Genomic DNA, 72,089 nt, shown 5'->3' on the forward strand with positions numbered 1-72,089 from the left:
CATAGAGATTCCCGCAAGCGACCAGGTGCCAGAGGTCCCACCACCTCAGGAGGCAACCCAACTTGCGCAAGAAGCGAGCCTCACCAACATGCCGGTCCTTGTCGAGCACCCGGTGTACTTTGTCAGCATGGTGCTGCGGGACGCGAGGGCACTTTATCCCTTGCCTCATAAGCTCCTGCTCGCGCTCCTGGTGGCCTCGCGCAAGTTACGACACTACTTCCAGGGCCACCCCATCAAAGTCGTCTCGGCCTACCCATTGGAGAGGGTGCTCAGGAGCCCCAACTCTGTTGGAAGGGTCACCGAGTGGAACATCGAGATGCAGGCATTCCAGTTGGAGTTCAGCACCACCAGGGTCATCAAGGGAGCCGCCCTCGCTGACTTCGTGGCGGAATGGACGGATGCCCTGGCACTGGAAGCAGGCGAGGACCGGTCCACCTCGCCAAGAAGTGAGGTGCCAGACGGATGGGTCATGTATTTCGATGGTGCCTTCGTGCACCGGGGCACGGGGGCTGGAGCAGTGTTCATCTCACCCACGCAGGACAAGCTCTACTACGCCGTGCAGCTCTGCTTTCAGCAGGGCGAGAAGGTCTCCAACAACATCGCAGAATACGAAGGCCTCATAGCTGGCCCGAAGGCCGCGACAGCTCTAGGGGTGAAGCGCCTCACTGTTAGGGGCGACTCACATCTCCTCGTCAACTTCTCCAACAAAGTGTACGAGCCAAAGGACAAGCACATGGAGGCGTACCTCGCGGAAGTACGTAAGATGGAAAAGCAGTTCCTAGGCATGGAGGTACAGCATGTGCCCTGTGGCACCAACAAGTAAGCCGACGACATCGCCAGGAGCGCATCCAAGCGGCAACCCCAAGAGCGGCTCTTCAAGCCGTCAGCGACACCACCACTTTCAAGCACGGCACAGCCTCGGGAGGAGCTCCCATAACCGCTTTCCATGGGAACCCCCAGCTTGTGGCCCAACCTCAGGGGCTCGCTTGCTGTTGGCGCTTGAGCCTCAAGTGGGATGTTGGACCAAGGAATTCAAGGAATATCTTATGCAAGGGGCGCTACCAGAGAAGGAAGAGGACGCAGAGCGCGTAGCCTGGCAAGCCACGACATACAGCATCCAGGACGGTGAGTTGTACAGGAAGCAACCAAATGATGTTTCATTGCGTTGCATTTCCAAGGACCAGGGGAAGGAGTTGCTGATTGACATACACGGCGGGGACTGCGGACACCACTTGTCGTCACGGACTCTCGTCGGCAAGGTGTTCCACAGTGGATTCTACTAGCCCATAACACTCAACGACGCAGTTGAGCTGGTGAAGTCCTGTGAAGCTTGCCAGTTCCACGCCAAGCAGATCTATCAGCCAATTCAGGGCCTCCGGACTATACCGCTCACATGGACGTTCGCGGTCTGGGGGCTGGATATCTTGGGCCCGTTCCCTCGAGCGCCAGGGGGCTACCGCTACCTCTACGTCGCCATTGACAAATTCACCAAGTGGGCGGAAGTGGAAGCCGTCTGCACCATCCCAGCCGGTTCCACGATTAAGTTCATCAAGGGCCTCGTGAGCCATTTCGGGGTTTCAAACCGCATCATCACCGACAATGGCTCGCAGTTCACCAGTAACCTCTTCAAAACATATTGTGCTAACCTTGGAACGCAGATCTGCTACACTTCGGTGGCGCACCCCAGGAGCAATGGCCAGGCTGAACGCGCCAACGCGGAGGTCCTGAGAGGTCTCAAGACCAGGACCTTCAAGAAGAAGCTCGAGGCCTGCTGTAGGGGCTGGCACGACGAGCTCCAGTCTGTGCTGTGGTCCATCCGCACCACCACCATGAAGCCGACGGGCGAGGCCCCATTCTTCCTTGTCTACGGAGCCGAAGCGATCCTCCCTCATGAGGTCAAGCATCGCTCCACACGGGTCCTGGCGTTTGATGAAACGCAACAGGACGCCACGCGGGGGATGGACCTCGTACTGGGGGAGGAACAACGCCGTGTAGCTGCACTGAGGGTGGCAAGGTACTAGCAGGCGCTGCAGCGGTACCACTGCCACAACATATGCTCCAGGACGCTAGAGGCAGGCAACCTCGTCCTGAGGCGGGTCCTCTCCAGGGAAGGGTTGCACAAGCTCTCGCCCATGTGGGAGGGCCCGTTCAGGGTCGTCCATATCTCGAGGCATGGCGCCGCGCGCCTGGAGACGCATGACGGGGTGCCCGTCCAGAACGCCTGGAACATCCAGCACCTCCGGAAGTTCTACCCATGAAGCAAGGCCTAGTGCCTGTGAAGCAAGGCCCCATGCCTGTGAAGCAAGGCCCCGTGCCTATGAAGATAGGCCCAGTGCCTGTGAAGAATGCCCAGTGCCTGTGAAGAATCACCGCCCATGACACTCTCACATAATAATGAGTGGGGTTGCACACGCCCCGGTGTCTCCGGAGAGCCGCCCTCGGGCCTCAGGGGCTCCCTCCCACGCCTAGTGGCAGCACTTAGCTCCGCGCTGGTGAGAAGACGTCGAAGACTAGACTAGGTGCCGGACACGGCTTTTCATTTGCTTTCCGTAGTTGGGCCGCCTTCTCTTAATCGAAGTTTGCTTCTGGTGTCCCTTGCTGATTTGGTTTCGTCGCCTTTTGTCGCCTTTTTCCAAATCTAGTTCGCTTGTGTTCTCTCTCTCGCATACCTCGCGAAGGGGCTAGGCCGGTGCCTTCGTGAGGGTTTCTTCTTCCTATGTTGGTCCTTCTCTCTGCCTTCGGTCTGCCTTCTCGCGAGGCACCCTCGTTCGAGCCCACAACCGGCACATCTCTCCTAATCCGTGCCCCCCGGGTATCGCGATATGAAGTGCTGGGTCAAGGCTCGGGTGAACGATAAGTCGCCTAGCGAGCTTCCTAACAAGTTTTTTTACAGTTCCTGAGCAACCACTAAGCCAAGACGGGCACAAGGAGACAAGTGCCTCATGAAGAAGAGGCTGCCCCGAATGCGCCAGGCTAAGATATCTCCGCACGAAATAACAACACAACACAAAAATAACAAGCATAGCATAATGATTGAGGAATCACAGTTCGATACACGCCCCTCTGGGCCCATATTGGTTTCATTTTGATGCAGGAAAGAAAAGAGGAACAAAACAAAAGCGGTGCTGCAGTGAACCATGAGGGTGGGTCTCCAGCGATATCCCGAGCTTAGCCGGATCCCTCCTCACGCTTCATGGAGGCGAGGCAACGAGACGACCCGCTACCACCTTCGAAGCGGGCGCGACGGTGGGGCGGCTGGTCGTAGCCGCCACTGCTGGAGCTTTCACCAAGAGAAGAGCCACCGTAGCTCGACGAGGTGTGTCCGGTGGGCTCACCCTCCTCGCGGCCATCGTCGAGACCGAGCACCTCCTTGCTGTCATTCGTCTCAGGGCAGCACCCGGCACGGCAACCATCTTCCCCAAACACCCTCATGTAGAGGGTCGCATCACCATCATACTTGAAGTGGAGGGTGCACCACTTGCCTAGGCCGTGCGCACGGGCGAACGTCTGCCAACCGCGGGCCAGAGCTATGTTTCCCGCGGTGGAGACTTCAATGGCGACCCATGAAGCCCTCCTGCAGCAACCATCCGCCTGCAGCCAGAGCCCGCCTGTTCCAGGGGCCGGCAGCTCGTTGACGAAGAAATGCGGAAGCTGGAGCCAGTTGCCGGCCTGATCCACCGACCAGACAACGAACTCCGGCAGCACCTCTGTCGAGTGGAAGCGTGGCCGGGGAGGCCGTGCAACCACGGCGCGTCTCCCCTCATCGACGGGGCTACCGCGACTGGATCAACCCCCGCCACGCGCAGTGGCGCCACCCCGGGAGCAGGGGGCCACGGCGGGAGTCGTGGTGTGCTTGCGGGGGTGGCCATGTCCCCATTTAGGCGCCGGGGAGCCGGGCCCCTCGCGAGGGGCCTTTCCTTTCTCCACGGCTGAGAACCTCTTCGGCGGAGCCATTGGAGTCAGTGGTGGAACAAAGGAAGAAGAAGCGAGCGGAATGGGAAGAGATGAGCGATGGGGGCTCTGCCCCCTCCCCATTTATAGTAGGAGAAGGCCAACCAGCACCCCCACGATCGCAGGTAATGATGGTTTTCCTTGCATGTCGCAGGGACTTGTCAAGTCGGGCAGTTGCCGAGGCAGCGTGGGGAAGCAAAGACGCCCACGTCCAATCAACCTTCATGCGTTAACCGAGGCCGCAGGCTTTTTGGGGCCCGCGACGCTCTGCGTTTGATCCTCTGGCTTCGCCTCAAAGCCAAGCCCGAGAGCGCCTTGGGCCCGGGGGTCCCTAGACTTGCCTGCATGTGGCCCACGACATGGCTGGGCTGGCAGGTCTGTACGGCCCACCTTCATCGACAAGGCATTCAAGACCCTCACGAGGGGCAAAGCCTCACAAGGCGGACGACGCAAGACCTCCTCAGGAGCGGCCTCGCCAGGCAGGATCACGAGGGGCGGAGAGATCAAGGCAGGGCAAACCTCGCGAGGTCCTCGTGACGTGAGCCATGACGATTGAGACCAGGCGGGCGCCAGCGCACGCAGTGTCCTTGTTTCCCATTTGGTGCTAAGGGGGCAAGCGCAGGTGCGGAGTACCAAGGCATCAAGCAAAGGTTCCCATATTGGTGCGACAAGACCGAGACTAGAAGGACAGCAGGACGAAGGTCACCATGGAGCCCAAGATGGTGTCATCACCAGAACCTTTGGTAGATGAAGACCTCCTTTTGTCAGGATAACTTGTACTAGCTGTCCCCTTTCGAATTGGCCGTTGTTGGCTTGCTTCCCGCTCAATATTTGGGGAGAGGACCAGGGCCTATATAAGTAGAACTAGCCACCACAGTGGGAAGAGAGGATCGACCTTATCACAAGTCGAGAGCGGATCCAAGATCATCTCACCCACACAAGTTCACCAAGCACAAGAACACCTGAACCTTAGGAGGTTGTTCTTCCCCTTGTACTGTTCATCATCAGCCCAAGAGGCAATCCACCACCACCATACCGGAGTAGGGTATTACACCACAATGGTGGCCCGAACCAGTATAAATCTTGTGTCTTTCTGTGTTGTGAGTTCGTTGAGTTCGTCCGCAAGATCTTAGAGAGCTAGGGCGTGGATCGATAGGGAGAAAACCTTCGCATGCACCCAGTGTTCGAACCTCAAGGGTTTGCCGGAACCCGTGATCCGACAGATTACAAGGTTCAAACTGATATTAGAAATGAAATTCAGCTCATCAGCTGCAAATGCTCACGCTGATCCGCTGAACATGGATATCAGAGAGGTTCAAACTAATATCACCGCTTCTGAGTCTGGTTTCGAAACCTCACAATTTTTGCAAAGGGGACATCCACTGAGAAGTCATGTATGGGGTTGACATGATGACTTCCGATTACTCTGTCATCTGAAGTTCCAAAATGAAATTCAGCATTTTTGGAGCCTACTCTTATCTACAAAAGAAGAAAACGTGTTAGTGCTTACATGCAGTTTTGAACATTACTACATGCCTATTTGGTTTGCAGGATTTGTATTTGATTACATTCTAGAAAAATGTATCCTTCTTCACAAGAGGTTGGAGTGGATGAAAAGTTACCTAAGAAAACTTGAACTCCCTTATGGTTAACATTTAACAGGAAAGTTACATCACCTCGATATATAGCTTCTCCATGCACGGAAAGCATCTCAGGAAACTGACAACTTGCTCCAGGTTGGGGCCAATAGATTCTAGTACCAAGACCTTCACTGTGCGCAGTTTCGGGGTCAAGCTTGTCAGAATTATTTTCTGATTGACAGACGAACAAACATCTTCAAAATTAGAAATAATGTTAATTTGTAGAAGGAGAGGTAGAAGGCGGTTGTTGTACCTGAACGGGTGTGGATCCAATAACAAGTTCGGAGTATTTATGATACGGGTAGCCCACCACTGTCAATTTCGGCACAGAAATGACATTTATTCTTGTTGGACCTTCTTGATCAACTACAAGTAATCTCTCAAGTGCAGGTGTGTCCTCAATAACCATACCGTGGTACACATCTTGTGATGTCTTCCTGCCGCACCAATAAATAGTCCGGAGAGTCATGGAGGTGATGTGGAAGGTACTCAACCCATTGATCGCCTGAAGACGAAGGTACTCGAGTGCAGTATAGCCACGGAGCAAGCGCTCCATATCACCATTTGAGAGGTAGACGACAATGAGCTCGAGGTGCTTCAGTCGTGGTAGAATAAGAGCGGGCGCGTCATTAAGGGGGGTGGAATGGCAGTTCCTGAACTTGGTGACGCGCAGCGTGGGCGCGAGGCGGAGTGTGGACGTTGGCAGCGACCGCATATGCCCATCATCAAAAGTGAGCTCCTCGAGCTGATCTAGGGCGGGGGATCGAAACCAGTCGTCAAGCTTGGCCCGGTCCATGCCGTTGGAACGGAACTTGCCCATTCTAAGGCCTTTGGTTGGGCCAAGGTGACTGCCGAGGATCTTGGAGAACGCATCCAAGCTTTTGCGATAACCATGGTAGAGCTCGTGGGTGTCGATGAGGTCGAGAGGGCTGGAGTACCATAGGGTGCGCCACCGCAGGGAAATGATGGTTGTCTGTGCCCCATATTTGATTGGGAGGAGGGAGATGATGACTCTCAACATATCATCGGGGAGGCTGCCAATGAAGTCTAGGCCTGCTGGAGTCGCTTGCGGTTCTAGCTCGCCCCGCCTCCGCTTGTTGGCAGCCCCGCTCTCCACCTCCGGAGTCTCCTTGTCAGCGGCGCTTTCTGATAGAAACGGGAGTACAGTGAATATTTAGTTAAAACATGGTAATAGAAAAGTGTATTGGTAACTAGAAGTTATTAGGTAGGAATATAGTAAGAAAAGTTGAATAACAATTGGTTGCTTAAATACTACACAATTCATTTTACATTGCTGGGTAAGTCAACATGCAAATAGTTGAAAAGAAAACTTACTTCGAACAAAGTCTAGATGGATGGTTTTGTCAGGGAAGTTAGCATATATCTCATGACCAGGCCCTTTTATGTGCAGTGCAATTTTAGTGCCAGCTTTCAGTATATAAAACTTTGCAATTTCCTTCCAAAAGCCAGTGCCAAAATAGGTGTCACCAAGTTCATCAAGTCTTACAGTAGCAACGATTGTAAATCCATGGTTTGTGTGCAGTATGACATCTGTGGAGCCTTCATCTATGTAAAGGGAAAAATTGTGCACTACATAATCTGTTGCATAGCAAGGGATGTTCTACAGAGAATGGTAGGATTGCTAAAGAAAATACGGTAACATGCAAATATGGGCCCAAATTGAAAGAACTGTACAACAGTTCAAATCGAATGACAAAAATCTATAATTAAACAGATAGGGTAAACATGATGTCATGGAAATATGAGAGTAATCGAAAGAACAATACATCATTAATTTAATTAATATAGAAAGAAGAGGGGAAAATCCCCTTTGACGTATATGGTGCATGTGGTACCTTTTATCCAAATGTAGCAATATTTAGAATATGTTTAGGAAAGTAGGCCATGCCAACCGATTTAGGGTGAGATTGAACATACTGCGCGCGTCCTCAAGTTATCTGGTACGGTGAGTTGGAATCTCTGGAGGAGGTCGCAAAGTCCTGAAGTGTCATGCACTGTACATTATATGAATGAAAAAAACCCTCAAATCAGCTCGAATAAAAATGAATTCACGGTGATTTCCGCCGGGTGATTAAAGGAGGCAGATGAACCGGGATAAGAGATGAGATAATATCTCGTTAAATTAGTTACCTTGTCGTCCATGAGAAAGAACCCTCAGTACGGCAGATTCCCCAACCGAGCGCAGCTGGGTCGACCGCGAGCAGCGTCGATAAAGTCGATGGTGATAGGCGGCGGCAAGCGGAAGTGGCGAAATGCGGCGGGCTTTGCCGGCAGCCTGGCGGCGGCCGGCTGCAAGCTAAGTGTTTACCATCGCGATAGGCGGTGCCATGGCATAGACGCGGAGGAGCCTGTGTAGGTGTGAACGGGGAACGTACCAGAGGGGCTAAGGGGGTGTAGGGCGGGGTGAGGGTTTTTGTGACGTGGGGTGAGGGTTTTCTTTTTTCTTTTTTTGAATTGGGTGGTGAGGGTATTCTATCCCACAAAGAATTTTGGGGGCGACGGTTTGCTAGAGTGAACCGTGTGTGATTGACGCAACAGGCAAAATGAAAGTCATTGCACACGGCTCCAATTTTGGGAACCTTGTGTGATTGACGTACTACCTCCATCCTGGTTTATTGGTCCCCTTTTGTAATTTTTATCAAATTTTGACCAAATATTTAACATACTCAGGCAAGATAATAAGCATACACGTACACAAGCATAGTTCAACCATAAGTAGTACATAGTTCAACCGCATTAAGCATACTCAAGCGTACATAGTTTGATCCATCCCACATCTCATCTCACATGCGGCCGGCACGATCCTGAAGCTTCTCCAGGTACTCGGCGTACGCGCCGTGCACCACCCTGCGAGAATACTTCTGCTTGAAGGAGCCAACGGCCCGTCCTCTTGCATGCGCTAGAACACATAGATACGCATCATGAAGCTTCTGGCTGCAAAATGGGCATCCATAGCTGCCGTTCCAGGTCCTAATACGCCTGTTATGCATTCCCGCATAAAGATCCCTCAGGATTTGCCTGTTGTACCTCCTTTGGACATCTTCATCCTCGCTGTCCACATTGTCAGACAACACCTATACAAATAGTAAAACAAATTTGGCATCAAATCAATGATTACATGCTGTGAAATAGGATTAGGAATTTATGGCTATTTATTTATACATATCCAGAGATTATGGTACGATTTTTAAGCACAATCGTCTATGTACAGACCAATCTTGAAGAAAATAATGGCACAAACATATGTAGGTCATTCAAAATCCATTGTCAAGCCCTGGCTAGGAATTATTAGCACGAATACTAACCCTAGTCAGATTACTAGCCTAAATCATTTACACAAATGAAACAACTAATCACTTATCACCTGTACCATTCAAACAATCAATACACTACACAGATCTAACGAAACTTACTCAGATTTCATGGATTGGGAGAACATAATCATAGGATTTCTATTCCAAAAAGGGGGAGGCAGGAGTAACCAGAGAAACCCTATGATCTATTTGACACATAAATGGGTATAGATGACTAACCAGCTGTCCGTCCTCGTCGGAGTCATCGCCGAAGTGGTCGTCGGAGTCATCGCCGGAGTGGTCATCGGAGTCGTCGCCGGAGTGGTCGTTGGTGTCGGCGTGGAACTTCGCCTCCGATTGTGGAAGCTCAACGCCGTCGATGACGTCAGGGTGTAGCGACAACTCGCCGGCGGTGACAGCAACCTATGTCTCCATCTCCATGCCGTGCTTCGGTGCTTTAGCAGCCCCGGCGTCGCCACTCCCTCCGATGGGGTGCTTCGGCGGCATCCTCATATGCTGATGGCTTTGAGGACTGAGAGCAGCGTCGAGGATGCAAGCATAGAGAGAGGATTGTGTGTGTAGCGAGGATGGGGGGTGCGGCCGCTCGGGCGCACCATTAATATGGAGTAGTGGGAGTTGTGGGAGAGAGGCGGGCGGCGGACAAACCAATGGATCGCCTCCTGGTGAGCCTGCGCACCGGACTGCTGGCATGCCTACTATCGGGGATATACCCCGCGGTGTAACCCGGACTGACTTGGCGACTAACTAAGTGACCCGCCCGAGCCTGGCGACTCATGGGTGACCCGGCGAGCGGGTCAGAGGAACGACAAGACCCGGCGGCCCAGAAGGCGGTTCATGGAAGGCCGGCTCATGTTATGGTGGGCCGGTTTATGAGGAAAGCACAAGGAATATTCTCCTACAAAGGAAGCAAGACTAGGACTCCACTTGTAATAGAGTAATCCTAATCCAACTAGGACTAGTCATGTAAACCGCCCCTTCAACATATATAAGGAGGGGCAGGGCTCCCCAAAGCGGGACAAGCAACAAGAAACAATCTCTAGGCTAAACACAACGAGAGGAGAGCCGGTTTATATGGCATCTCCCAGATAAGCTTAGTGAGACCTAGCCACAAACAACATGTAGGGCTATTACCGGATGATGTTACCCGGGGCCCGAAGCTGTCTAAATCCTTGTCTTGTGTGTCGATTTGCCTCGCATCTCTTGATTCCGACCAACCCCTTCAAGCTACCACATAGATGCGTTGGCCTCACGACTAAGTCCTCACACTAGGACATCTGCCGTGAAAATTCCACGACACCTACCAAAGTTTCACACATCTACTTGCATGCCTCCCAATGACACTACGCAGCTCTCTCGAGTTGCCTTCTCCGACTGTTTTTAATCAGCCTTCACAGCCTCTCCTTCAAACCGCCCAGCCGGTCTGTCATGTCGCAACCATCCGGGCCGCCTTTGGTCGCCACTTCAACCGGTGTGGCGGCTTGAAGGATCATGCCACCGACGCCGTGCGACCCGGCCGTCTACTGGTTCCAGCCTCCGGCTTATTACGCTGGACTTGCCATGAGTCGCATCTCCGTTACCTTCCTTAATAGATTATGAGCGGAGTTTGGTTCAGTTCGAGAGTTGTGTCTGTGGTGCCAAGGAATGCTGTTGTTTTCTGCTTTGACACTTTATTTGATCGCTAGTGTTTTCGCCAAGTCACCAGGAGTTCCTGTCAGGAGAAGACCAATCGTCCTATCATCGCTGGTAAGACCAAAGTTCGCGTACATGCATACGCTGGCTAGACGTATAATGATCATCAATTAAGCTACTTGAATGTTAGCTTCAGAAGCTAGCCAGCAATGCAAGTACAATTCTGGAGCAGTAAAAAACGATTCTGAAAGGGCTTCCCCACAAGTCACCGCTCCTTCGTGTTAAGCCGCCCGTTTTTGACGACTTGAGCTGGCTGTTTGACCCGTTGTCGCTGCTTGCCCCCCTACTGCACCTGCCGAAAGCTGCCTGGCTCCACGTTACACCACCGCTCCGAGTTACCTCCATGGACGCGTGCCAAGCTGCCTCATCAGCCCACTTCATTGACTCGCCTTCAAGGGCGCCGTGGCCGTGACCCGGCCCTTCTTGCAAGCCGGTGCCGACTCGCTGCTGCTTTACCACTGGTCTCCGCCATCGAGCCGCCACCTCCGCCTTGTTGCACCTGCTTGGTGGGAGGACAGGTAGATCAATCCCGTGCTGTTAAAAAGAACAGAGGTGCAGACAAAATTTGACAATGAGGATGAGCTCCAACAGGTTGATGCTAACCTAGAACGTGTTGATGGTGTTTACTTCAAAGGAAATTTTTCAACACTTCGAGGAAAAGACAAATGAAGACCCACATGGGTGCTTAGTGCTACATCAGACATGCACCTGTTTGGCTATCTTTTGATCCGAGTATGTCCAGCACTATGCAGTACCAACATCCGCGTTCGCCAAATAAAAACTAGGTGCAATCCTTTTTGTGTATTTTATGAGCACATATTAAATTGTTTGAGAACAATTACTCTGGTTTGTGATATTTATATGCAGGACAATGATTCATTATAAAGGTGGTGCTATGCTGTGTCTATGAAGTGCACATTGGCATCATCATGCACCGCTGTCCGTGTCCTCTTGCTGTTGAACGGGTGCGCGCAAGCCGCCGCCTGTACAGTTTGATCTACATCAACTCGCTGGGACCGCACCCAAGAATTAGCTCGCCGTCTGCACCGTCTTACAACGCCGCGGCCGACTCGGCCGTGATTAATTTCAGCGTCACCGTGGTGATCATCAACTCCGCAGTGGATAATTTCTGGCTTAACATATCAGGTGAAATCCATCCAGTATATTTTTATATTATATATTGTTTTCTTTAAAAGGAAAAATTACGCTGGCTTGCAAGTTCGCCAATGCAGGACAAGTTATATCATTGAGCTGTTGAAGGACTCATACCGGTTTGTATCATGGTCAAATATGGAGAATCTCAAGACAACTCCTCGAGTCGCCTTAAGACTCGAGGGCTACAATGGCATGACTCGGCAAAATTGGCCAGTATCAATAATCCAGAACTCCAGGTCATTGGATGGAAAAAAATAACCCGGCCCCGGAGACTACTGCTATATTGATAAGAATTTAAAGGCCGTCAGAAAATTTCCGGTTCAAAATGAAGAATGCCGGTTTAAAATCCTGCTCAAGGTAAACCTGTCTCCCACAAAGCTTTGAAGCTCTCAATATCCGGTTTGAAATTACGGTTTAAAAAATTATTCATCTCTCGCAAGTTCGAGTTTTCAGAAAAAATTACAGGGACCAAAGAGAGTCTGTTGCATAGGATAACTCAAACATAGGCACCCGGCGAGCATAGCTCAGAAATATATCACTTGGGGGCTTCCGGCTTATTGAGCTAAGCTATGATTACCCTTTGATCCGGCTCATAGTCATAGTTACATGTCATTTGGGGGCTTCCTATTCAAACATAGGCCGTATTCGAACCAAAGAGAACATAGCTGTCGGTACCCTCTTGATCGACGCAATGTCAAACCCACTAGGGGGCTTCTTGATCGTATTCGAATCATAGCTTAACCCCTTTTGGGTCCTACTTGGATTGTATTCGAATCAGGGTCGTTAAAAACCTCTCAAGGTCATTTGGGGGCTTCTTGTTCAAACATAGGTCGTATTCGAACCAAAGAGAACATAGCTGTCAGTACCCTCTTGATCGGCGCAACGCCAAAGCCACCGGGGGCTACATGATCGTATTCGAATCCTAGCTTAACCCCTTTGGTCTGGTTTACTGATCGTATTCGAATTAGAAGCCTCAAATTCTTTTTCCTATTTTGCTTAAGTATTTTGAAAGCAGTCTTTTGGGTTTGTCTTGAGACTTTTTGTTCATATCTGAAGCATATATGTGGTTTCGATTAACCCGGCTTGACTTTGGATGATAAGTCGCCATATATGACAATCATAAACATTTGGAAGTTTTTGGCTTCTAAAGATTGGGTATCACCCTTACTGCACATGTATCCTAAACCGACAGTACGATTCAATATCACACGAACCATTTTTTCAAACCGGGTTATATTATTCAAATCTTTAATAGCCAACATGGCTGGATTTTTATTATGGTTATCAATAACCAATATTACGATTGATGTTTTCAAAGTCGCTTCAGCACAATGGATATTATTTTATCAATGTATATAATTTATTCTACAATGGAAGGAATAGTCCCGAGTCGCTGCAGGCTTACAACCCGACACTTGGGGGCTACATTATTCAAGTTGAGATTACATCAAATATGCAAGTCCCATGTCACTGCCAGCATGCACCATGGTACTTGGCGGCTAATGCAAGGTCATTTTTTACTAGCCTTATTGAAGACCCGACTCATCACATCATAATGAGCCGGCCCTTGGGGGCTACCAATTGCTCCTGTCAAAAATTCAAGGTACACAAGCCTCAGTCCATTATATTGAAGGATTCACTACTCAGTTGATAAAGCACAAGGCTCTTAACCTTGTGGACATGGGTTGAAGCCCCATGATGGAGGTTACATCATATGATATTATTGCCAATGAAGTATGTATAAAGTCCTAGCTCAGTATTATCTTACTAAGCCGGTCCTTGGGGGCTACATGTTGCTGCTCAAAATCTACATGACCATATCTACAAAGTCCCTGCTCATTATTGCATAATGACCTGGTCCTTGGGGTCTACACTGGTTGAAATTTTTATGAGCATCAGGCAATTACAAGTCCCAGGTTGCTACAAGCATGACAACCCGACACTTGGGGGCTACATATAAGGAGTATTCATTATTTACTAGTACTGAGATGAACAACATGGATTTCTTCAAAGTGGCAATATTTATATTGAAGCAAGTCTTAAAGCCATCACTTTCTTCTGCTCAAGACTTGGGGGCTATAGGTAATATGGATATAAGAGATAAAAAATCTTGAAATTCTCAGTTTTGAGTAAACAATCATGACCCGGCGTCACCAACAATCATGACCCGGCGTCACCAATAATTATGAGCCGGCGTTGGCAACAATCATAACCCGGAATTATCAGTTTTTATAACCCGACGATTTTGGAAGTCATAGCTCAGCAAGATCTACAAGCCGGCTAAATATCAGTTGAATATTTCAGAACCAATATTTTTGTCAAGTCAGAGCATTGAAGGCCGATTCAAATGGATTCTTTATTTACAATATTTCTTCTGCAAGCAAGTTGATTATGAAGCTGGTCTATTGACCCGGATTTTCTAGAAGAAGGAAATGACAAGGACTTAAGGATGTTCAGGTGCCGGTTTACAGGAATTCTTAACCCGGAGCACAACCTGTCAAATTTGTTCTTGTGTTTATTTTGCAGTATAAGTTTACCATGGATAAATCCAAGCTAAACTTGGTGGCTAATGTCGGGGATATACCCCGCGGTGTAACCCGGCCGGACTTGGCGACTCAATAAGTGACCCGCCCGAGCCTGGCGACTCATGGGTGACCCGGCGAGCGGGTCAGAGGAACGACAAGACCCGGCGGCCCAGAAGGCGGTTCATGGAAGGCCGGCTTATGTTATGGTGGGCCGGTTTATGAGGAAAGCACAAGGAATATTCTCCTACAAAGGAAGCAAGACTAGGACTCCACTTGTAATAGAGTAATCCTAATCCAACTAGGACTAGTCATGTAAACCGCCCCTTCAACATATACAAGGAGGGGCAGGGCTCCCCAAAGCGGGACAAGCAACAAGAAACAATCTCTAGGCTAAACACAATGAGAGGAGAGCCGGTTTATATGGCGTCTCCTAGATAAGCTTAATGAGACCTAGCCACAAACAACATGTAGGGCTATTACCGGATGATGTTTCCCGGGGCCCGAAGCTGTCTAAATCCTTGTCTTGTGTGTCGATTTGCCTCGCGTCTCTTGATTCCGACCAACCCCTTCAAGCTACCACATAGATTCGTTGGCCTCACGACTAAGTCCTCACACTAGGACATCTGCCGTGAAAATTACACGACACCTTCCAAAGTTTCACACATCTACTTGCATGCCTCCCAATGACACTACGCAGCTCTCTCGAGTTGCCTTCTCTGACTGTTTTTAATCAGCCTTCACAGCCTCTCCTTCAAACCGCCCAGCTGGTCTGTCATGTCGCAACCATCCGGGCCGCCTTTGGTCGCCACTTCAACCGGTGTGGCGGCTTGAAGGATCATGCCACCGACGCCGTGCGACCCGACCGTTTACTGGTTCCAGCCTCCGGCTTATTATGCTGGACTTGCCGTGAGACGCATCTCCGTTACCTTCCTTAATAGATTATGAGTGGAGTTTGGTTCAGTTCGAGAGTTGTGTCTGTGGTGCCAAGGAATGCTGTTGTTTTCTCCTTTGACACTTTATTTGATCGCTAGTGTTTTCGCCAAGTCACCAGGAGTTCCTGTCAGGAGAAGATCAATCGTCCTATCATCGCTGGTAAGACCAAAGTTCGCGTACATGCATACGCTGGCTAGACGTATAATGATCATCAATTAAGCTACTTGAATGTTAGCTTCAGAAGCTAGCCAGCAATGCAAGTACAATTCTAGAGCAGTAAAAAACGATTCTGAAAGGGCTTCCCCACAAGTAACCGCTCCTTCGTGTTAAGCCGCCCGTTTTTGATGACTTGAGCTGGCTGTTTGACCCGTTGTCGCTGCTTGCCCCGCTACTGCACCTGCCGAAAGCTGCCTGGCTCCACGTTACACCACCGCTCCGAGTTACCTCCATGGACGCGTGCCAAGCTGGCTCATCAGCCCACTTCATTGACTCGCCTTCAAGGGCGCCGTGGCCGTGACCCGGCCCTTCTTGCAAGCTGGTGCCGACTCGCTGCTGCTTTACCACTGGTCTCCTCCATCGAGCCGCCACCTCCGCCTTATTGCACCTGCTTGGTGGGAGGACAGGTAGATCAATCCCGTGCTGTTAAAAAGAACAGAGGTGCAGACAAAATTTGACAATGAGGATGAGCTCCAACAGGTTGATGCTAACCTAGAATGTGTTGATGGTGTTTACTTCAAAGGAAATTTTTCAACACTTCGAGGAAAAGACAAATGAAGACCCACATGGGTGCTTAGTGCTACATCAGACATGCAACTGTTCGGCTATCTTTTGATCCGAGTATGTCCAGCACTATGCAGTACCAACATCCGCGTTCGCCAAATAAAAACCAGGTGCAATCCTTTCTGTGTATTTTATGAGCACATATTAAATTGTTTGAGAACAATTACTCTGGTTTGTGATATTTATATGCAGGACAATGATTCATTATAAAGGTGATGCTATGCTGTGTCTATGAAGTGTGCATTGGCATCATCATGCACCGGTGTCCGTGTCCTCTTGCTGTTGAACGGGTGCGCGCAAGCCGCCGCCTGTACAGTTTGATCTACATCAACTCGCTGGGACCGCACCCAAGAATTAGCTCGCCGTCTGCACCGTCCTACAACACCGTGGCCGACTCGGCCGTGATTAATTTCAGCGTCACCATGGTGATCATCAACTCCGTGGTGGATAATTTCTGGCTTAACATATCAGGTGAAATCCATCCAGTATATTTTTATATTATATATTGTTTTCTTTAAAAGGAAAAATTACGCTGGCTTGCAAGTTCGCCAATGCAGGACAAGTTATATCATTGAGCTGTTGAAGGACTCATACCGGTTTGTATCATGGTCAAATATGGAGAATCTCAAGACAACTCCTCGAGTCGCCTTAAGACTCGAGGGCTACAATGGCATGACTCGGCAAAATTGGCCAGTATCAATAATCCAGAACTCCAGGTCATTGGATGGAAAAAAATAACCCAGCCCCGGAGACTACTGCTATATTAATAAGAATTTAAAGGCCGTCAGAAAATTTCCGGTTCAAAATGAAGAATGTCGGTTTAAAATCCGGCTCAAGGTAAACCTGTCTCCCACAAAGCTTTGAAGCTCTCAATATCCGGTTTGAAATTCCGGTTTAAAAAATTATTCATCTCTCGCAAGTTTGAGTTTTCAGAAAAAATTACAGGGACCAAAGAGAGTCTGTTGCATAGGATAACTCAAACATAGGCACCCGGCGAGCACAGCTCAGAAATATATCACTTGGGGGCTTCCGGCTTATTGAGCTAAGCTATGATTACCCTTTGATCCGGCTCATAGTGATAGTTACAGGTCATTTGGGGGCTTCCTATTCAAACATAGGCCGTATTCGAACCAAAGAGAACATAGCTGTCGGTACCCTCTTGATCGGCGCAATGTCAAACCCACTAGGGGGCTTCTTGATCGTATTCGAATCATAGCTTAACCCCTTTTGGGTCCTACTTGGATTGTATTCGAATCAGGGTCGTTAAAAACCTCTCAAGGTCATTTGGGGGCTTCCTGTTCAAACATAGGTCGTATTCGAACCAAAGAGAACATAGCTGTCGGTAGCCTCTTGATCGGCGCAACGCCAAAGCCACCGGGGGCTACATGATCGTATTCGAATCCTAGCTTAACCCCTTTGGTCTGGTTTACTGATCGTATTCGAATTAGAAGCCTCAAATTCTTTTTCCTATTTTGCTTAAGTATTTTGAAAGCAGTCTTTTGGGTTTGTCTTGAGACTTTTTGTTCATATCTGAAGCATATATGTGGTTTCGATTAACCCGGCTTGACTTTGGATGATAAGTCGCCATATATGACAATCATAAACATTTGGAAGTTTTTGGCTTCTAAAGATTGGGTTATCACCCTTACTGCACATGTATCCTAAACCAATAGTACGATTCAATATCACAGGAACCATTTTTTCAAACCGGGTTATATTATTCAAATCTTTAATAGCCAACATGGCTGGATTTTTATGATGGTTATCAATAACCAATATTACGATTGATGTTTTCAAAGTCGCTTCAGCACAATGGATATTATTTTATCAATGTATATAATTTATTCTACAATGGAAGGAATAGTCCCGAGTCGCTGCAGGCTTACAACCCGACACTTGGGGGCTACATTATTCAAGTTGAGATTACATCAAATATGCAAGTCCCATGTCACTGCCAGCATGCACCATGGTACTTGGGGGCTAATGCAAGGTCATTTTTTACTAGCCTTATTGAAGACCCGACTCATCACATCATAATGAGCCGGCCCTTGGGGGCTACCAATTGCTCCTGTCAAAAATTCAAGGTACACAAGCCTCAGTCCATTATATTGAAGGATCCACTACTCAGTTGATAAAGCACAAGGCTCTTAACCTTGGGGACATGGGTTGAAGCCCCATGATGGAGGTTACATCATATGATATTATTGCCAATGAAGTATGTATAAAGTCCCAGCTCAGTATTATCTTACTAAGCCGGTCCTTGGGGGCTACATGTTGCTGCTCAAAATCTACATGACCATATCTACAAAGTCCCTGCTCATTATTGCATAATGACCTGGTCCTTGGGGTCTACACTGGTTGAAATTTTTATGAGCATCAGGCAATTACAAGTCCCAGGTTGCTACAAGCATGACAACCCGACACTTGGGGGCTACATATAAGGAGTATTCATTATTTACTAGTACTGAGATGAACAACATGGATTTCTTCAAAGTGGCAATATTTATATTGAAGCAAGTCTTAAAGCCATCACTTTGTTCTGCTCAAGACTTGGGGGCTATAGGTAATATGGATATAAGAGATAAAAAATCTTGAAATTCTCAGTTTTGAGTAAACAATCATGACCCGGCGTCACCAACAATCATGACCCGGCGTCACCAATAATTATGACCCGGTGTTGGCAACAATCATAACCCAGAATTATCAGTTTTTATAACCCGACGATTTTGGAAGTCATAGCTCAGCAAGATCTACAAGCCGGCTAAATATCAGTTGAATATTTCAGAACCAATATTTTTGTCAAGTCAGAGCATTGAAGGCCGATTCAAATGGATTCTTTATTTACAATATTTCTTCTGCAAGCAAGTTGATTATGAAGCTGGTCTATTGACCCGGATTTTCTAGAAGAAGGAAATGACAAGGACTTAAGGATGTTCAGGTGCCGGTTTACAGGAATTCTTAACCCGGAGCACAACCTGTCAAATTTTTTCTTGTGTTTATTTTGCAGTATAAGTTTACCATGGATAAATCCAAGCTAAACTTGGTGGCTAATGTCGGGGATATACCCCGCGGTGTAACCCGGCCGGACTTGGCGACTCACTAAGTGACCCGCCCGAGCCTGGCGACTCATGGGTGACCCGGCGAGCGGGTCAAAGGAACGACAAGACCCGGCAGCCCAGAAGGCGGTTCATGGAAGGCCGGCTCATGTTATGGTGGGCCGGTTTATGAGGAAAGCACAAGGAATATTCTCCTACAAAGGAAGCAAGACTAGGACTCCACTTGTAATAGAGTAATCCTAATCCAACTAGGACTAGTCATGTAAACCGCCCCTTCAACATATACAAGGAGGGGCAGGGCTCCCCAAAGCGGGACAAGCAACAAGAAACAATCTCTAGGCTAAACACAACGAGAGGAGAGCCGGTTTATATGGCGTATCCTAGATAAGCTTAATGAGACCTAGCCACAAACAACATGTAGGGCTATTACCGGATGATGTTTCCCGGGGCCCGAAGCTGTCTAAATCCTTGTCTTGTGTGTCGATTTGCCTCGCGTCTCTTGATTCCGACCAACCCCTTCAAGCTACCACATAGATGCGTTGGCCTCACGACTAAGTCCTCACACTAGGACATCTGCCGTGAAAATTCCACGACACCTACCAAAGTTTCACACATCTACTTGCATGCCTCCCAATGACACTACGCAGCTCTCTCGAGTTGCCTTCTCCGACTGTTTTTAATCAGCCTTCACAGCCTCTCCTTGAAACCGCCCAGCCGGTCTGTCATGTCGCAACCATCCGGGCCGCCTTTGGTCGCCACTTCAACCGGTGTGGCGGCTTGAAGGATCATGCCACCGACGCCGTGCGACCCGGCCGTTTACTGGTTCCAGCCTCCGGCTTATTATGCTGGACTTGTCGTGAGTCGCATCTCCGTTACCTTCCTTAATAGATTATGAGCGGAGTTTGGTTCAGTTCGAGAGTTGTGTCTGTGGTGCAAAGGAATGCTGTTGTTTTCTCCTTTGACACTTTATTTGATCGCTAGTGTTTTCGCCAAGTCACCAGGAGTTCCTGTCAGGAGAAGATCAATCGTCCTATCATCGCTGGTAAGACCAAAGTTCGCGTACATGCATACGCTGGCTAGACGTATAATGATCATCAATTAAGCTACTTGAATGTTAGCTTCAGAAGCTAGCCAGCAATGCAAGTACAATTCTAGAGCAGTAAAAAACGATTCTGAAAGGGCTTCCCCACAAGTCACCGCTCCTTCGTGTTAAGCCGCCCGTTTTTGACGACTTGAGCTGGCTGTTTGACCCGTTGTCGCTGCTTGCCCCGCTACTGCACCTGCCGAAAGCTGCCTGGCTCCACGTTACACCACCGCTCCGAGTTACCTCCATGGACGCGTGCCAAGCTGGCTCATCAGCCCACTTCATTGACTCGCCTTCAAGGGCGCCGTGGCCATGACCCGGCCCTTCTTGCAAGCTGGTGCCGACTCGCTGCTGCTTTACCACTGGTCTCCTCCATCGAGCCGCCACCTCCGCCTTATTGCACCTGCTTGGTGGGAGGATAGGTAGTTCAATCCCGTGCTGTTAAAAAGAACAGAGGTGCAGACAAAATTTGACAATGAGGATGAGCTCCAACAGGTTGATGCTAACCTAGAATGTGTTGATGGTGTTTACTTCAAAGGAAATTTTTCAACACTTCGAGGAAAAGACAAATGAAGACCCACATGGGTGCTTAGTGCTACATCAGACATGCAACTGTTCGGCTATCTTTTGATCCGAGTATGTCCAGCACTATGCAGTACCAACATCCGCGTTCGCCAAATAAAAACCAGGTGCAATCCTTTCTGTGTATTTTATGAGCACATATTAAATTGTTTGAGAACAATTACTCTGGTTTGTGATATTTATATGCAGGACAATGATTCATTATAAAGGTGATGCTATGCTGTGTCTATGAAGTGTGCATTGGCATCATCATGCACCGGTGTCCGTGTCCTCTTGCTGTTGAACGGGTGCGCGCAAGCCGCCGCCTGTACAGTTTGATCTACATCAACTCGCTGGGACCGCACCCAAGAATTAGCTCGCCGTCTGCACCGTCCTACAACACCGCGGCCGACTCGGCCGTGATTAATTTCAGCGTCACCATGGTGATCATCAACTCCGCGGTGGATAATTTCTGGCTTAACATATCAGGTGAAATCCATCCAGTATATTTTAATATTATATATTGTTTTCTTTAAAAGGAAAAATTACGCTGGCTTGCAAGTTCGCCAATGCAGGACAAGTTATATCATTGAGCTGTTGAAGGACTCATACCGGTTTGTATCATGGTCAAATATGGAGAATCTCAAGACAACTCCTCGAGTCGCCTTAAGACTCGAGGGCTACAATGGCATGACTCGGCAAAATTGGCCAGTATCAATAATCCAGAACTCCAGGTCATTGGATGGAAAAAAATAACCCAGCCCCGGAGACTACTGCTATATTGATAAGAATTTAAAGGCCGTCAGAAAATTTCCGGTTCAAAATGAAGAATGCCGGTTTAAAATCCGGCTCAAGGTAAACCTGTCTCCCACAAAGCTTTGAAGCTCTCAATATCCGGTTTGAAATTCCGGTTTAAAAAATTATTCATCTCTCGCAAGTTCGAGTTTTCAGAAAAAATTACAGGCACCAAAGAGAGTCTGTTGCATAGGATAACTCAAACATAGGCACCCGGCGAGCACAGCTCAGAAATATATCACTTGGGGGCCTCCGGCTTATTGAGCTAAGCTATGATTACCCTTTGATCCGGCTCATAGTGATAGTTACAGGTCATTTGGGGGCTTCCTATTCAAACATAGGCCGTATTCGAACCAAAGAGAACATAGCTGTCGGTACCCTCTTGATCGGCGCAATGTCAAACCCACTAGGGGGCTTCTTGATCGTATTCGAATCATAGCTTAACCCCTTTTGGGTCCTACTTGGATTGTATTCGAATCAGGGTCGTTAAAAACCTCTCAAGGTCATTTGGGGGCTTCCTGTTCAAACATAGGCCGTATTCGAACCAAAGAGAACATAGCTGTCGGTAGCCTCTTGATCGGCGCAACGCCAAAGCCACGGGGGGCTACATGATCGTATTCGAATCCTAGCTTAACCCCTTTGGTCTGGTTTACTGATCGTATTCGAATTAGAAGCCTCAAATTCTTTTTCCTATTTTGCTTAAGTATTTTGAAAGCAGTCTTTTGGGTTTGTCTTGAGACTTTTTGTTCATATCTGAAGCATATATGTGGTTTCGATTAACCCGGCTTGACTTTGGATGATAAGTCGCCATATATGACAATCATAAACATTTGGAAGTTTTTGGCTTCTAAAGATTGGGTTATCACCCTTACTGCACATGTATCCTAAACCGACAGTACGATTCAATATCACAGGAACCATTTTTTTCAAACCGGGTTATATTATTCAAATCTTTAATAGCCAACATGGCTGGATTTTTATTATGGTTATCAATAACCAATATTACGATTGATGTTTTCAAAGTCGCTTCAGCACAATGGATATTATTTTATCAATGTATATAATTTATTCTAAAATGGAAGGAATAGTCCTGAGTCGCTGCAGGCTTACAACCCGACACTTGGGGGCTACATTATTCAAGTTGAGATTACATCAAATATGCAAGTCCCATGTCACTGCCAGCATGCACCATGGTACTTGGGGGCTAATGCAAGGTCATTTTTTACTAGCCTTATTGAAGACCCGACTCATCACATCATAATGAGCCGGCCCTTGGGGGCTACCAATTGCTCCCGTCAAAAATTCAAGGTACACAAGCCTCAGTCCATTATATTGAAGGATTCACTACTCAGTTGATAAAGCACAAGGCTCTTAACCTTGTGGACATGGGTTGAAGCCCCATGATGGAGGTTACATCATATGATATTATTGCCAATGAAGTATGTATAAAGTCCCAGCTCAGTATTATCTTACTAAGCCGGTCCTTGGGGGCTACATGTTGCTGCTCAAAATCTACATGACCATATCTACAAAGTCCCTGCTCATTATTGCATAATGACCTGGTCCTTGGGGTCTACACTGGTTGAAATTTTTATGAGCATCAGGCAATTACAAGTCCCAGGTTGCTACAAGCATGACAACCCGACACTTGGGGGCTACATATAAGGAGTATTCATTATTTACTAGTACTGAGATGAACAACATGGATTTCTTCAAAGTGGCAATATTTATATTGAAGCAAGTCTTAAAGCCATCACTTTGTTCTGCTCAAGACTTGGGGGCTATAGGTAATATGGATATAAGAGATAAAAAATCTTGAAATTCTCAGTTTTGAGTAAACAATCATGACCCAGCGTCACCAACAATCATGACCCGACGTCACCAATAATTATGACCCGGCGTTGGCAACAATCATAACCCGGAATTATCAGTTTTATAACCCGACGATTTTGGAAGTCATAGATCAGCAAGATCTACAAGCCGGCTAAATATCAGTTGAATATTTCAGAACCAATATTTTTGTCAAGTCAGAGCATTGAAGGCCGATTCAAATGGATTCTTTATTTACAATATTTCCTCTGCAAGAAAGTTGATTATGAAGCTGGTCTATTGACCCGGATTTTCTAGAAGTAGGAAATGACAAGGACTTAAGGATGTTCAGGTGCCGGTTTATAGGAATTCTTAACCCGGAGCACAACCTGTCAAATTTGTTCGTGTGTTTATTTTGCAGTATAAGTTTACCATGGATAAATCCAAGCTAAACTTGGTGGCTAATGTCGGGGATATACCCCGAGGTGTAACCCGGCCGGACTTGGCGACTCACTAAGTGACCTGCCCGAGCCTGGGGACTCATGGGTGACCCGACGAGCGGGTCAGAGGAACGACAAGACCCGGCGGCCCAGAAGGCGGTTCATGGAAGGCCGGCTCATGTTATGGTGGGCCGGTTTATGAGGAAAGCACAAGGAATATTCTCCTACAAAGGAAGCAATACTAGGACTCCACTTGTAATAGAGTAATCCTAATCCAACTAGGACTTGTCATGTAAACCGCCCCTTCAACATATATAAGGAGGGGCAGGGCTCCCCAAAGAGGGACAAGCAACAAGAAACAATCTCTAGGCTAGACACAACGAGAGGAGAGCCGGTTTATATGGCGTCTCCCAGATAAGCATAATGAGACCTAGCCACAAACAACATGTAGGGCTATTACTGGATGATGTTTCCCGGGGCCCGAAGCTGTCTAAATCCTTGTCTTGTGTGTCGATTTGCCTCGCGTCTCTCGATTCTGACCAACCCCTTCAAGCTACCACATATATGCATTGGCCTCACGACTAAGTCCTCAGACTAGGACATCTGTCGTGACAATTCCACGACACCTACCAAAGTTTCACACATCTACTTGCACGCCTCCGTCAATTCACTACGCAGCAAGCACACCTGCACGCACGCCTCCCCGTCTGCCTGCGTGGCGGACATGTTCCGTCAACTCATGCCTGCTCACACGGCACACGGTCGCGCGGCATCAGTATATTGTTTTTCTATTTGGATGATTAATGTTGCTGCTTTATTGCTTAACCGAAGCATGGCACGTATCCATTGTTGGTCTAACGCTCATGGTTCGAATAAATAATCCGTTTGGGATATTGGTTCCCAATTATTCTCCCGTATGTAATTAGATAAGGATAACATCAAAACTGGTCTCAAATTTGACAAAAAAAGTACAATGCCACTTTGTATTGGTGTCCATATGACAACACGATAAGTTTCATGAACTTCAAATAAGTTCTGGATGTACTAGAATTTAAAAATCAAGATTCTCAATGTTTGAAATTTGTTGCACGTGGAGTAAACATGCACCAAGTGAGACACATGTGTTTTTGCAATCCATTTAGGTGCACTGTCACGTGTGCATGTAGATCAAATTTGATTTTTGCACATTATACCCGTAGAAAATCAATCAATCAATGTACTAAAACGTCTTAATGATCTCTGTGATTTTTTTGAAATTAAAACATCTTTCCTTTGGTAACATATATGTCCACTGCAGGATAATTAATTTAACATGCATCATAGTTGCGGTATATTCGTGGTGTGTGGGTGTGTGCGTCTGGGTGTGGCGGGTGGCTCGCAATACACTACGAGTTGTGAGCCACCGTGTGGGTTGGCTATTTTGTTAGGCAGGCCGGTGCCACATCAGAGTCGTGAAATCATTATTTAAAACATTACCCAACCCTTTCATACATAAATGTTTTGGCCACATGCACTCGATGGTTCTCCTACTTGACACTCGATACTCGCATGTGACGCTTTCTGTGGGCCCGCGAGGTCGTCGTCCATCACTTTGACGAACAGCCAGCCGTGAGGTTAATTTGACCAGCAAGGTAGAATCTTTTTTGTTTGTGTTATGGTGGTATGTAGTACGCGTCGAAGAGGTGGGAGGGGACTAGCACATATACTATACGTACGCGTCCGTGAACAAGTACACCTCACTCAGTGTCGGGACTTTTTGGTTTCCGAGGCATGTGCCACATCAAAATTGTGAAATTGGCTATTCAAACATCACACAACACCTTTTTGGGCCACATGCATATCCTAGCTAGGACACTCACGTGCGACGCTCCCATCTGTGGGGCCACGAGACCATCATCGACGCATGCATGCGTCACTTTGACCTACATCGGGAGAGGTTAATTAATTTCACCATCGATGAATCTTTTGGGTTGTACATATATTATGGCAGGAGCATATAGTATGTGGTGAAGAGGGGGGAAGGGAACCATCATATGTAGTACACTTGATGAACGTCGCTCTATGTGGGTGCATGCTTTACGGTTTTTGAGGCATGTGGCACATCAAAGTTGTGCATTTTGGGTATTCAACATATATATGTTTGGCCCACATGCAAAGCGGTGGTGGTTGTCCTCTCGCACCCACTTAAGCGGTTATTAATGATATCGATGCTTTCCATCTGTGGGTCCGCTTGGTCCATCACTACTTTTTGCCAGACAACAAGAGAGGTTAATTTGACTTAGGAGGGGATTATTATTTTTGCTCTGGGATGACATGCATGATATAGTTTGAGCACACACACATGCATGTGTACGCATGAATCCCTCCCATCGAGTCGAAGTGGCTAGTACGACGACACATCATGAACCGATCTCGCTCTGTGTGGGGAGCTAGTGTACGATTTTTGACGCACGCGCCACATCAATGTTGTGTATTCAAACATGCATGCACGCATCACCTCCATACATATGCATGTAATGGTTGCCTTCGAACAGTACACTCCCTCGCATGGTTATCGGCGACAAGCCTATATATTTGTGGGCCCGCGTGGACATCCATGATCACCTTGACAAACAACAAGATAGGTTACCATGACGGATTCTTCATTTGGTTCATGTTATCGTAGTATAGGTCATGGTGAGATTCAGACCTTAAGATTGAGCGCATATACTATGCACGCATGCAGGCATGAATCCCCGTCATTGGCTTGAAGTGTGGTGTAACATACATATGCATCGTCAACCTAACCCTCACCCAGTGTGGGGATTTCTAGTTCGAAATCACGGTGCCACATCAAAGTTGTTCCATTGTTACTAAAAAACACACCTCTCCATACATATGTTTGGGCCACACGCATGCAGTGGTTGTCTTCAGGGACTAGCTACTTGTGTGATTATTGGCAAGCTAGCCCATCTCCGGGGTCACATGGATGACCATCACTTTGACCAACAACAAGAGAGAGGTTTTACGACCAAGGTGGATTATTCTTGGTCCGTTTTACGATCCATCTTGGTGAAATATGCCTCTCTGGCCCGCCGACTGAAAGTGTGTGTGGGTGGGGGGGGGTTGCTACTCCACACTTTGCTAGGTGAACCTCGGTTGGGGGGCATGCATTCATAGCTTATGATTCCCTTCATGGCGACACGAGGGAGGGGGGCTCCTAGCTACTTCGCACTTTGCTAGGTGAACCTCAGTTGGGAGGGGCATGCATTCATAGCTTAGGATTCCCTTCGTGCCGACACGAGGGGGATGGCTGCTAGCTACTTCGCACTGTGCTAGGTGAACCTCGGTTGGGGAGGGGCATGCATTCATAGCTTAGGATTCCCTTCGTGCCGACATGAGGGAGGGGGCTGCTAGCTACTTCGCACTTTGCTAGGTGAACCTCGGTTGGGGGGGCATCCATTCATACCTTAGGATCCCCTTCGTGCCGACACGAGGGAGGGGGGCTGCTAGCTATTTCGCACTTTGCTGGGGTGAACCTCGGTTGGGGGGGGGCATGCATTCATAGCTTAGGATTCCCTTTGTGCCGACACGAGGGAGGGGGCTGCTAGCTACTTCGCACTTTGCTAGGGTGAACCTCGGTTGGGGGGGGGGGCATGCATTCATAGCTTAGGATTCCCTTCGTGCCGACATGAGGGAGGGGGATGCTAGCTACCTCGCACTTTGCTACGTGAATGAACCTCGGTTGGGGGGCATGCATTCATAGCTTAGGATTCCCTTCGTGCCGACACGAGGGAGGAGGGGGGCTGCTAGCTACTTCGCACTTTGCTAGGTGGACCTCGGTTCGGGGGAGGGGGCATGCATTCATAGCTTAGGATTCCCAATTCATGCTGACACGAGGGGGGGGGGGTGGGGGCAAGCAATATCGTGCACTTTTAAAGAGAGGTGCCACATTGAAGTTGCATTTGGTATTTGAAAATCAAACCACCCTTTTGATACATAAATTTGGTCCACATGCAAGTGTGTTTGTGTTCTGACCCTCTCCCGGGTCATTTTTTGCCAAGTTTATGAACATTAGACAAGTCGGATGACGCAACAGACACGGTTCACTCAAACTAACCGTGTGCCACGCCGGTGCCCCTGTCACGCACACATCCGCATAGTACATTGGGATCCACGAGCCTCCCCCTCTCAAAAATACCTGCCTGCCTCGAGGGTTTTTCTGTTTCATAACACACGGTTGTTATCTCCAGACCGTGTGCGATGTTTCTTGTTCCCAATCCCGCCTGCATCCCTAGAAAATATCTGCCCACCTCGAGGGTTTTTCTGTTTCATAACACACGGTTGTTATCTCCAGACCGTGTGCGATGCACAATCATCAAAATTTTAAATAGCCCAGCATTTCACTCCCGCGTTGACTCCCGTGTAGTAAAATTTTTAGTACCCTTGTCATTTTCTCTCTCTCTCTCTCTCTCTCTCTCTCACACACACACACACCAAAACCTCCTCCGGCGTGCACGTGCGCACACACACATCCCCTCCCTCGCTTGAAACCCTAGCAAGCCCCCCCCCCCCGCCGCCGCTGCAAGGCCTCCATTGTCAACATCTACCAGTTTGCCCGTGCAGCTTACCCACCGATCTCCATACCCAGGACGCCCTGAGTTTCTTAGATGACGCCTGCCAAATGCCCCCTTTCCCATAGATCCCCATCCCCAGCCCACTCCACAGCGTCGCGGCCTAAGCCCAGCTACGCTTCTCGTGGAGCTCGAGGAGCGATTGGGCCAAAAGAGGTGTATAGCGGTCTCTTCGCCCGCCGCCGCCGAGGAAGATGACGACCATTACTGGCGGTAGACACTCAAGCAGTGGGCTAGAGTATGCGGGTCTCGGCCGCTGGCTACGACATCAAGGTCATCGACAGCGATGGCCTTAGGCGGGCTATGTCACAGGTTAAGTGGCCCAACCCAACCCCTCGGGTTCAACCGTCGTCGATCTCATCCATGGCCCCGCCGCTGATCTCCTCTGGCTCGCTGTCAACAATTTCCATTCTACATCGCCATCGAGTCCCTTTTGTCATTTTTGAAGGACACGTTCTGTGACGCTGGCTTGGGATCCACAGCTTCCAAGTCAGACCTCATCGACGGCAACCACGAGGAGGGCACCCTCTCCGTCTCTTCCAAGGGGAAAGATCCCATCTGCTCTTCCAAGGGGAAAGAGCCCATCTGCTCTTCCAAGGGGAAATTGCCTGAGGGAGTCCTGGGGGTCTCCGGATGGCCGGACTATACCCTTTGTCTGGACTGTTGGACTATGAAGATACAAGATTGAAGACTTCGTCCCGTGTCCGGATGGGACTCTCCTTGGCGTGGAAGGCAAGCTTGGCAATACGGATATGTAGATTTCCTCCCTTCTAACCGACTCTATGTAACCCTAGCCCCCTTCGGTGTCTATATAAACTGGAGGGTTTAGTCCATAGGATAACAACAATCATACCATAGGCTAGCTTCTAGGGTTTAGCCTCTACGATCTCGTGGTAGATCAACTCTTGTAATACTCATATCATCAAGATCAATCAAGCAGGACGTAGGGTATTACCTCCATCAAGAGGGCCCGAACCTAGGTAAACATCGTGTCCCCCGCCTCCTGTTACCATCCGCCTTAGACGCATAGTTCGGGACCCCCTACCTGAGATCCGCCGGTTTTGACACCGACATTGGTGCTTTCATTGAGAGTTCCACTGTGTCGTCACCATAAGGAGGGATGGCTCGTCTCGTTGTCAAGAACAACATCACCTCTGGGGGAGCCCTGGTTGTAGGCCAAACTCCCCGACTAGGCGGCTTCGTCATGACCGCCCGCTCGGCCGCTGCGCCGATGATGACTTCTCAGGTCATCGAAAATAGCCTCCACATCGGCTCGAAATTCATCGAGCAGATGGATCCAATGGAGCTCTCCTCTTTGAACGAGCTCTTGGATCGCATAGCCGCTCTGGGAGTTGCTACAGACTATGATCGATTTGGGCTTAAACCTGACCATTGGGAGATTAACTCTCCGCCGGTCACCCATCAGATAGCGGTGGTGGAGGAGCAATGCGGCAAATCTTCCTCTATCCCGAGGATGAACTATGTCCGGATTCCCGAGCTCTCCGAGCCGGATACCTATCCACGGGAGGACATCGCCCTAACCCTGAACCTAGAATCAGGCAGTATGCCGAACCTGCAGGGCAACATCCTGGAGCCCGAACTTCCTAGATCGGAAACTCCCCCGCCCCTGGGTCTCAGATTGGGTCAAGGTCCGGACTTAAATCCACCCACCAACCCAGACATAAATGATCTTTCCCACATTAGGCAAGAGCCCCAAGAGACAGTACATCACTATTGGGCCAGATTCCTCCTTGTAATGAACAAGGTCAAGGACTGTCGCGAGGAAGACGCAATTTTGTTCTTTTGCAACAATAGCACAGACAAGGGAATCCTCAACGCCATAAGTCACCGTGAAAATAGCACACTTCGCTGACTTGGCGGCCATAGTATGGAAGTATTGTGCGATGGAAAGCTCCTGGAAAACCCAAACAAAATTTTGGGATAATCCGGCTCTGACAAAACCCCCAGTCTGAACTAAAAGGGTGCACTCTCATAAGTCACCCGACTCAATTCCAAAGAAGCAAAAGCCCACTACAGGGCGTGGAACAGTATTGGAGGGATGGCTTAACGGGCCCTGCAAAATTCATAGTACAACGGATACCATACCAACACACAGCCTTAGAGCATGTTGGGTACTCCGGCAGGTGGCCAAGAGCGGTGAGGATCTCCTCATTCAAAACACTGCAGAGCACCATCCCGTGGATAACAATACAGTGTCGACAGTCTTTGAAACCTTCGCCTCAAATAATAGGCGTAAGCGAGCACTCCGCAGCCTTGCCGAAGTCTGCCACGTGGCAGCAATAAATCCATGGAGCGACACGGCTATCACCTTCAATGCCAATGACGAACCTAAATTCCGAACAGCTCGAGCACCAGCCGCCTTGGTCCTCAGTCCAATTGTGGACGACTTTCGGCTTACTAAAGTGCTCATGGACGGCGGCAGCAGATTAAACCTCATTTATGAGGAGACTCTTCAAAAAAATGGAAATAGACAGAAACCGTATTCAGCAAAGCAGCACGACCTTCCAAGGAATCATCCCCAGTCGGGAGGCACATTGCGCTGGGAAAATCACACTAGATGTGGTATTCGGCACTCAGGAGAATTACAGGTCCGAAGAAATTACATTCCAAGTGGCCGCGTTCAGTAGCGGATACCACGCCCTTCTAGGGCGGGAGGCATTCACGATCTTCCAAGCCATACCCCATTACGGGTACATGAAGCTCAAAATGCCCAGGCCCAATGGAATCATTACTCTAGCTAGTGATCCGGACATAGCACTCCGCGCCGAGAACAAAATAACCGCACTGGCCCTCAAGGCATTATCCGAAGCCCTTGTGGTGGAGGAATTAACTGTGTTGCGCTCCACAGTGGACATGGACGACATGATACTCGACAAAAGATCCAAGTCCACCTCTTTTAAACAGCGGACGAAATAGTCAAATTCCAAGTCCATCCAACGGACCCCACAAAAACAGCATCCATCGGGGCACAGTTAAACCCTACTATAGACGCCGCACTATGGGAGTTCCTGCGCGAGAATTGGGACATATTCGCCTGGCATCCTTCAGACATGCCAGGAATCCCACGCAGGCTGGCCGAGCATAGCCTTAACATTCTAAAGGGATTCAAGCCGTTCAAGCAGACTCTTCGGCGTTTCTTCAAACCTAAGCGACAAGCCATGGGAGAGGAGCTAGCCAAGTTACTAGAGGCTGGATTCATCAGAGAAATAAAACATTCAGACTGGCTAGCAAACCTGGTAATGGTACCAAAGAAGGATAAATCCTGGCGCCTATGCGTCGACTTCAAGGACCTTAATAAGGCTTGCCCAAATGATCCCTTCCCCCTCCCTCGCATCGATCAAATTATCGATGCCACCACAGGACACGACTCATTGTGCTTCCTCGACGCATACTCCGGCTACCACTAAATAAAGATGGCGGAGTCCGATCAATCCGCAACAACATTTATCACTCCATACGGCCCCTTCTGTTTTAACACAATGCCATTCGGGCTCAAAAACGCGGCGCAATGTATCAGCGCATGATTCAGACATGTCTGGAAAAGCAGATCAGCAAAACAGTGGAGGCATATGTAGACGATGTGGTCTTTAAAACCAGACACATCGACTCCTTAATAGACGACTTGAGGCTCATGTTCGAAAATCTCCGAACATACGACATTAAGCTCAATCCGAAAAAATGCATTTTCGGTGTACCCGCCGGAAAGCTCTTGCGCTTCATCGTCTCCAGTAGAGGAATTGAAGCAAATCCGGCTAAAATCCGAGCTCTGTCGTAGTTGGATATACCAACTAACCTCAAGCAAATCCAGAAGTTAACTGGATGTGTGGCGGCCTTAAGCCACTTTATCTCCCGATTAGGAGAAAAGGCACTCCCCCTTTATCGCCTTCTTCGGCGCATCGAACACTTCGAGTGGACGGACGCAACCACAGCCGGATTGGAAGAAATAAAAGCCATCTTGGCCACCAACCCAATCTTGGCCGCGCCAAATGTCAGTGAACCAATGCTGTTATATATAGCGGCAACTCACCAAGTTGTAAGCACAGTGCTCGTTGTCGAACGAGAGACGGACGGACATAAATTCCCACTTCAAAAGCCAGTATATTATGTATCCACTGTCCTCACTCCATGCAAATCACGGTACCCACATTATCAAAAGATAGCATACGCGATATTCATGGCATCCCGGAAATTACGACACTACTTTCAAGAGTGTTCAATTATGGTAGCCTTAGAAGTACCGCTCAACGACATAATAAACAACCGCGATGCCATGGGCCGGATTGCCAAATGGGCTATCGAGCTCCTCCCGTTTGACATAACATATAGACCACGGCGAGCCATTAAGTCGCAAGTACTGACCGATTTCGTCGCCGAGTGGACAGAAGCCGAACTCCCTAAAGAGTACGGCGCGTACTCCAATTGGATCATGCACTTTGACGGCTCTAAAATGCTGGCTGGTCTGGGGGCTGGCGTCGTCCTGACGTCCCCCACCGGAGATATAGTCCAATACGTACTCCAAATACTATACACAGACTCCAACAACGCAGCCGAATATGAGGCCCTATTACACGGTCTCCGGATGGCAGTTTCCATGGGCATTCAATGCCTGGAGGTGCGTGGGGACTCGAACCTCGCAATACCTCAAATGAATGGAGACTTCGATGCCAAGGATCCGAAAATGGCGCCATATCGCAACACCGTCCTCAAAATGTCAACTCGGTTTGAGGGGCTTGAATTCCACCATGTGGCTCGGGAAAACAACCAGGCGGCGAATATCCTCGCCCGTATCGGCGCTAAACGCGATCCTATCCCACATAACATCTTCTTGGAAAGGCTGTTTAAGCCATCCGTGGTATGCGAAGGGGACACCGGTAACAATATTCCGGACTCGGCCACAACACTAGATACTGAACACTCTGACTCAATCGGAGGCTCTGCCATCGAAATAACACCTTCAGCCCACGTGATAATGGTTGTCACCGCCCCGTGGACAGAACCATTCCTAGCCTACCTAACTAGGCAGGAACTACCCGAGGACCAAAATGAGGCACGCTGCATAGTGCGGCGATCTAAAGCCTACAAGGTCCACGAGGGAGGGCTTTATAAGAAAAGCACTACCGGAGTCCTTCAAAGGTGCATCTCTGAAGAGGAAGGGCGGAAGCTTTTGGCAGAAATCCATGCTGGACTCGGTGGCCACCACGCTGCAGCCCGGGCCCTTGTAAACAAGGCCTTCCCTACCAGTTTCTATTGGCCAACGACCCGGGCAGATGGACAATATCTGGTCCAACATTGCGTCGGTTGCCAGCTTTTTGCAAACCAAAGCCATATGCCGCCTACCGCTCTCCAAACAATCCCCATTACTTGGCCCTTTGCGGTCTGGGGGCTTGATATGGCCGGACCCCTTAAAGGGGGAACCCATAAGAAAAAATACTTACTGGTCATGGTGGATAAATTCACCAAATGGATATAAGCCAAACCCGTTAAAACGGCTGAATCCGGACCGGTGATAGACTTCATATCTGGGGTTGTACACCATTATGGCATCCACCACAGCATCATCACTCACAACGGCACGAACTTTACAGCCGACGAGGTAAAACTTCGGTGCAGCAACATGGGCTTCAAGCTCAATTATGCTTCTGTCTATCACCCGCAAACTAACGGTCAAGTCGAGCGAGCAAATGGTCTTATCATGAGCGGCATCAAACCCAGATTTGTGCGGTCCTTAAAGGAATCAAACATGCACTGGGTAGAGGAGCTTGACTCCGTACTTTGGGGGCTGCGGACCACGCCGAATCGCACTACCGGATACACACCATTTTTATGGTGTACGGCGTAGAGGCGGTTCTGCCTTGCGACATAATCCATGACTCACCTCGAGTGCGCATGTATGAAGAAAAAGAGGCCAAGCTTGATCGGCAGGACAGTTTGGATGCCCTGGAGGAGGAGCGCGACGTGGCAAAAGCCCGTTCCGCATTCTATCAGCAATAGGCTCAAAGGTATCAAAGCAGAGAAGTACGTGCCAAAACCTATAACGTTGGCAAACTAGTTCTACGCCTGCCGGAGAAGAAAAAGAACAAGGTCAAGCCCAAATGGGAAGGTCCTTCATTATTGACCTGGTTCTGACCGGTGGAGCGTACCGTCTGCGGGATGCATCGGACAATCGACTCGAGCCAAACCCATGGAACACAGTTAGACTCCAAAGATTCTATGCCTAGTGCTGGACTCTATGTTCGTCTCCTTACCCCCGTTAATTTTTTTCATATCCGTTATCTATCTTTTCTCTCTTCTATCCTCTTTTTTCTTCTCCTCAAGGCCTTAAAAGGCTAACTTGTGTCTTGACTACACAATCTTGACGCGCTAGCCGCGCTCATTATACCTGGGGGCTTCTTATACAGAAGTTTAATATAACTATTTTTCTGGGCTTTATGCCCCACACATGTGTTATTCTTCCGCATGTACCTTTTTTTGCCATAGGGCATGCGTACCCAGGGAAAGGAACCCTTAACGGAACTATTCTCCCTGGAAGATGTTTCTTACTATCCATGTAATATAACATAGCTAGTTGGGTACTTGTCTATTCAAGCACATATGACCCCTACGCCTGGTTTCCACGCATACCCCATTTTTTACATAACCGAGCGGGTATTTGGAATCACTCCGGACTATCGGGTCCAGAGGTCAAAGCGAAAAGGTCCGCCATGAAAAATGATTTACAATCCGGCTTGGGACATTATATATGTCACTTAAAGTACACAGTCACTAAGACTGATTAAATTATTCTTCTATACCATCCAGCAGGCTGTCTAGCCTACAATCCTGTTGGGAATACTTTGTGGCTAATTCTACTTGGTCATACACCAAATTGACGGGGATCTCTTTCCCATCAGGCCCCACAGGTCCGACCTCGGCCATGTGGTTTGGGTCAGCTTTGGTATATCGCGTCTTCACCATGGCCCAGGCTTCCCTTGCACCTTGTTGGCAAGCTGATATCTTCCATAATCGGAAGCGCCACCGCGCTCCCTTGAGCTTCTCTATAAGCTCCCCCATGCCTACTGGCGGGGAGGCGGATGGCCACAAGGCTTTGGCAATACACTGCATCACCTGCCGAACTTGTTCGTGCAGTTGTGAGAGCTCTGGTAGAAGATCATCCGCAGACCCAGGCATCTCTTCCGCGGGACGACCCGTCAGCATACCTGCAGACATAACTCTGTTAGCCGGCTTCTTTGCCGAACTCTTTCAAAAGTTCGTTCAAGCACTTATTGAAAATGCCGCCTCGAAGCCGCTTATTCTCCTTCACGGAGTCCGCAAGCTGGGCTCGAACATCTTTCAGTTCCACGCCCAACTGGATATTGGCGTCCTGGAGATTATTTTTCTCCTGCCTGACCCACGTAAGCATGCACTCGCCAGCATTTAGCTGTCGATTAGCATGTTGCGCATTCTCCGGCACAGCCTCCGGATTCACTCCGGAGTCATCTGCAACATCTATTGTTAGATTTGCATGCCCGCCGCACACTATCTGGTACCTGTCATTCTTTGCAATGGAAACAAGTGTTACCAGAGGGGGCCTTCTCGGACTCCTTCAACACGGAAACCGCGGCCCATAGCTGGGCTTTGCACTCCTCCAGCTCTTGAGACAATTGGGTATTCTTCTCTGTAAGAACCTGCACATATAATGATCCTTAAATCAGTTGTGTCAACTGTTTCAAGTCTCAGGGGCTACTGATATATATATATATATATAATCGTCAGATTTTCTAACCCGTATATCCTTCACACACTGGTGCGTGGCTCTGGCAAGACCGTTTTGAGCAGCACGTATGTACGCGTCTCCTAAGTTGAAGGCATCGAACGCCTCTTGGGAGAAACAATCGTCATGAAGTACGGCCCGACGACGCCTGTGATTCATGGCGACTCCACTTTGGAATTTGTAGCGGATAGTCTATCTGCATCCTCTGTAGGAGGAGCATCCGATGTTCGCCCCATGTTAGCTTCCGCCTTTATGTCCGGCCCTAGAGCCCGAGCTGGAGGCGTGATCGGCAACCTCTCCGGATATAGTCCGGCGAGCGTTTTTCCTACTAGGAAACATGGATGTCGTTATATTTTAAGAAAGACGACAACCACGGAGCGAGCTTCTGTATCATACCTTTGCACCGGCGTCTTAGTCATGACCACCTTCCTTTTTAGCCTACCCGGCTTCGGTGTCCCTTGTTGGAGGGTCACTGCAGGTTCGGCATGGCGTCCTGATGGCCTTCCCTGTAAAACACCATATATGTACGGTAGGTGAAGTGCATAAAAGGGGATCCTTCTCGGAAGTTGGGACTCTGGTTTTTCTTACATGCGATGCAGGGAGTAGCCCAGGATAGTCGGCTATGATGGCCACCATGGCATCATCGTAGCTCAATTGATAGAATGTCCTGTCAATCAGCTCAACAAATATGTCCGAATCCTCTTCAAGTCCGGGATCGAGGGCCCGGTCAGGGTCCTCCGGTTGTGGAGGTGGGCTGTTGACCTCCCTTACGGCTTTTCGTAGTTCCTGCCATGAAACGACAAGGTGAGTATTTATGACGAAGAATGCGGGAAGGTTGGGAGTAAAAAGTGATGGCTCACCCAGCTTGGGGAGTTGTACATGGAGAATCCATCCCGTGGTTTAATACGGATGAACTCCTCTTCCTCTCCCTTGAACAAATCGGACAGAACTTTTGCTAAAGCAGCAACTAAGTCCGGTCCCTTATGCCCGCAACGGGTGGCTTCATCTTCCCCGTTAAAGCGTCACATGGGGTGCCCTCGATATTGAAGTGGCTACACCCCCCGCATTATACATATTGACATAACCTCGATTATTGTCAGTCCTGATTGAGCAAACACTTTTATCCGGCCCATCAGGTAAAGGACTTCTCCGTTATGTTCCTCCTGAGGGCTCCGTGGATGCCAGCTTCGGCGTTTCTTCAAAGGGGCATTGTCGAACTCAGGAAGACACATACGAATAGGATTTGGAAGGGGGACGTCCTCCATGTAAAACCACTCCGAAGGCCAGTCTTCAGACATCTTCTTCGGGGTACCAGACAGATATTCGGTCCCGGCGATGCGCCATATTTCGGCTCCGCCCACTTGATATATTGAACCCTCCTGTGTGCGGGGCACAAGGCAGAATAGCCTCTTCCATAGCTCGAAATGAGCTTCGCAGCCCAGAAATAGCTCACAAAGAGCAACATAACCAGCGATGTGTAATATGGAAGCGGGGGTGAAATTATGCAACTGGAGGCCATAAAACTCCAAGTGTCCATGGAGGAATGGATGGATCGGAAATCCAAGTCCCCTTAGTAAATAAGGGACAAGGCATATCCGCTCCCCCTTGGAGGGATTGGGGAAGCTCTCCGCTTGCTCCCCGCCATTATAGGTGGCGAGCCTGGCTCGAACGGGGACCATATACGATGGAGGGAGAAATCCCTGGGTCTGTAACTCTACTAATTGGCTGTGCGGGATGGAACACTTCTCCCAGTCACCGGGCTTAGGGCTACAGGAGCGGGAGCAGGAGCTGCGATGGCCGGCCATGTTGGAATGGATTTTTCTGAGCGCGCTCCGATGGATACTCGCTGTGGGAGGATGGTGTGGTCTGGATCTAAGAATCCCCATCTCTTTACAGTTTACCTACATGGCTATGGTGGCAAATGTTAAAATGCCCTGGCTCCTCGCATTCGCTCGACACGTGGAATATAGCCCTTATTGGGCGCGGAAGCCAAGAAGTGCAACATTTATGGGGAGCCGGACACTACTCAGCAGATACTCAGAATTTGGAGAAGAACCCGCCTTGCAATGCCGAAGACAAATCTGCGCGCCGGACTCATCGTCATTGAAGCCCGGTTCGGGGGCTACTGAGGGAGTCCTCGATTAGGGGGTCTACGGACAGCCAGACTATATCCTTTGGCCGGACTGTTGGACTATGAAGATACATGATTGAAGACTTCGTCCTGTGTCCGGATGGGACGCTCCTTGGGGTGGAAGGCAAGCTTGGCAATACATATATGTAGATTTCCTCCCTTGTAACCAACTCTGTGTAACCCTAGCCCCCTCCGGTGTCTATATAAACTGGAGGGTTTAGTCCATAGGACAACAACAATCATACCATAGGCTAGCTTCTAGGGTTTAGCCTCTACGATCTCGTGGTAGATCAACTCTTGTAATACTCATATCATCAAGATCAATCAAGCAGGACGTAGGGTATTACCTCCATCAAGAGGGCCCGAACCTGGGTAAACATCGTGTCCCCCGCCTCCTGTTAGCATCCGCCTTAGATGCACAGTTCGGGACCCCCTACACGAGATCCGCCGGTTTTGACACCGACAGCCACTACAAAAAAAGACACATCCGTGACATTTTGGGCCGAACAATATTTTTTTCTGTCATACATATGACACTTCTATGACGATAATTGTGACAAAACCCGGCATCATCATAGATGTGGTGGGCTCCTACTTTTATGACAAAAAACATGACAGAAAATGGGCTTTTCGTCCTGGGCGGGCCGGAGACGGAGCTGCATGACATTCTTTGGGCCGTCCATGATGGAAAAACCCGTGGTAGAAGCGAGGGGGAGGAAAATTTCAGGGAGTTCCCGGTTACGGTGGGAGGTCAGGGGTCGAGCGATGCGTGTTTCTGTCGTACACGTACGCACGTGTGTGCGAGGCGTTGGCTCTAACTGAACCCGAGGGAGGCGTTGGGCTCTAACTGAACCCGAGCAATTGCACTGCAGGCTACGCGTTACTGAACCCGAGCAATCGATTGATGGCTGTTAACTGAACCCGATCGAGCGATTCCTTCGCTACTGCTGCTAACCGAAGCCGATCGATGCTGCCTCTGGGATGAACAGTGAGCGTTGCGGGGGGGGGGGGGGGTTGGATGAGCAGTGAGCGGTGGCGTTGCCTCTGGATGAACAGGACCCCGTGGTGTGGTGGAGGGCTGGATGAACAGTAGACGGTGGAGGGGTACCCGTGGAGGGGTGCATGAACAGGACCCCGTGGTGTGGAGGGCTGGATGAACAGTAGATGGTGGAGGGGTGCCCGTGGAGGGGTGGTTGAATAGGACCCCGTGGTGTGGAGGGCTAGATGAATAGTAGATGGTGGAGGGGTGGTTGAACATTAGCCGGTGGAGGCTGGATGAACAGGAGCCCGTGGAGGCTGGAGGAGGTCGACGGTGGAGATGAACAGTATCCCGTGGAGTCCCGTTTTGCGGTACGCCACACCCCTCCCGATGAATAGGACCCCCATTTCGACCGTAGCGCTCCAACACAAGTCCGTTTCGTCCGTTTTGCGATACGCCACACCCCTCCCGATCAACAGGACCCTATTTCGACCATAGGAGGTCCGTTTCGTCCGTTTTGCAGTATGCCACACCCCTCCCAATGAACAGGATCCCGTTTCGAATGTGGCCGGTCTAACACAAGGCCGTTTCCTCCGTTTTGCGGTACGCCAGGCCTCGTTTCCATCGCCTGTTCCGGCCAAGCCCTCCCGATGAACACGACCACGCATTTCGTTCCGACCCAGCCGGTTGGCTCCCACGCATTCCGTTGCCTCCCGATGAACACGACACATTCCGTTGCCTCCCCATGAAAACGACGCATTCTGTTGCCTCCCCATGAACACGACGACGATGATGTTTCTCCGTTCCGACCCAGCCATGTACACGAGCCCTGGCCGTACGTATGCGTGAGTAGGCGTTCAAGACCCCGCCCGTATGTACACATACGTGGCCGTATTTTCTTTCTCGCACCCTGGTTGCTGTACGTACGTGTACATGCTACGTGCGCGCCTCTACTACGACACGTGCGCGCCTCTACATCCACCAGTATATATGTACGTACATGTTCGCGACCGGAATGACAACGCTACGTACGCTTCGACCAGTTGGGTCCCGACTGTCAGGCACTTCCTTGCCTGCGAAGATGTAGCTGGTGGGTCCTAGTAGTCAGGGGGGCGAATCGTTCTTTTTGCCCGGATGCACTTCCTTGCATGCGAAGATGTAGCTGCTGGGTCCCAGCAGTCAGGGGCAAATGTTTTTTTCGCGAAATACGGTGGCCCGTCCGGTGGGTCCTCGTTGTCAGGTGGAGGAATAATTATTTTGCACGTAATAAGTTGGCACTTCCTTGCTGCGGCCGTGGACCCAGCTGTCAGCCTCTCCACGTACAGTCCATGTCCGATGGAAGCCGTTCCTTGACCATGTTGACCACGCCGTGCCGAGAGCACTAGGGCGGTGGACGATGGCGAGGCCTAGGAAGGGGACGACGCGGAGCCGGGGAAGACGCGACAGTGGATGCCCACGCGTAGAGGAGTACGAGGGTTCACTGGTTCACTGCGGTGTGAGGCTGCCGTCGCTGCAGAATAACATGGGGTGTGGGTGAGTAGAGGGATGGCCTGGCCAGCGGTGGGAGTAGTAGGGGGCGGTGAGGCCTCCGCCGCATCGCAGCCGACCATGGGAGGCAGGAGCACGAGGCACGACCGACGCTGGTTTGGGCGGCTGGAGCAAGAAGACCAGGGATTGAAGAAGCACTACGGCCGTTGGATGGACATCGTATGGTCACTTGAGCTAGAATCGTGCATATTGACTAAGTTGACAAAGCCCTCCGTCCCCATCAACTTAGTAGGCCCACAAGTCAGCCTGCCACTATACTGGGTCCCAGCTAAATGGGGGAGTATTCATTTTTTTGTGCGTAATAAGGAGGCACTTCCTTGCGTGCAAAGATATAGCTGGTGGGTCTGAGCTGTCAGCGGTGGTAATGTTTTTTTCGCGAAATACAGAGGCCCTTTTGGTGGGTCCCTGATGTCAAGTGGAGGAATCATTATTGTGCGCGTAATAAGGAGGCATTTCCTTGCGTGCGGCCGTGGACCCAACTGTCGGCCTCTCCACGTACAGTCCACTTTAGATGCATGTCGGTCGTTGACCATGTTGACCAGGCTGCGCTGAGAGCACCAGGGCGGTGGACGAAGGCGAGGCCTAGGAAGGGAACAATATGGAGGCAGGGAAGACTCGGCAGTTGTTTCCCATGCGGAGGGGAGTACGATTGTACGAGGGTTTACTGGTTCGTCTGCCGTCGCCGGAGAATAACAGCAGGTGTGGGTGAGTAGAGGGATGGCTAGGCCAGCGATGGGAGTACGGTGAGGTTTGCGCGGCAGCAGAGCCAGCCGCGGGGAGGAGGGAGCACCCAGTCCCGCCGACGCTTGTTTGAGCGGCTGGAGCAGGAAAAGCAGAGATTGAAGAAGCATGACAGCCGGTGGATGGCCATCCAACAGTCACTGCTTGTGCGTCAACCTTTTTTTAGGAAAGCCTCAAATATGTGGAAAACAACATACAACCCATCTGCCATTATTTCTAATAATTAGAACCCATTTGCTAATTATTAAGGTTTTTTTGGAGCCCATATTCTTTTTGTTAGCATTACAGCCCATATTGTGGCCACGGTTAAAAACTTATATGAAATTTTGCATATTTAGGTGCGGTCCGAACTGTTTTTAATCCCAAAATTTCGACTCACATTCAAACTGATTTTAAAAATAAATGTATATCAATATAAAATCCAACAAATTCTCCACGCATAAAACTTAATGTAATTTAAAATCTCGAAATGAAAAAAAGATATTTGAAACTAATTGCCGGTTTGATGTGTTTTAAAAATGTACAACCCATTTCTCATTACTGATGGGCCATTTTCTCGGCCAGCCGAATAGAAGCTCTCCTCGTCTTGAAAGATTTGCAGCCCAACAGGCCTGACAAAGCGACTTACTTGGCAAATCACAAAAAAACTGGGCTGTGGCCGTGGACCCAGCTGTCAGCCTCTCCACGTACAGTACTCTTCCAATGGAATGTCGTTGACAAAGTTGACCACACCGCGCCAAGAGCACCAAGGCGGTGGACGACGGCAAGGCCTAGGATGGGGACAACGCGGAGCCGGGGAAGACGCGGCAGTGGATGCCCACGCGGAGAGGAGTACGAGAGTTCACTGGTTCGGCTGCTGTGTGAGGCTACCGTCGCCGCGGGGCCTGGCTAGAGGTGGGAGTAGTAGGGGGCGATGAGGCCTCAACGATAGCACAGCCGGCCACTGGAGGCAGGAGCAGGCGGTCTCCCCGGCGCTGGTTTGGGCGGCTGGTGCAAGAAGAGCAGCGATTCAAGAAGCAGCAGGACCATTCGATTCAAATCCAACAGTTACTGCTGCTAGAATCGTTTGTTGACTAAGTTGACAAGCCCTGCGTACGCATCAACTTAGTAGGCCCACAGGTCAGCCTCCCAACCGGTGCGCCCTAGATGTCAGTTGGAGGAATATTTTTTCGCGTAATAAGGAGGCAGTTGATTGCGTGCGGCCAGGCCAGCGGAGGGAGTAGGGTGGGCCGGGGAAGCCTGCACGGCATCACAGCGGGCCACTAGAGGAGGGAGCAGGCAGTCCCGCCGGCGCTAGTTTAGGCGGCTGGAGCAGGAAGATCAGAGATTGAAGAAGCACGTCGGCCGTTGGATGGACATCCAACAGTCACTGCTGCTAGAATCGTGTGTTCACTGACAAAGCCTTGCGTAAACAAGTCAGCCTCGAAATTTGTGGCGTGTACAGCCCATTAGCTATTATTTTTATAATTTTTACTCATTTTCTAATTCATATGGAATTTATTGCAGCCCGTTTTCCATTTTTAGAATTACTGGACATTTTCTGGTCAGTACCAGGGTCAAAAAATTAACTAAATATGTGGGAAATTTTGAAAATTCGTAAATTTTTGCTGGTGAACGAAATATTCTTAATCCAAAAATTAATAGCCATACTAAAAAATATAAAAATAAATTAGTACTATGTCATGTTAAATCCAATGAAATACATATAAGATATCAGTGAAGAACAAAAACAAAAAAGAAACTTATATCCCATTTGCTATATTTTTTTTGGAATTTTCAACCCCTTTTGATATTACTTTTAACGGACATTGACCATACTCTTAAGCCAGGCCGGAATGCATCCCTCCTTGTCTTGAAAGATTTGCAGCCTAGTAATTCGGAGAAAACAAATAGGCCTAGCTTGGGTATTCTTCAAAAAGAAATAGTGGGCTACCTATTTTCCCAAAGAACTGGTGCATGAGCATTTAGCTTTATTTATTTATTTATTTACTTATTTATGTTTAGGGGACCATGTGCATGTACCTGGGCTGGATTCATGTGAGAGCCTCCCTTCCAGTTAATTATGGGCTTCTCTATTGGACCTTCATCAGTGGGCTGCATGTTATCAACAAGTGGAAAATGTGTTACGTACGAAAAATAGTATGCGCTACATACGGTACGGGGCACTAAAGGATCAAACAGTGCAAAGAATTCCAAAACATTGTGTTTGTCATTCTAACAACACATTTATTCGACCAACAGATGAAATATACTACTGATTGTACATTGAAAACCGCAGCAGCAGCAACCAGGGCTGGGGGTGCAACAGAAGCAGTAAGCAGGCCAGAAGAGTGAAGACGCAACTCTCTCTTCCAAACCAAACATCAGCCATCATTACAAAAGGGCTACCAAAAAAGAACAAGTGTATGCATCAAACTAAATAAAGATCCTACTACACCAAGTGTACGCATCTAACTAACTGGCTCAGTTAGACGTTACTATTTATTAAGCTGTGGAGATTGGCTGACGGCTTGAACCAGATGGGTGCCTGACGGGGGAAACTCCAGCCAGCAGGTCGAAGTTTGATACTTGCGACCCTCTCTCCTACTTTGGGCTGCAGAGCGCGACGGCACATATCAGGGTATGGTGCATGCAGAGACGCATGGTACGCTGTGTACACACCGTTTTGCCTGATGAACGAAACCGCGCTGCCATCATGATCCTTGCCATCGGTTATCTCAGTCCGACAAACAGAGAGCGTGTACCAAGGCTACTTACCAGCCTCCAGTCAAAAATTCCTGAAGGCCCAGAGAAGCTGGGATCCTGCTCAAAGACCTTGCAGTGACTGTGATTGTATTCCGCGAAACAACACGTCCGATACATGCGAACGATCATCAATCTTTCGCCGTCGTTTGATCGAGCCAGGAACCACCTGCAACTGCCATGCCGCTTTTCTTTGAAAGGTTCTGGGATTAGGAAGGGTAGGGACACCAGGCGGCCTACAACATCATATCAAGTTGGAGTCAAATAAAAAAGGGCTCTTGATTTAGTAAATCTTAAGAACAACATGTTATGAGCATGAATATTTTTTCAGCAAATGTTGACAGTAATATAAGCAAGCCATCATGATATCATAGGAAAGTAACTTACTGCTGTAACAGCCGTTTGTAGCGATGACTGGAGTAGGCCAGCAATATGTCCAGCCATAGAAGGAGTCGACAGCGTAAATGAAGCCCTTTTGTTCAACGGCATCAGAGAACCATGGAGGATGTATGATCCTGCGATGGACGTGAAGATTTATCCACTTACCGCAGTGACCTGTCAGATAGGCGAGACCGCGGTTGAAGAACGCAATTAGCCTGAAGTCTTTATAATTCGCAGATCTTGTGGGCACTTGGCAGATTACAACCTTGAGCAAATCAAACTTGGTATCATGTTGGCTACTGTAAGATTCCGAGTATTCTGGGCTGCGGTGCCAAAGTAATGCAGTGTTAATTGTAGGAAGGGGGATCAATCGCCGGGTGTAGACCTCCACGAGCATCCAGCTGCCGCGACCGTCGACGAGCACCATCCAAGACGTGTTCATGCCGACCCAGTACATACCATTAATGTAGTTGAGGCTGACGGGGATCGGATCACAGTCAAGGGGGTTGATGCTCGCCACCCCAGGATCATTATGCTGTGTGACACATCGTTTCTGAAGATCAGGAGGCATCAACAAGCAAGGAGCTGGCTTAAAAAGCTCCGGCCCGAGGGCTTTGAGTAAACGGTACAGCCCCGACGAGCACGCGGCGAGCGGCATGGTACTGAGATTGTCCACACGCGAAACAATGAGCTTGATTACCTCTATGGGGAGCGAATTCCAGCCACTCTTTCGGCGGATGCTGCTCGGTTCTGCCATTGTTAGTGCTTGGGTTTCGGACGAGGGGGGAGGCGCCTTAGCGGGGATGGAAGAGCGGACAAAGATGGAGAAGTGAATATGTGTTGCGGGAAGTGGGCAGGTGATGATGACTACAGCACGCCGCTTGACTTACGAGACACATACCAGCAGCGTAGGGTCATATCGAAGTCAGACAACTTGCTTGAGTGATCACAGTACTGGTACTCCCTACAGTACCTGCTACTATGCCCTAACTTGCTTGAGTAGAGTAGTAGTAGTGGAGTAGGACTCTGCTCTACTACTAGCACCGGAGTAGTATCTTCTAATCTAAAATAGTTACAAACTTCAATGCCCGAGTGTGGAACGACTACGAACCGCCATCGGTGCTAACTCCAATCCTGCAAGTCATGGATTTGTTTCTTTTTAAGTTTATGTATGAATCTGTAGCCAGCCTGCAAGTCATGTACACTGTACTGATAGTGGAACCCAAAGAGTACTTAGAATACAAGATTAAGGATTCAATTAACTTTTTATAGAGGGAGAATCCTACACGCAATTAACTCAAATGGATTGGACTTGACTCTATTATTCTCCAACGGCAACCGGCAAATTTCCTCCCGCGAGCCGGAGTAGGTTTCTCGGTTTGCATGCGGGTTTAACGGAGGGGTTTAATGGAGGCCAGGAGGAGTGTTTAGCCAGGCGTGCAGTGGACAGTGCAGTACTATTCAATTTGACAACTACAACTAGTATATTATAAAAAACAAAGAAGAGCAGTAGAGATAGAGATAAGAGTAGAGACTAGGGAGGAGCACCATCTACTGCTTCGTGGGCTACTCCTGTGTTCCATTCGGCGGCCGCAACGTCCCCTACAGCCACTCCCTCCTGCGCTCCATTCGGCGGGCGCTGTTGAAATTTGGGGAGCGCACTCTCGCGACTGCTAGCAGCGACGACTTCACCGACGACGACTTCTTCCCTGACCTCCGCAACCTCTTCCTCAACGACATGGGCGACAACCTCAACGCCAATGGTGCTGCTCCCGTTGCACCATATGTGTTTCTGTCCTTCCTGTTCGAAATTGTGGTAGAATTCATGTTTCTAGTGTGTGTCCTAGATTCGATCTGTTCATCTACTATGCTAGTCTGCATGATTGGTTTAATCTCTGTTATAGTCGTCATGATTTATTTTGTAGTAACTCTCGTAGTAACTTGCTCATATATTAAACTGGCGGAACGTCCCCTACAGCCACTCCCGTTTCATGGATGGCCTGGTCGATGCCTCCAAGGAGCCCTTCGTCTACTGCTATGAGTGCCCGGTGCCGTTTTGGGGATCGTCGACCGACATCGTGCATCACCTGACGCAGGCGTGCGGCAATCACTACTGGCACTTTGCGAAGAACATCAAGTACGAGACGTGCTACCTGTTCACCGTGCCGGAGTCGCTGGAGGATCAGCGCCGCCTGCTAGTCTCGGAGGAGGACGACAACGTCTTCCTCTTGATCGTGGCCACCGGCGAGGCCCGCGCAGGCCGCCGCCACATCTCTGTAGTGTGCGTCAGGGGCGACACCGCTGAAGCTGACACTGACACGAGGCCTATGTTTGTGTGCGTGCTCACTATTACTACCCCTCGGAGGTACGTGGGCGGCGACACTGGCTACGCCAAAGCATACTTGGACTCTGTCGAGCTGGGACCTTCCCGCCGATGTGGACATGGAAAACCCATGGTGTTATTTGAACTCCAACAATGTGCACGGGGACTCCAAGGAGGTTCACCTGGACATCTGCATTTTCAAGTTAAATGTTGATCATTAGTCTTTGCTCAATGTAATCCGTTGTCTAAGCATGTGGAGACTTCCATGCAGGACTTGTTCTATTGGACTATCGCGCATGAATAAAAGTGTATCCATTTATGGTTTAGTCTAGAATCTTCCATGTATGAATTTTTACTACAGTACTGGTGAAAAACTTACGATGAACCATTTATTACATATCCTCTGCCCGCTTGCAAGTCATCCTGATTTAATCCCTCCGTCTAGGTGTATAAGGGCATGGTTAATATTACTTAATAGTATAGCCAACTGTTGACTATAAGGAAGTGCCATGTCATCTGTAGCCAACATGTATAACAATCGATACTCAAAAACTAATTCTTAAAGATCATTTCTTGCAAAGCACAATAAGTGTTATTTCTTCACAAGTTTTGGATGCAGGTTGAACAGTTGAACGCTTTTGTTTGCAAAAGATACCTTTTTATCTATTTCACCCGGATGTTTGTGAGCTCTAGAGATGAAATAATATCCGAAGAAACCTATCGATACCTATTACACATGAGATGACCCCCACATCCTTTGTCAAAATAAACAACTCCCCGATCAATGCATTTCACTCTTCGGTGCAACGCACGGGCACCTTACTACTATAGATTAGTACGACCAAAAATTGAACTAACATTATATATAGTACGATAAATGCTGATGCATGTCACCTAAAATTATATCATTCAAAACTATGTTCAAATACGAAACCAACGATATAGTTTTTGTTGACATGCACTAACATTTTGTCATTTAAATCTTCAGTCAGATTCAAAGGGGGACTAATAAACCACGACCGATGTAGTACAAGTGTAGAGGGCGGTGCTGCACGGGAGTTTCACCTCTCACCCCGCTCGTGGAGCGGCAGTAAAGCCGTCATATCACAAAACCCAACCACTCCCAGTAATAAGTGGCCTGGTAAAATAAACGGACAAGCAACCATCACATCCCTCCGTCTTTTTTGGATTTCATCTCTCTGCATTTACTTTCTCCGGTTCATCTCGTACACTCGATCCCTAGCTACTACTCCTAGGGCCAGTTCTTTTGGCGGCTTCCCCAGCTTCTCCCACAAGACTAGTCACAGTGGAGAGTAATAATAAGGCGCCTCACTCATTTATTTGGGCTTCTAAACTACTACTCCGTCCTGGTTTGTTCCTCACCATTGTAATTTGTGCTAAATTTTGACCAAAGATTTAACTGGTTTATTCCTCACCATTGTAATCCCTCCGTCTTACGAAAACCAAATAATCCCAAAACACTTAGGCGCGGTGCGTTAACTTCTACCTCGTTTCTTGTTTCTTGACATATCAACCAATAAGAGATAAAGAGTGTGCATGCTTTTAATGACTTGAGATATCAAACACGACATGCAGTGGTTAGTTCATTGCATGCAATACTATTAATTAGCAAATAAACATTAACGTTTCTCGTTTTCTCCTCCTCCTTGGTCACAGTGCACAGCCTAAGATGACTTACTCACCTAGACTGATGGAGTAGTGCATGTGACATGCACTAACATTTCATTAGTTAAATTTATGAACAAAATTTGACACAGATTACAATGGGACCAATAAACCAGGACGGAGGTAGTAGTTATGGGATTACTAATCTAGAAGCCTAAAAGAACTGGCCCCTAGTACTCCTACTAGTAGTAGTACTCAAGTTGGAATTCCAATTGCACGGCACAACTTGTTAGGCAAAAAATTCGATACAGTGTGTAGGAAACGGTTTGGGAATTTGCATGCCTGTCCAACCAGTGAGATACTCCGTACAAAGTACGCAGAGAATAACCACAGATAAGGAAGCTAAAAGTAAACAATCAAACGAGCATTTTTGCATTTGTTTTGCATTGAATCGTTTCACAAGCTTGACTAGTGTTGTTTTTCTACTTTTACAAAAACCGCATCATAATGTTAAAACGTGCATTTGCACATACATAAGTAATAGTAGTACTCCCTCCATCTAGGTATATAAGTATTCCCTCCTTCTTGGTCACGGTGCACAACCAAAGATGACTTATTTACCTGGAGGGAGGGAGTAGCATAGTCTGCAAGCACATATCGAGAGAGACGTGCAGTGCGATAGTATATAGTAAAGTTTGTGCTATATGCACGTACTTGCAAAATGCGTATGAATACATAAGGTTTCCAAACTTTCCCTTTTACATACTTAATTAAGGACGCTAAAAATTCCTGAACGTTCGGGATTTATCATTTGCGTCCCAAAACTAATGAGATCGCCTTATGAAACAAAAATTATACTCCTCCTAAAAGCCACGATGCTCGCAGGAGCACTTGCGGCATGCCATGAGTGCCCTAGTGCGCGGCCGTTTCCCAGCGCGCCGACACAATGCCTCTTCCTCAGCCTCGCAACTCGCGAGGTGCTGATTGGAGGCTTGCCGGCGGGCGAGCGCGATCTGACCGGTGTGGTGATCCGGCGCCAACAGGTACTCCTCCTTGCTGGAAGCGTGCACCCGGTCCACGTACCGCCAAGCGTAGATGAGGCGCTTGGGCCCGACTGCACTCAGGGTGTCGGCAGGAGCGTCCTCCGCCACCCTCACGACCCTCGCACGAGCCTTCTGCCAAAGACCCAATCGCCTGACTCTCTCAGACGCGACATAGGCCTCCCAGGCAGCATGTTCCGCGGTGCGCTTCTCTGCCTCGGCCTTCTTCTCCGCCTCTATTTTGGCGCGCTCTGCTGCAGGCAAAGCCTCCCACAAGGTGACATCCATTTCTTTCCAAAGCTCCTCAATGCTGGGGGGCTCGGCGGGCGGCGCGACGTTCTCCTCATAGCGGGGAGCCGACGCGTCCTCCGGCACGCGTGTTGGTGAGATTGGGAACGCTGACGCGTCCACCTCGACGCGTCGCGGCGAGGAGCGGAACACCGACGCGTCCTCCTCGACTAGTGGCGGCGAGGAACGGAACGACGATGCGTCGCGGCGAGGAGCAGAACACCGACGCTTCCTCCTCGACTAGTGGCGGCGAGGAACGGAACGGTGACGCATTGCATAGCGGCGAGGAGCGGAACACCGACGTGTCCTCCTCGACTAGTGGCGGCGAGGAACGGAACGACGACGCGTGACCGTCCGTGCGGTGCAGCGAGGGGCTCCTAGGGCTTGGGAGGGGCGATACCATGGTGGTCGACGTGATAGGGAGGGGGAGGAGATAGCGATGAACGTGAACGTGAGGGGGAGGAGATAGCAATGTCGTGGGAGACGTAGTATTTATAGCAAGCAATGGCACACCTACGTAAGATATGGACTGAGCTGCACTAACTTAATTGCAGGTCCAGTTGCGTCACTGACATGTGGGCCAAAACCCTGTTGAGCCCATATGTCAGTGATCCAATGCACCTGCAGTTAAGTAACAGCTACGTGGGCATATTTGTTGGAGTAAATTACGGGGCAGTGAAGGGGTGGAAATATTGCTGGTCACAACGGATTGGACGAGTGTGGGGGGAGGAGAGTTATGCATGCAGATTTTTTCACACAGGGTGGAGTGGTGGGACCGCCAGAGGGAGAAGGAGAGTTTGGCAGGCATATTGTTTCCACACATGGGGAATGGTGCATAATAAGTCATCTTGCATGCCGGGCTCGGTATAGTCTCAAGTCATTAAAAACATACACGCCCCACACATGGTCATATTTCAAGGTGCACTAAATTATTGCATGCGATGATTAAGGCTGGCCATAATGGTGGTATCTTAGCTGGTATCATGCACACGGGAATAGCAAACATGCACACGGGAATAGCAAACATGTTGATGTGGCAAAAAATTTGCTTGTCTAAAAAAAGGCAAAAAAAATTGCTCATTTATAGTCGGTCGAAGTCTCAAAGGGCGCGACCACGCGAGGGAGGCGAAGGTCATGGGAGGCGCAACGTTTGATGGAATTAAGTGAAGTTACATCCACGCGTCGGCATGGCATGCAAACAGGCAGAAGCTATACCGTCAGGCCTACGTTATGGGTCTAGTGGACATGACATCTAGTGGGTCCCGCATAGTTCTCGAGAACTCTTTGGGGGCTTGCAGCCGTTTATCCACCGGGCATGCCAGCAACCCCACGTCGTTCGCACGCCCTACTCGTCCCCGTCTTCTACCTTACAACAGTTCGCTCCCAGTCATCCCGTCCTTTCACATTAGTTCGCTCCTAGTTTTTTTGCGAGGTACAACAGTTCAACTTGTCCTAACCCTCCTCCAAAATCCATGGCCTCCCTAATCTCCATGGTCGCCGCTGAGTACCAGGTTAGAGCCATCACCGGCGATTAGTTCATCATCATCTACACACGTGGATCCGAAATGGTGAAAGCATGGCTTGCTCGCTTCCTACGCATGTTCAACAGTTCAACGGATGAGTGGGTCGCTGAGCTAGATGTTGAGTACACCACAGTCCTGGGATGAGGGAAGGATCTAAAGGACGAAGAGAGGAAGAAGCCCGCTGTGATCCAGGTTTGCGTACATAACGTTTTCTTGGTCTACCACATATTCCATGCCAACGTTGAGTGCCAGGATTTTAAGAACTTCCTCAAGGAAAAAAGAGTGAAATTCGTTACTGTAGGCTTTAAGAACGACAGGGATGTCCTGCGTCGGATAGGTCTCGTTGTAGGCCAGCCCTTCGATCTCTAGAAGGCAAACCTGGTGTCCTCCTCTCAACCTTCAATGCTGACCCTGGCAGCAGCCATGATTGATCCTTCATACGCTAAACTGAAGAAACCTCATCACGAGTTTCATCATGCATGGGAGTCGAAGACATTAGATGAAGATCACATCCGTACGCAGCAATGATGCCTACCTTTGTTTAAATATCTACAAGGGTTGGATGAAGAAGCAGAGCCCAGTATCCGGTTCAAGCAAAGAAGCGTCAGCGAAGAGGAAGAGGAAGAGGGACGAGGACGAAGTCGAGGACGTGGACTCGGACTCCGAGTAGGTGGCAGTGCCGTCCCTCATGCTGGTTCTACTGTAGTGTCAAGCAGACTAGTTGCTTAATTTATTTTCAAGGGTGTGTTGTGCTGAGGCCCCAACAGAACTATGTTTATGTTCTTTCTCGTTATTTGAACTCTTTAGTACGTACAGTAGTACTAGTACTATGTCTTACTACTGTTCTTCTTGCAGTTGGTACTACTGCTCGTATCTTCGTGTTCCTACTGTACTTAATATGTTCGTACTAGTAGTATAATTTGGGTCAGTCGATTTGTGAAAGAAGTTCGATGGAGCGAAGGAACAAGACGGCAGAAGAGGTGGAAGAAGCCCTTCTAGCCATCCATGTTGCATCAAACGGCTCACATGAGTCGACTGACCCAAATTGCTCCTTCAGATTGCAGGATCCACGTGGCATTCAAGGTCTCGAAGGTAGATTCCGCGTCCACACCCGGTTTGCGGGCTCGACACGCACGCGACCGGCTTTCTCCGCGACAGCCACCATGCGCGCCTCCTCCACGTGGGCGGAGACGACAATGACACACTAGTTCCTCCTCGCCGGCATGCTGGAGCACGTACTCGTCCTCCTCTTCACACGCTGCGTGCATAGACGCGGCTCCACCAGCTGCTCGCGTGCTTGGTAGCACGGCGGCATCACGAGGAGGGACTGCAGACGACGGAGCGGGCGAGCCTTCGGCTTCATGGCACAGGGATGGCGGCGACACGGCGGTGATGGGCGAGAAATTGTTGGCCGAAGCAGGCGGCATGGGCAACAGCGGCGACGACATATTGATGAGTGCGCGTGTGGGTGCTTACTTTAGTTTTATATATAAGGTTGGTCAAACTTAAAATAAAACCATACTAGTACACGTAAACATTACACTTAGGCAGCGCTTTTATTAGTTAGTACCACAGCCATGATACGGAATCATGTGCAAGCGCGTGAACCGAGGCCGCACGGTCGATCGAACGGTGTGTCACCGTGTCGCGCTCAAAGGACATCCACCAAACCTTTTTGTGTGTGTGAAAACAATCCTCGAATATTACTCAACTTTTTTTCCTGTGAAAGTTCTTGATGCTGCAATATTTCCATATATTTGAATTTAGCTCCAGTTCATGTTTATTTGGATTTGGACGTTTTAGGTGCGCCCTAGTTTTTTTAATACGGATTTTGTGTGTGTGACTGAGAGAGAACGTGTGTATGTGTCCATATGTGTGTTGTGCGAAAGGGCAATGTGGAGACGGTGTGCTTGTGATACAGACATAGAGAGGTGTGAATGTGCAAATGATCATGCATGAGTGAGACATAGACAGATGCCAATACGTTGTGTATACATGAGAGAACGGTCTTCTAGTTTACTTGTGTGCATGTGTGTGTGTGTGTGTGAGAGAGATAGAGAGAGGGAGAGAGGGAGAGACAGAGAGAGGAGCATCCGTAACACAACAACCATTTCTCTCGATTCGTCTGTCCATCGCACGGTCGCATGCAACACATGCATCAACGCGCACATTTTGACACCCTCACCTGGCCCCTGCCCACCTCAAGGCCCGCACAATCTCTTCGTGAATACCCATTTCTCTCCTTAGGTTTGTTTTCTCTCAATATCTGACACACACACACACACACACTCCCCTGAGCACACAATTCATCCCTATCCAAGGTTATACGGCGACCACTCTCGCTTGTGCTTCTTTGCACCCCAACATGCACAACACCTCAATCTTCAAAGAGGGCATTGAGCAGATCGAAGACGGCGACCACACCGCGTTAGAGATGCGGGGTCATTTGGAAGCAGGGTGATGTGACGACGGCTGACTGACTCCTCCCCCACTCTCTCTCTCTCTCTCTCTTGCACAAAATTACCAATCCCTCTCTCCCCCACACAAAATTGTCAATCCCTCAACCCACGAGATCCTTGCCCTCTCGTCCATGTTTTTCCAGCTCTCTCATCAAACATGTTGTCTCTTCTCCTTCCACGTATACAGAATCCAGATGCACATGCATCTCATGTATATTACATGTATCCATCTTTCTCATAGACCTAACTTCTTCCTCTCTCTTTCTCTCTCTATCTCTCTCTCTCTCTGTCTCGTTAGGTTTGTCTCCTACTCTCTCATCCACATACATACAATCTTTCCCGCCCTATCTGCTCCATATTCAAAAGCTCTCTCTGCACGTTTCATTCACACATTGGGATATGTCAAAATGTTGCTTCTATAATGGCTGATGTAGAGTTATGGTTGTTTTTGTTGCATCCTACAAAGTAATAACTATGAAATGCATTTAGATTCTCATTTGACTGGGATTATGTGAGTTTGAGCATGTTGTGAAGTACTATAGACCTTGTATACATCTTGGGATTCGACAATGATTGTAACTATTGAATTGTATAGACCATTACATTCGAAGTCAATAGCCTAATATATTTATTTCACAATTTCAACAAATGATTAGTTCACTACAAACTAAGAAAACAAATGTGTACTCCCTCCATTTTTATTTAAGTCCGCGTCTTAGCATTGGTCAAAGTCAAGTTTTGTAAACTCTCAGAAAGCTTATAACAAAAAATATTAACATATACAATAAAAAATAAATACCATTAGATTCATTATTGAATGTACTTTCACGTCATACATATTTGTTATGGTAAATGTTTATATTTTTCTATTAACTTGGTCAAACTTTAGGAAGTTTGACTTCGGTCAAACCTAATATGCAAAGTTTACTACTACTACTCGCTAGTTGCTTAGCCGAATCACTCAACACGCCACACGGGGAGTCCAGTGTCACAAAATTTTGAGGTCGGTGGGAAAATGTCCCGTGACCCTGATTTGAGCAGTGGGAAGTTACCATCATAGCCTTCGGAACAGGCCTACGAATGACGCTTGGTAGGGGGCTGTTTTCGTAACTTCAGGTTCACCCTACCCAGCCAACCCCACCTCGGCACCCAGAGTAGTACACCTGAATACTCCCCATTTTCTATTCCCACCGCAAAATAGACTTCTCCACGGCACCGCAGCCTTCGTGCTCCTCCCCTTTACATCGGCGCACTCGTCCACTTCAGTGCATCTGCCTCATCAACGACCTCGTACGCCGCACTGGAGCCGGTCCACCATCGTCGTCGTATACGGAGCCTCTTCCCCGGCATCGTCTTCCACGGTCTCGAATCTGCTTCCCGGAAGCCGACGCCAAGTGCAGAAGTACCACCATCATGGACAATGAACTGACTCCCGTTGCCGACCATGACTCATAGAGGTCGCTGCGACCATCGTTCTCCTCCTCGATTGGTAATGTGTGTATTGAATCACTTAGCAGTACATGTTCAGTTCCAATTTTGTCCATACCTACCCTTCAAATTTCCTGGGTGCTATTGTTCCCGTAAAAGTAATTGGTTATAGCCTCCATTGTCCAAAAGAATATCAGCTTGTAATTGTGCGTAGCTCCTGTATCGCGCTGTGCTTGGGTAGGTTTTTCATCTGCAACCAGTAGTGTGGAAAATGATGGAAAGGTTTTTAGAACTAGCAAGATGCCCATGCGTTGAACGCATCAAGATGCATTTGTATCAGTAGTTTATCTTGTGGGAGAAAAGGATGAACGAGGGAAGGCCTTATTTGCAAATCTGGAGAGGGGTATGGTTATCTTTTTGCAAAATTCCCATTTGTTTCCTTCCTATCTGTCAGATATAAACCGGACAACCTATATTGCAAGAAAAAAAGTATAGAGAAAAAAAGTAGACAGTAAAGGAAGTAGAGATAAATATTAAATATTAAATATAAAATAAATATAACAATAGATAAGAGAGTAGAGATAGCATGTTGAGAGTTTTAAAGTGCCGCGCGTTGCGATTCTGTTGGAGATGCTCTAACATGGCAGACGAGTGCTTTAATGTTGCCCACAAGATGCGCGAGTATTACTAGTAGTATATTTTTCTTGCCATGTTGAGATTTTAAAACCACAAGTGCGAACATGCAGAGGAGCAATGAAGACCAAACACGGGATATTCGGGACATCTTCAAGGAGCGTGGCAAGTTAAAGAGGAGCTGCACCGAACCTGTAAAACAAGCTTTGGTTAGTAACACCCTTTCAATTACATTCGTGTAGCCTCGTGTTCTTAGATGGGTATATGTTGTAGTTTCTGTTTCTCTTAAGCGTGGTGTTCTTCAATGTGTAATAAGAAGAGTCTTAATCGTCCTAATGCTTTCGTTTTTAGCTTGATGTAGGAAGTGTGTGTTCTCACCTTGTAGTCTGTTTTTATTTTTATCCTTTTGAATTCACTTCTCCGAGTTCTGTTTATCTGGCTTCTACTAAATGGATCTAGGTTGCTCTGAGTATTGATCTAAAAAAGAAGTAACTTCATGTCAGGATGCAGTTCCTACGAGGAGGGAAGTATGGTCAACCTCGAGAACATGTTTCCAAAATGAGGCTGGATTACACACAAGGTGCCAGTTCCCTAATGATGCTGGATTAGACACAAGGTGCAAATTCCCAGATGATGTTGGATTACACACAAGCCAGGTGGAGTCGTCAGCTATTTGTGTCCTCGTGGCATTAGTAAAGGCTAAAAGAAAGCGTGCAGCAGCCCTTGAGAATGTAGCCGAGTTCCTGAAGAAGCGAAAAGAGCAATCAGATGCTCTCTTCACCCAAGCCAAAGAAGAGATGGAAGAAGCCAGAAATAAGCTAGGAGAGGCAGAGCAGGCTAGGCGTCTCCTGCTACCTAAAACTGTTGTCAATACAAAATTTCCTTCATAATAGCTAGGTTCAAATGTTTATCCAGTCAACATGCCTGTTGTGATGTCCGTGTATCTACTGATGTGGCACAAAATGTATTTTTTCGGGTCATGTAATAACAACAATTACTTTCCAAAAAATAACAGACGAAGCATTGGACATGGTATAGTTCACGCGCAAGCCTAACATTCCAAGTTCAACTTCTAGATTAAACTCATGTTCACAGATATCTGCACATTCATACATAATGTCCACAACCATGATTCACTTCAAAGCTAAAAAAATGTGAGGAGAGTTATAAATAAAGAAAATCGTCTACTAGTTCCTGCTACCAGTGCGAGCACAACAAGTCAAGACCATGCGTAAATTAATTATATTTTAGTCATTTTTTGTGTTCTAAAATGCCTGCAGGAGGGGTAGTCTTAAGCTGGTTGCACGCGGCGAGGAGGCGTGCTCAGCCAGGCCTGCAGCGAGTGCGGCCCTCTTGGCCGGTGCGCCGGTTCAATGCATGTGCTATGAGAGGTCGCGTCCATGTCAGAGCAATTACGCGGCGAGGAGGCGTGCTCACCTGACTATTCCTACAAAGGTGCTCCACCACGTACCCGGTACCCACGAATGCAGCAATCGTGCACCTAGGGTTTTAGGGTTTATTTGTTAACGTCGCCTTTACATAACACTCATGTGTGCGAGACAGCGAGAGGCCGACTGCGTGCGTGCGCCTCTTCTCTTCGTATATGTACTCCACCGTTTGTCTGGTGTCCAAAAAATTATAATAACTACTAGCAATGTGCCAATGCGTTGCCACACGATCAAAGTAGATTAATACATATTCACCGATTTGATAGAAAAAAAGTCTAGTTTTGAAATATGTATATCACTAAAAATATGTTATGTTTCACTAAAAATATATTCCTTTGGCGGTTTTGATGAGATAAGGGAGGAATGTTGTTGGCTTCAAGATTCGAGAAGTGGTATATGTCTAATTTCGACTCTTACTAGCAAGACGCCCGTGCGTTGCACGGAACATCAATATCTTGTGGGAGAAAAGGATGAACGAGGGAAGGCCTTATCTGAAATGTGGTGAAGAATGCGGGTAAGTCAACCGCCTCGCGTTAACCGAGGCCGCAGGCTTTTGGGGCCCGCGGTGCTCCGAACTTGACCCTTGGCTTCGCCGTGATGCCAAGCCCGCGCGCACCTTGGGCCCGGGGGCTACTGTCTGCGTTCTGGGAACGGGGTGTCAGGACCCCGATTCCAAATCACATCGATCTAGCCGGTAACACATCATATCACTTTGCGGCCTCACGCACGTTATTCCCACGTGTGTTGCCTTACCATGGCCCGAGACCGTTTGCGCCTTTTGGCCCACGTATATGATAGTGTCGCTAGCATGCATATGACAGAGAACCCGGGCCGACATAACTAGTCGTGAACCCAAAGTGGCACTAACTTACGGGGATAGGCATACATGAATCAACATCGAGCATGTCAGTCAGAAGCATGTGAATTCGGGCTGTAGCACTGGGCTAACAGGACTCCGGGAACCCGGGCTGTAGGAGGCTAGGCAGGACTCCGGATGTCACCGCATGACATTTCCCCGAAGGGACAGACACAGGAACGAAGTGAATCACATGCCGGCCAGTCAAGTGTTCTGGAGCAGTAGTGCTGGGCTTGCAGGACTCCAGTGAACCGGGATGTAGCAGACTACTATGGCTCATGGAAGCACAAGACTACATTTTCCCATAAGAGAGGCTACCAAGGATAAACAACTAGGTTGTCGGATCCCACACATACCAAGCATTTCAATCATACACACAATATGCTCAATATGTGTAAATACAACATGGCATCACAACAAGACTCTATGACTCAAAGTATTTATTCATTAGGCTCCGAGGAGTGAGATATTACAAACATGGGTCTCATGACCCATCATTTAGAGCATACAAATCAAAGCACATGCGGAAGCTTAACATGTCTGGGTACAGACATCTACAAATGAAAAAGGCTGAGAAGCCTGACTATCTACCAGATCCTGCCAAGGGCACAAGATCGTAGCTGAGGTATCAAGCTAAACGTCGAAGTCCACACAGAACTACTAGCGAGACTGACGTCTCTCTTCAAAACATAAAATAGGCAAAGGTGAGTACAAATGTACCCAGCAAGACTTACATCAGAACTAACTACATATGCATCGGTATCAACAAAGGGGCGGTGGAGTTTAACTGCAGCAAGCCAGCTTTGACTCGGTGGCTATCTTAAACTATGACTGCAAGTAACTCTTTTGAGGTGGCGCACACGAGTCCACATATTCACCATATCAATACACCACTATGGATCTGCTCTCGTCTCCCTACGAGAAGGCCATCCATAACACTCACGCTTATCTTGCGAGTTTTAGAGTATCCACTTTCACTTGTCTATGAACTGTATAGGCAACCAAGCAGTCCTTTACCGCAGACACGGCTAGTCGAATAGATGATGTTAACCCTGCAGGGATGTACTTATTCACACACGCTCTCACCACTTACCGCCATTTACACGACATGTACTCCGCAACCTTCAAGCGGAAGCCCAATGAGGGTGTCGGCCACGGCCTACCTAAACACTCAAGTCTCTAGTCCAGGTTTATCGCCTATCTAGATTCCATCCACAGGGAGTCCGGTCGAGGTTTCCACATACGGCCCCGGATGATGTGTACAGGGTTCCGAGACACCAAACGGGCGCCCGACATGCCCGGCCACGGTGTATCTACAGCATCATAGCCCACCCCTAGGGCAGCGCTACGCACGGCCACCAACACATATCCTATAAACACCAAAAACTAGTTGCAACTCCTGGACAGAGAACTAGGGTGGTTAAGAACCCGAGAGGGTCCATTGGTTTCGTGCCCAATGCGTGGTAGTAGCTGGTTCTTAAATCACACATACAGATCTCGGTGCTTAAGGACGGTTCCAATGAAACAACCCACCATGTACTCCTACATGGCCTCTCATCGATACCTTTACCAAATCGTGTTCAACACACTTAGCTCACACATAGTAGGACATGTTCACAACTTTCCAATTCATCCCCGATGAATCAAACCTGACACAACTCTAAGCAATAGCAGGCATGAAAAACAAGCATGAATGAGTAGGCACATCAGGGCTCAAACAACTCCTACTCATGTTAGTGGGTCTCATCTATTTACTGTGGCAATGACAGGTCATGTAGAGGAAAGGGGTTCAACTACCGCAGCATGTAACAGTTGAATTGTTGTTGTCCTAATGTAGTAAAAGAGAGCAGGAGGGAGAGAGTGGGATTGTATCAGAATGAACAAGGGGGTTTTGCTTGCCTCGCACTTCTGAAGATAGTAATAGCTCTTCATCGGTGTCATCGAACTCATCATTGGAACCACATTTACTAAGAGGGGACAATACCGGCAAACAAGGAAGAAACACAATCAATGCAATGCAACAATATGATGCATGCTCATGACATGGCAATACGTTGTTCATTGAACTAATGCAACTAGAAACCATATTAAATGAAGTTGGTTTGAACCCTAGGCTCAAATTCAAACACCATATGTTAAAATTCGAATGACATTCACTTAGTTTGTCCTAAAAAGTGATGCTAATTTTCTCAAACATGCATGGATATGGCATAAACAGATTCTTCATATTTTTCTGATCATTTTTCATATATAAATTATTTCATTCTGAGCTACGGTTGATTTTATATGATTTTTAGAAGTTTTGGGTATTTTCTGAAAATAATAAATCATTTCTGATTTATATCAAAATTCCAGAAAGTAATTACTGTGTAAGCCTGACGTCAGGGTGATGTCAGCAAGTCAACAGGGCTGGTCTGGGTCAAACCTGACCAGTGGGGTCCACTGGTTAGTGACCCAGTGCATCCTAAGGTCAATGACAGGTGGGTCCGGTCAACAGACACGTCAGCATAGTCAACTCCGACGCGTGGGTCCCGCTAGGTTATAAACTAAACAAAACAGAAAATAAACCTGGTGTTAATTAGGCGTGGGGCCCAGCTGTCTGTGTCACTGGAGGGTTTAATTAGTGGGTCATTAGCCACTAATGATGCCCACGTCACCTAAATGGCGATTAGCCACTGGTGCTAAGCAGGATGCGGCGACGCTCCTCGTCCGGGCGACTCCGGCGACGAGAGCGTGCGTGGCTGGTCTCTACGGGTGTAGCGCGATGAGGCACGTCGGGTAGTGACATCGAGGCGGCTGGAGGTGGAGCGAAGCGATGGCAGTGGCGACAAGCGCGACGGCCGGAGCTACGGACGCGTTTGGGCACGGGGCTGAAGTGCATGGGCGGGCAAACGGAGTGGCTAGGCGGCCCCCTGGAGGCGCTAGGAGCACTATGGTGCCACGAGGGCAAGTAGAGGAAGCTCGGGAGCGCGTGACTCAACAGCCATGGCAGCGGCGAGCTTCGGCCAAGGTCGGTATCGCGGCTAGGGGGCAAACGCGTCGACGGGGAGAGCGGCAAGAGGCACAAGGGCTCACCGTGATTCTGTAGGGTAGGTCAGTGGGCTTGGGGACGGCTTGGACGGGGCGGATCAACGCCGGTGATCTCTGGGCAGAGGCGGCGGGGACGAGCTCGATGGCGACGCTTCCGGGCGTCTAGGCTTGCTTCCTTCGTTAGGGAGACGTAGGAGACGATGGTTTAGCTCCTGGAGACGGAGAGGGATCAAGGGGTGTCCGATGTCCATGGCTATGGCGTGCGGCGGCGACGGACCCATTCGGGTGGGTGAGGGGAAGAGGTCCAGGGGAGGGGAGAGGCCACGGGTGAGGGAGAGAGAGGTTGGGGGTGCGTGGCATCGTCCAGACACGTCGGGGCAGCGGCGGGAAGCAGGAGGTGGCCGGGCGCGTGCCGGCGTGCATCGGCCACGCGCGCTGCCTATTGGCGCGGGGAGGAAGACGACAGGGAGCCAGGAAGGTGGGCTGGGCCAGCCACTTGGGCTCCAGGTAAGGCCCAGGTACTATCTCTCTCTCTCTCTGTCTTACTCTTTTATAAATCTTTCTATTTTCTATATTTTGCAGTATGTTTTGACTTAATTTAAATACCAAATCACTTTATAAAATTCTCCAAACTTTTATGGGCACTATCTGATTTAAACCAGAGGCCCTCACCAAGTTTCAGAATATTTGGAGCTACCAAATATTTTATAGGAATTAGTAGCTCCAATTCAACTACATTAAGAGTTAATTCAAAAATCCAGGAATGACCTAGAAATATGTTCATCATTTTTGGCAGAGGTTTTCACCTTTATCAGAAACCATGAACATTTTCAAAGGGCATTTTGGGTTCATTGAAAATATTTTTAATTTGATCCTAGTTGCATTCCATTTGGTGCTAGGGTTTGAACATCCCCATTTCAAGTTTAAATGAAATTTAAACATGATGCAACACCAGATGCTAGCACTAAGCATTACCAGAACTAGGGATGTGACAAGGGGGTCCCCAGACTTGCCTACCTGCGGCCCACGGCATGGCCAAGCAGCAGGCCATACGACCCATCTTCATCAACAAAGCATCCAAGACCCTCACGAGGCGGACGATGCAAGACCTCCTCCCCAGGGGCCTAGTCAGGCAGGCTCACGAGGGGCGGAGATATCAGGGCGAGGTGAACCTCACGAGGCTCTCATGACGTGAGCCATGACGATCGACACCAGGTGGGCACCAGCGCGCGCAGCGTCCTTGTTTCCTCTTTGGTGCAAAGGAGGCAAGCGCAGTCGCAGAGTACCGAGGCATCAGGCAAAGGTTGCCATTTAGGTGCAACAAGACCAAGACCATGGACTGCAAGACGGAGGTCATCGTGGAGCCCAAGACGGCGTCACCACCAGAGCTTTGTGTAGGCGAAGACTACTTTTGTCAGGATGGCTCGTACTAGCTGTCCCCCTTCAAATTAGCCCGCCATTGTTGGCTCCCTGCCCGCTCGATATTTGGGAAGAGGACCAGTGCCTCTATAAATAGGGCTAGCCACCACCATAGTAAGGGGGAGACCCAGAGATAGACACAAGTCAAAAAGCACAAGAACACCTCAACCTCAGGAGGTTTTTCTTCCCCTTGTATTGTTCATCATCGGCCCAAGAGGCAATCCACCACCACCACACTGGAGTAGGGTATTACACCACAATGGTGGCCCGAACCAGTATAAATCTTGTGTCGCTTGTGTTGTGAGTTCGTCGAGTTCGTCCACGAGATCTAGCGAGCTAGAGCATAGATCGGTAGGAGGGAAAGACTTCGCGCGCACCCCAGTGTTCGAACCTTAACAATATGCTGCAGCCCAAGGGCGCCCCCAGCAAGGTAAGCTAAAGACATAAACAAGGAAAGATACATGCCACAGGGACGGACGCACGCGGTTTGGGAATAATGCAGCCCCCTGGGTGCTCCCAGCTAAACGAACTTGGAAAATGTCACCTGGTTCCGTTGATGAAGGGGTGTTGAGGCAGCTGAAGGTACGCGGCGAAGGGGTTGCTCCTCATGAGCCACCGGGGCCCTGAGCCTCGGGAGGCTCTGGGGGTAGGTGGTTCCTTGAGGACGTCTCCATCTCCGCCAGGACTGCGTGGTGCCTGGCCTCCTGAACCGCCATGACGCTCCACAAGTTGCGCTAGAAGGTAGCGGCCACGCTCGGCAAGCCGAACGGCATGCAAATGTAGCTGTGAGGTGGACCTTCGCAACATCCGACACGCGAAGGCCAGAAGTGCTCCTGAGATGTGGCTTGGTTGAGCCCTGGTATGTCGATGCAGACGCGCAGCTCACCACCCTTGCCTGGGTGGGGAGCAGCGCCAGGTAGGCGGCGGTCGCCATGTATTGCTCTTGCTTCCTGAAGCTCCTGAGATACCTCGGTGATGAACTCCTAAGCACCGGGCGCTCCTTGCCCAGTGTCCTCCTGAAGGAGACGTGACGTAAAACGCGCCTCCAAGTGGTGCCTGAGCGCCTCCCTCATGACGTTGGTGAGGTCTGAGGCCCTCAAGAAGAGATCCCCCGAGCCCTGCCCGAGGAGGGCGTTGGGCGCGCCTTCCTATGCGATAGAGGGAGTCACCCCAGGTGCGGGCGCTGATCCTGACGAGGTGCCACTTGCAGTGCTGCCCTCCTGAGGTCCGGCATGGAGTTGCTTCTTCTTCTTCTTGGGGACGACCTCTGGAGGGTACCGAGCTGCATTGTGGCTGGGGTCTTCGATTGATGTTGCTTGGAAGGCGCGCTCAAGGGAGCACACCGTGTCTCTTTCTTCGCAGGGGACTGTGATGATCCCGCTGCTTCCTGGCATCTTGAGTACGTTGTAGCCGTGGTGCGTTATGGCCATGAACTTGGTCAGGGCCGGATACCCGAGGATGGCATTGTATGGCAGACGGATGTGGGCGACGTCGAAGTCGATGAGCTCGGTGCGGTAGTTGTTGCGCTGTCCGAAGGTGACTGGGAGGTGGACCTGACCGATCGGCATGGTGGAGCTGTCCGTCACTCTTGAGAAAGGTTTGGTGGGCTGAAGCTAGTCATATGACACTTGGAGGCTTTCGAACGTCTCGACGGACAAGACGTTGAGCCCTGCGCCGCCGTCGATGAGGGTCTTGGTGACTTACATGTTGCTGATGACGGGTGAACAAAGCATCGGGAGGACGCCAGCGGTAGTCGCGCACTTGAGCTGGTCTGCTGAGCTGAATGTGATGGCGCACTGGGACCACCTGAGCGGGCGCGTGTCCTCGAGCTTGGGAAGGACTGCATTCACCTCGCGAGCAAACTACTTGAAGATACGCTGTGAGGCTGGGGCTTGAGCTCCGCGCAAGATGCAGGTGATGGCATGCGGCTCCTGGAAGCCCCCAGCCCCCTCGTCTTGGTGGTGGTCGTCAGTCCTTCTTGGTGGTGGAGGCAGTGGAGGGAGACCGACGTTGCCCTGAGGACGATCCTCACGAGGCTGATCCCTCCAGGCGCCCACACGAGGCTGATCCTGCCGGTGGTCCTCACGAGGCCAGTCGCGCCACTCCTGGCGTGGGCCACGGTCACCGCCACCACGTCCTCCTCCTCGGCCGTAGCCCCGGTCGTTGCGCTCGGGGCGTCGACCGAAGCGTCCTTCTCGAATGGCTCTGAGGTCTTGATAGTCGCTAGTGTTGTGGCTATGCAGGTTATGGAAGGCGTAGAACGGTCGGCTGCTCTTGGATGACTCGGGCTGGTCCCTACCGCGCTTCGTGTCTGGCTCCACTGCAAGCACGGTTGCTCCCTTGCGCTTCACGTCTTTGGCCTTGGCTTTCTTCTCCTCCGGGTCCGCGGCCGGGAGCTCGAGGAGGGAGAGGCGCCCCTCCTCAGCTCTTGCGCACTTGGTCGCCAGGTTGAACAGCTCCAGGGACGTGCTCAGCTCTTCATGGATGGTGAGCTCCTCCTTCATCTTGACATCGTGGACGCCATCGGAGAACACATAAATTATGGCCTCGTCCGTCACCTTGGGGATCTTGAGGCGGACGTTGTTGAAGCGCTGGATGTACTTCTGGAGGGTCTCTCCTGGTTGTTGCTTGACACGACACAGGTCACACAGCCGGTGCGCGGTCGCGAGTGCCCTGGAAGTTGGCGACAAAACGGTCGCGCATCTCGTCCCAGGAGGAGAGCGAGCCTGGAGGCGGGTTCAGGAGCTAGGAGTGGGCACCATCCTTGAGAGCCATGGGAAACCAGTTTGCCATGAGTTTCTCATCGGCGTTGGCTGCCTCGATGCTCAGCTAGCAGAGCTACAGGAACTCCCCGAGGTCAGGGGTGCCGTCGTAGCGAGGAGGCAGATCCGGCTCGAACTTGCCCAGCCAAGTGATGCTACACAGCTCAGGGGTGAAGGCGCGACAGCGTGCCGTGGTCACCAGGACTCTGCTGGTGGAGAACTTGTCCTTGATGGGGTCCGCGCACTGCCGCCGCAGGCGGCACACGGTTTTGCAGTGGCGGCGCAGGGAGCGCGGGGGCGTTTTCTCGCGGTCGAGGGACTTCTTGGCAGCTTCTTTCTTCTTGCGCGGGCGCCGGACGCGGCAGGTCACGCCGTGGGTGAGGGAGTCCTAAATTAGGGGGTCCTCGGACTGCCGGACTATATACTTTGGCCGGACTGTTGGACTATGAAGATACAAGATTTAAGACTTCCTCCCGTGTCCGGGTGGGACTCTCCTTTGCGTGGAAGGCAAGCTTGGCAATTCGGATATGTAGATCTCCTCCCTTGTAACCGACTCTGTGTAACCCTAGTCCCCTCCGGTGTCTATATAAACAAGAGGGTTTAGTCCGTAGGACAACAACAATCATAATCATAGGCTAGCTTCTAGGGTTTAGCCTCTATGATCTCGTGGTAGATCAACTCTTGTAATACTCATATTATCAAGATCAATCAAGCAGGAAGTAGGGTATTACTTCCATTGAGAGGGCCGAACGTGGGTAAACATTGTGTCCCCCGCCTCCTGTTACCATCCGCCTTAGACGCATAGTTCAGGACCCCCTATCCGAGATCCACCGGTTTTGACACCAATAGTGGGGCCACGCGACTGGGTGCCAGGACCTCGTCTTGTGGCAGAGGTGGTGGAGGCGCTTTGTGGGTCACGCCGCCCGCGGCTAGCGGAGGGTGAGGTGGCGAGAGGGACGGCACAGGGGAGCGCCCTGTGGTGCTGACAAGTTCGGCAATGCAGTCGAGCCAGTCCTCGTAGAGGTCATTGATTGGGCGGTAGCGCAGGAGCTCGCGCCCCATGCATAGAGCAGCTTGTGCGTCCATGGGAGCACGGCGAGCATGGGATGAGGAACCGGCCGGGGTCAGCGATGGAGTGGCGGTGCGGCCGTCCCACCGCACCGAGGGGTGCAGCGAGGATGCTTGCTGCTTGTTCCCCGCTGGGCCGGTGGCGGCAGGCGATGGAGAACAATGGGGCGGCCCGCCGACGGGAGCCGTCTGAGCAACACGGGTGGCGAGGGCAGCCCGGCGCTCAGCGCGAGCGCGGCGAGCGTCTGACATGGAGATGATGGAGCAACGAGATGCGGAGCGACAGAAGGGAAGCTTCGGCGCGCCCCTACCTGGCGTGCCAAATGTCGGATCACGGGTTCTGGCAAAACCCTCAAGGTTCGAACACTGGGGTGCACGCGAAGATATCCCCCTACCGATCCACGTCCTAGCTCGGCTAAGATCTTACGAACTAAATCGACAAACTCACAACACAAGGGACACAATATTTATACTGGTTCGGGCCACCGTTGTGGTGTAATACCCTACTCCAGTGTGGGTGGTGGATTGCCTCTTGGGCTGAGGATGATTAGTACAAGGGGAAGAACAGCCTCCCGAGGAGAGGTGTTCTTGTGCTTGGTGGACTCGTGGTTGTCCTGGTCTCTCTTGGTTAGACTGGTTTGTCGATCCTTTCCTTTTCTAGCTACGGTGGTGGCTAGTCCTATTTATAGAGGCCCTGGTCCTCTCTCCAAATATTGAGCGGGAAGGGAGCTAACAACGGCCAATTCGAAGGGGGACAACTAGTACAACTTATCCTGACAAAAGCAGTCTTCGCCTGTCAAAGGCTCTGGTGGTGATGTCGTCTTGGGCTCCACGGTGACCTCCGTCTTGCCGTCCTTCTGGTCTTGCTCTTGTTGCACTGATATGGAAACCTTTGAATGACGCCTCGGTACTCCGTGCCTGCGCCTGCTTCCTTAGATTGGAGAGGAATCAAGGACACTGTGTGCGGTGGCGCCCGCCTGGCGCCCGCTAGGCCTTGGTCGTCATGGCTCACGTCACTGGAACCTCGCGAGGTTTGCCTGGCCTTGAACTCTCCGCCCCTCACGAGCCAGCCTAGTGAGGCCGCTCCTGAGGAGGTCTTGTGTCATCCGCCTCGCGAGGCTTGGCCCCTCGCGAGGGTCTTGAGTCTTTGCTGGTGAAGATGGACCGTACGGGCCCGCTCGCATAGCCACGCCGTGGGCCGCAGGCAGGCAAGTCTGGGGACCCCCGTTCCCAGAACGCCGACAGGTCTTGTCGGGGGTCTCGTGAGCGTCCCTGGCAAGGATCTTGTCGGGGGATTTCTGTCTTCTGGTCCTCATCTAGTCTTGTATGTTCTTGGTCTTTACAAAGATCCGCATGCCACCATCTGTACCCGTGAGATCCCATCTGGGGCCTTTTCCGGCGACCTGCCGGAGGGGGATTCGATCACGGAGGGCTTCTACATCAACACCATAGCCTCTCTGATGATGTGTGAGTAGTTTACCACAGACCTTCAAGTCCATAGTTATTAGCTAAATGGCTTCTTCTCTCTCTTTGGCTCTCAATACAAAGTTCTCCTCGATGTTCTTGAAGATCTATTCGATGTAATACTTTTTGCGGTGTGTTTGCGGAGATCTGATGAATTGTGGATTTATGGTCAAGTTTATCTATGAATAATATGTGGTTCTTCTCTGAATTCTTATATGCATGATTTGATATCTTTGCAAGTCTCTTCAAATTATTGGTTTAGTTTGACCTACTAGATTGATCCTTCTTGCAATGGGAGAAGTGCTTAGCTTTGGGTTCAATCTTGCGGTGTCCTTTCCCAGTGACAGTAGGGACAGCAAGGCACGTATTTTATTGTTGCCATCGAGGATAAAAATATGGGGTTTATATCATATTGCTTGAGTTTATCCCTCTACATCATGTCATCTTGCTTAAAGCGTTACTCTGTTCTTATGAACTTAATACTCTAGATGCATGCTGGATAGCGATCAATGTGTGGAGTAATAGTAGTTGATGCAGAATCACTTCGATCTACTTAAGACGGACGTGATGCCTATATTCATAATCATTGCCTAGATATTCCCATAACTATATGCTCTTCTATCAATTGCTCGGCAGTAATTTGTTCACCCATCGTAATACATGCTATCATGAGAGAAGCCACTAGTGAAACCTATGGTCCCCGGGTCTCTTTCTTATTATATTGCATCTCTTTTATTATCGCACCTCGTTTACTATTTTGCAATCTTTACTTTCCAATCTATACCACAAAATACCAGAAATATTTATTTTACTATCTTTATCAGATCCCACTTTTGCGAGTGATCGTGAAGGGATTGACAACCCCTTTATCGCGTTGGTTGCAAGGTTCTTGATTGTTTGTGCAGGTACTAGGTGACTTGCATGTTATCTCCTACTGGATTGATACCTTGGTTCTCAAAAACTAAGGGAAATACTTAGGCTACTTTGCTGCATCACCCTTTCCTCTTCAAGGGAAAACCAACACATGCTTAAGAGGTAGCAACGCGCACGAGTGGGAGTTCCACCAAAAAATTATCCTATGCATCTAGTTCATCGTGACCGGAATTACATATATAATTTTTGGCCTCGTGAAGGAGAAAGTATCGCTCTCGCTTGTGGGAGGCTGAAGTCAATGTTATATTCATGACCCAATCATGAGCTCTGAAGGGAAATTATTATCCAGAATTTTTATACTCGGCTTTCTCATAATGATCGATCCATGCTTGATACTTCTTGTGCTGGTTCTTTTATGACGAAGACTATTGAATTCCGGTGGGATCTTTTAGAAAGAATTAAACGCAACTCTGAAGATTGGGAGCTCGACGAAGGTAAAAAGTCAGGTAATGAGCTTAAATATGATTGTGTTAAATCTTTTATGGATACCAATGCTTTTCAAAAGTTTAGCACTAAATATGGACTTGACTCTGAGATAGTAGCCTCCTTTTGTGAATCATTTGCTACTCATGTTGATCTCCCTAAGGAGAAGTGGTTTAAATATCATCCACCTATTAAATAAGAAATTAAAGAACCGGTACTAGCTAAGGAAGAAACTTTACTTTATAATGTTGATACAGTTGTTCCTACTGCTTATACTGAGAAACCACCTTTCCCTGTTAGGATAAAGGAACATGCTAAAGTTTCAACTATGGTTAACAAAAGTTATATTAGAACACCCAAACCCGATGAACAAATCAAAGTAGAACCTAGTGTTTCTATGGTCAAAGATCTCCTGGAAGAAAATATAGATGGGCATGTTATTTACTTCTGCATTGAAGCTACTAGAATTGCCAAACCTAATAAAGAGGAAAAACATAGACCCGTTGTTGGCATGCCTGTTGTCTCAGTTAAAATAGGAGATTATTCTTATCATGGTTTATGTGACATGGGTGCTAGCGTGAGTGCTATTCCCTTTACCTTATATCAAGAAATTATGAATGACATAGCACTCGCTGAAATAGAAGAAATAGATCCCCTATTAAACTTGCTAATAGAGACACCATCACACCACTTGGGGTTGTTAGAGATGTTGAAGTCTTGTGTGGGGAAATAAAATACCCTACTGACTTTGTTGTTCTTGGCTCCCCACAAGATGATATTTGTCCCATTATCTTTGGTAGACCTTTCTTGATCACCATTATGGTAAGATAGATTGTGAGAAACAAACTGTCGGTGTTAGTTCTGGTGATGAATCTCATGAGTTTATTTTTTCCAAGTTTAGTAGAAAGCGTCATGCAAAAGAATTGCCTAGTAAGGGTGAAATAATTGGTCTTGCTTCTATTGTTGTGCCACCTACTGATCCACTAGAACAATATTTGCTAGACCATGAAAATGGTTTACATATGCATGAAAGAAATGAAATAGATAAGATTTTCTCTGAAAAATGTCCTCTACTTAAACACTATTTGCCTATTGAAACTCTAGGAGCTCCTCGTCCACCTAAAGGTGAATACCACTTTCACTTGTCCCTTTGGAACTTATGCTTATAGATGTATGCCTTTTGGTTTATGCAATGCACCTGCTACCTTTCAAAGATGTATGACTGTTATATTCACTGACTTTTGTGAAAAGATTGTTGAGGTTTTCATGGATGACTTCTCTGTTTATGGGAAGTCTTTTGATGATTGTTTAAGCAATCTTGATCGAGTTTTGCAGAGATGTGAACAAACAAATATTGTCTTGAATTGGGAGAAGTGTCACTTTATGGTTAATGAAGGTATTGTCTTGGGTCATAAAATTTCTGAAAGAGGTATTGAAGTGGACAACGCTAAGGTTGATGCAATTGAGAAAATGCCATGCCCTAAAGATATCAAAGGTGTTCGTAGTTTCCTAGGTCATGCTGGTTTCTATAGGAGATTTATCAAAGACTTTTCTAAAATTTCTAGGCCTCTTACAAACCTTTTGCAAAAGGATGTGCCTTTTGTTTTTTATGATGACTGTTTAGAAGCCTTCAAAACACTCAAGAAAACCTTAATTTCTGCACCTATTGTTCAACCACCTGATTGGAACTTGCCTTTTGAAAATATGTGTGATGCTAGTGATTATGATGTTGCTGTTGTTCTAGGACAAAGAGTTGATAAGAAACTAAATGTCATTCATTATGCTAGTAAAACTCTAGACAGTGCTCAACGAAATTATGCTACTACTAAAAAATAATTTCTAGCAGTGGTGTTTGCTTGTGATAAATTTAGATCTTACATTGTTGATTCAAAAGTTATTGTTCACATTGACCATGTTGCTATTAAATATCTTATGGAAAATAAAGATGCTAAACCTAGACTTATTCGATGGGTTCTCTTGCTACAAGAATTTGATTTACATATCACTGATAGAAAAGGAGCTGAGAACCCCGTAGCTGATAACTTGTCTAGGCTTGAAAATGTGCTTGATGACCCACTACCTATTGATGATAGTTTTCCTGATGAGCAGTTAGCTTCAATAAATGTTTCTCATAACACTCCTTGGTATGCTGACTATGCTAATTACATCGTTGCTAAATATTTACCACCTAGCTTTACATACCAACAAAAGAAAAAATTCTTCTATGATTTAAGACATTACTTTGGGGATGACCCACATCTTTATAAAGAAGGAGTAGATGGTATTATTAGATGTTGTGTATTTGAGCATGAACAGGGACAAATCCTACAAAAATGTCACTCTGAAGCATATGGAGGACATCATGCTGGAGATAGAACTGCTCACAAGGTATTGCAATCTGGATTTTATTGGCCTACTCTCTTGAAGGATGCCCGTAAGTTCATCTTATCTTGTGATGAATGCCAAAGAATAGGTAATATCATTAAGCGTCAAGAAATGCCTATGAACTATTCACTTGTTGTTGAACCATTTGATATTTGGGGATTTGATTACATGGCACCTTTTCCTTCCTCTAATGGGTATACACATCTTTTGGTTGTTGTTGATTATGCTACAAATGGGTAGAAGCTATTCCAAGCAGTAGTGTTGATCACAACACCTCTATTAAAATGCTTAAGGAAGTTATTTTCCCAAGGTTTGGAGTCCC

Source organism: Triticum aestivum, chromosome 3A (assembly GCF_018294505.1).
Source record: "Triticum aestivum cultivar Chinese Spring chromosome 3A, IWGSC CS RefSeq v2.1, whole genome shotgun sequence".
Classification (NCBI taxonomy): Eukaryota; Viridiplantae; Streptophyta; class Magnoliopsida; order Poales; family Poaceae; genus Triticum; species Triticum aestivum.